The sequence below is a fragment of the Leptidea sinapis genome, chromosome 1 (genome assembly GCF_905404315.1).
Source record: "Leptidea sinapis chromosome 1, ilLepSina1.1, whole genome shotgun sequence".
Lineage (NCBI taxonomy): Eukaryota > Metazoa > Arthropoda > Insecta > Lepidoptera > Pieridae > Leptidea > Leptidea sinapis.
The window spans coordinates 1,243,175-1,315,263 of NC_066265.1; the positions used below are offsets into that span (position 1 = coordinate 1,243,175).

Genomic DNA, 72,089 nt, shown 5'->3' on the forward strand with positions numbered 1-72,089 from the left:
TACTAGCGCTCTACAAAGCGCAGGTCCGGCCACACATGGAGTATTGCTGTCATCTCTGGTCTGGCGCACCCCAGTATCAGCTCGATCCATTTGACCGCGTGCAACGCAGAGCAGCTCGAATTGTCGGGGACCCAGTGCTCTGTGAACGGCTGGATGACTTGGCGTTGCGTAGAGACGTCGCTTCATTGTGTGTCTTCTACCGCATTTATCACGGGGAGTGTTCCGAAGAGCTGTTTAACCTGATTCCTGCCGCCGAATTCCACCTTCGCACGACACGCCACAAGTTAGGATATCATCCTCACCATCTGGATGTGTGGCTGTCCTCCACAGTGCGCTTTTCAAGGAGCTTTCTTCCACGTACTACAATGGAATGAGCTTCCTTGTGCGGTGTTTCAGGGACGATACGACATGGGTAGCTTCAAAAAAAGCGCGTACACCTTCCTTAAAGGCCGGCAACGCTCCTGTGATTCCTCTGGTGTTGCAAGAGATTGTGGGCGGCGGTGATCACTTAACAACAGGTGACCCGTACGCTCGATTGTCCTCCTATTCCATAAAAAAAATAAGATCGACTTAATTACCAAACATCACTTAGGCTTCTGAGAATCAGACAAAAAAGACGTCAAGGAAAATTTTACAAATTTTAATCCCTCCATTAACTAGCTAGCCGTAGATTAGACTTCTTTCATTAGAAGTATAAAATTTTAAGAGAATACCCAGATAAATTTGTCAATAATTATTCTCGGATGTCATCAGTAAGCTTCGATGATATTTAACACAATGTGCGTCCATCCATCACCTTCATGGATACATATAAAGGATTCTGAGATAAACTTTCGTACTCTGCATTTGAAACATGTAACATTTAACGGTTTTAAAATCAGTCGCGGAAAAAACCGCGATTGCGGCCCCTTGTATTCGTTTGTTTGTTTCATAAACTCACACTGTTAAAAACCACTGCGGTTTAACTGTAGTACGGCCAAGGCCTGAATAATATATTTTTTAAATTTGTTGCATCAAATCTCTTCAACAACTGTTAATACTAAAAGTACTCGAATAAATCAAAAATGCCCGTTTTTTGCTAAGGAGCTTATTTAAGTGAATTGGCCTTTCATCTTTGTAGTGTGCAGTTGATGAAATTACAGCTATACAAATTACTTTAAATATGAACAAACACATTTTGCTGGTTCAAAACTGCTAAGTAAATGTTAATTAAAGTCTAAATTCGAAAAAAAAGTTAAAGACAACTCCCTCCCTCTTGCAAGCCTCCAATTTGAAAGTCCCACGGAGAATCCCCCGACAAGCAATCGCTCAGCCAGAAGACAAACCTGAAGCTATTTTCTGCTTTAACAAGGCTAACAAAAATTTATAATTCTAGTAGCAAAGAGGTTGACATATTTCATGATACATTACCCAAATTTAAAAAACAAGCATTAAGGTTGTTAAGGCATTAAATTGTAATAACTATGCACTAATAATACCGATGTACCTATACATATATTCATAGTTTACCTACTTGTGTTAAATATGTTTTTTTTTTTTATTTTGAATATTCCAAATTTTTTACTTCTTTTTAATTTTTTTTTGGAAAATGATGTGACTCCACACACACATTATTGGATGTTCAACTTATTTAAAGTTGTACATCGTATTATATCGATTAAAGTATTTTTTGATGCAATAATTTTTGGTAGTCCTACTAAAATACCAACTTTCACAAAAAACAAAAACAAAGAAATGAAAAACACTTACTTCAATAAAAGATGACAAAAATGAATAGAGGCCTAATAAATAAAATAAAACATCTGAAAGTCACATGTAATTAACACACAATAAAGGCCCTTCGTAAGTAAAATATGTTTAAATACCTGTGATCGTAATATAAAGCTGTGGTCACACTGAAACATGTTTAAAAGATTTCTTCAACATTAAACAAAACTGCAGATTAAACGTATTTTCGCAATTATATGATCGAACTTTAAACGAAGTTTCGATAGTGATAAACCCTACTCTATTTTGTTTTCGGACACACCGACGAAGTTCGGAACCATAGTCAATATTCGGAACGAATGGTGAACGATTGCATTGAACGTTACTTTTAATCCAACTAATTTGAAGAGTTCTATTTCATCCTAGAAACTTATTATAAATACCACTTCTGCGAGAGAGGAATAAGTAAGTTAAAGTTATACCTTTATCCTTTCTAAGAGTTGTACTAATGCAGCTCATGCACTTTACCTGTGTGTAGAGCTTGAGGTGAAAAACCAGTTGATTGAGAGGGAATCTGCCTGCTTTTTTCAGATTGTAGTTCATCGCCTGTCAACTCGAGAATATCAATACTACCCTTCATACATAACTTATGTAAAACATAGCAGGCTATAATTTATTTCAGTTTCCTGCAAACTCTAAGCCAGAAATTTCACTAATAAAAGTTGATTGCGCAGGCGGCACCGGTTCCTTCTACGTTCAAATGTTCGTCATGTAGAACAGCCTCTATTGAAAGCATTCTCGAATCTATTTCAAGCAAATTTTCAACAAAATCCACACAAACGAAAATCAAAAGGTAACATAATCTTTGGTTTCGTCAATTTAGGCAAAAAATTCCGAACATACAGCTGTCATATTCGAATTTTCGTTCGCAGCGTAAATGAATAAGAGTTGGTTTAGAAATTCGAAATGTCAAACAATGACGTTCGGGACGAAACTTCAATACGAATAGAACCGTAGTAGTAGGAAACTCACGATACTTCGATCGTTTTTCGTTGAATAAGAGTAGAACTACAGATCCCTTAAATAAATAATAAATCATTTTATTTCAGGCTACAAGGCCCATAAAATAAATACCGTCACATTACATATTATTTTGCGGCGATGTGAGGCGCAGGTTCGGTAACTTCCGGCGGTCGGCGACGTCCGTGATACTTGCGAAACACAATGCCCTTCGGCCACAGCTTCACGTCCAGGAAGGTCGATATATGTTCTGTCGGGACGCGAACAACAAAAGAGTTGAAGTCTACTGCGTGACGCGTCACCAACTTTTCAAACCCCAACCGGAACCTTGTCAACTCCACCAACTACTGAACAATGTCGGAGGTCTTGGTGGTGTGGTTAATGCGAGAGACGTAGATATACGTCGCTGGGACTACGGGATGCAGGAGCTGGTTATGTCCTATCGGTGCTGTGCCACATTGATTATGACTAGGAGGCCTCCTCTTCCTCCGCTCCACCTTAATAAAGCCATCCTTTAATTAGATTAAAGATTAAAAATAACAGTTCGGATTCGGCTAACTACATGCCTATTCGGTACCAACGAAGTGCTTCTAACGACGACAATTACAGCTCTTGTCATAATTAGATGATCACCAGTTTAATGTTGATTACCTGTCTACAATATGTGTTACGAGGGCGGCTATCACTTATCAACAGGTGACATGACGACGTTTCTCAAAAATAATGTAAACACTGACGTTCTAGTTTTGAATCAGATCATTAGCTGAAATTTTTGAAAAAAACAGTAACCTTAGATTTAGGATTGGTCTCCGCTGCGCTACAACTAATTACCGCACTACCTAAGAACAATAGCTTCTTAATTGCGGCAACTATTAGATGCTTGTGTGCGTGGCATCTTGACACTCAATGGCATCTTTCAAATTTTGTAACATACGCTTATTATGATTTTACATTTAAATTAACAAAATACAAAATAATTACTGATGATAGGCGATCTCAGTGTCTTTCTTATTTCTTGTAGTATATTTTTACAATGTTTTACTACGCAACCCGGCATTTTAGTTTCAATTATTAGCAAAGTTTAACAGAACATTTGGCACCACAACGTCACATATTGTTTGAGACTGGCACGGGTACGCTCATTTGGGCGTAGTAAAAGATGTCGTACTTTGCGACTACCCCTGCGGTATCTAGTTGAAGCACAGCTGAGACCAATCTTTTACATATTATAAAGTAATTTCTTCTTTACTTCTTCTCAAAATGAAAATAAAATCTGGTCATTTCTAGCCTTATAACCTTAATGCAAATTTAAATAACTTTAGTTGATCTCATAAGGATTATTGTTACCTATTTAGTTATAGGTTTTTGGATTTAAATTTTTCTTATAATTAACCAAACAGAGTGATGTGTACATCTATTATAGTCATGTATCTCAGTGTTTGTTCCTATAAAAAGTAAAATTCATTGATTGTTAAATATAACATGATGTTGATGTTCCGTAAAAATAAAGATATAAATCTAAGGCTAATAAATCTAAATCTATATTACTATACAAAGAATTGTATAATATATTATTAATTAAAGTGTTATTGTGTACTAGTCCTTACTTTAGTAAGAATTGATCAATTAATAATGGTATGAAACAATTATGTTTAAAATTCGTTGGGTATAGGTTAAAGAGGTCTAGGTTAACCCGAAACTAATATACATTCAAGAACATTGACGTCTATATGTCGTAATACTATCGTCATAACGAAAAAGGGCACAACTAACATTTTCCTCGAAATTGAGTTACATACATATTTGGAATCAGGAAAAAAAGGCCTATCTGCCAATATTATTTTTATAATTTTACAGACACTGCAAACAAAGTACCATAAGCTCAAAGGGCACTAATGAGCTGTTTTTGCTATGATAGTACGTAAAAAGAGCACATCTAACTTACAGTACGTCAAAAGGTTACAAATGAATAGATCTGGCTCTAATTTTTGTTTATAATTTGTGATTTAATTCATTGAAAATGCATATTTGACCTACTTCAAATAGTAAAGGCTTATGTGGCAAATGTGCCCTTTCATGCAATAATTTACCGATACTGCATCTTATCATTTCATTTAAAAGAAAAGTCACAACTGGCAATTATGCCTTTGCTACCAAACATCTTTGAATAGAGGTGAGGTGACAGGGTTGAGATACCAAGCGAGCCACGTCAGTTGTGCCTCACGTGTTTGCGCTCCGCTGGTAACAATAATTGTTTTTTTTTACTTATTTGCATGCCTATATTATAATTTGTGATACAATTATTATGTACTTTTTTGGCTTTTATTTATTTTTTTTTACTTATATTTTAGCGGTTAGTTGTAATTTTATTTGTTTAAGTTTACAAAATACATTGACATTGTACCTACCTTCCGTTATGTTATAAGATACAATTATGAAAATTGGTGTTTTGAAAATTAGTTAAAAATTAAAATAATTTAGGGTTAAACTTATGATAAATACACCAACTACGTTCACGAAAATCGAGGTCCACGCGGAAGAAGTGGCGGGCGTCCGCTAGTTACAATATAAATTTTTATTCTTCCTTGGCAATAGGAAATCACAAAGAAAAAATTCGTACTTGCACCTTTATGCAACTATTACACAGTAGAACAAGGGTCACCCACTCCGTCAACAATTGGTATTCAAAACACACACACAATATCTAGGACACAACAACCTTGGAAGTGCCGCACTCTGTGTCAGATAATATATGGTTTGATTTTCATTTCGCTGACTCAATATAAAGATAAATAGATCTACCAAAAATCCGTGAAGAAGCCAATTTTAGTTCCTTTCTTGATCCTTTCGTTGACCAAGGACCAAGAAGGAACTATACGTAAAAAATAACATCATGGATCACAAGAGACTAAAAAAAGAGAAAAAAAATTGATAACCGAATATTTTGTAAGGTTAAAATTTTGTAACCTAGATGGAAGAAGTCAGCAAAAAAGTACAAAGTAATTTTCAAAACATGTCATGGATGGTATAGAAATATTCTTTTAAAGTCATACTAGTAAAAAAAACTGGATAAACCTAAGAACTAAGGCAAATATTACACGCGAACTAAAACTAACTCTTTGACTGATAAATATATGATAAATATACTTGACGGTTAGAATCCCTCATTGATGATCACTGTGATAACCCAAATCCAAGAAAAATCAACAGTACTAAAATCGAAAAACATATAAATAGGACTCTAAGAGAAGGTGCTAATATTTTTAACCTTTTTGTTTCTGTTATTATTATTAGTTATTGATGTATTTTGTATAACTTTATGATCAAATTAACTTATTTAACCTAAACTGAAAAGGCACAATTAAATTAAATGTGCCTTTTCATTGTACTTTAATATATTTTTCCACTGAATGTTAGGATGAAAAGTCACATTTGGTTAATTATGTATTTTATACGTAAAGTTTTCGTTTGTACTCATTTTTTTTTGTTACGTTGAAAAAGAAAATGTTAATTATAAAATAAAAACTATTAATTGATTATTCTTATAAAAATCATGTGGATACTGATAGTTTCATTCAAACATCTTCGAAAAATAAAATATTATCGTTTTTATTCGCCAAAAACTAAGAAATATTTTAAACTCGATTTTCTCCAAATTAGCAAAATGTTAGATGTGTCCTTTTTCGTTATGACAGTATAGATTTTGTCATTTCATGATGTGGCCGGTTTATAACACCGACAAAAACAATTGAAATAATTATCCAAATGTTTTGAGTTTTCTTTAGTGTTAATTCCGCCAATATTTGTCTTTAAAACAATTCGACACGTGATGCGCCTCAACACGAGGCATCCTCAGGACATGTTGACTCGCCAAAATCTGGCACGAGACTCTCACACACGTGTTGATATTTCAAACTGCAGTAAGCAATTATTTTTTAATAACAAGACATACAATTAAGGATTTTTTCTATAATTAGAATTTTTTACCGACTTCAAAAAGGAGGAGGTTCTCAATTCCATTGTTATATTTATTAAAATAAGCGTTTACGACTTTTGTGGATACCCTTTATTGTTGACCAATCATTAAAACTTAGTTTGTTGTCTACTGCTACCGTTACTGGAGTAAAAATTCTGTCAAATTCCTCACAGAAGGAATTGAAGACTAAGTTATAGTGGAAATTAACAGTTTCACCACAGTGTTAAAAATGGTATCGTATTTACCAAATTATTTCTAAACTTCTCAAGACGGCTACCCGTTACTGGTATAATCGTCACCTTTTTTGGTCTGACATTGTCCAATCTTGCATTTACTTTTATAAGTTGCCCACTATGGTCGGACTGAAGATTATTAATTATGAGTTTACTAGTAATAGTAACATTTGTAAAAATATTATCTAAACAGGTTGCTGTTGTAGAAGTGATTCTAGTAGGTTCCCAAAATACATTGAACAAATTAAAACTTTGAGATAAATTTTAAGGCTAGTACAATTGGCCGAAGGTTCAAGCAAGTTTATATTAAAATCTCCACACACTATAATTGACTTGCTGGTTTTGCTAAATTTTGATAGTACCTCCTCCATTCCTATGTTGGAATTGTTCATATGATGCAGTGGGAGGGCGGTATACACTTACAATAATAAATTGCTGTAGTTCTATACAAGCTATCTCAATTAGTTGTTCTATAGAGAGTTTAACAATATCTCTTCTATTTTTACATTTTAATCTATTATTAATAATAATTAGGGAAGCTCCATGTATTGCCCTACTTTTACAAAACGAACTGACTGTTTTATGTTCGCTAAAACTAAGCTGGAGCTGATGACTTTTACGTCAATGTTCTGTAATACACAATATATCTATATTACAGCAGCTCAAAAACAGTTCAATTTATAATTCCTTACTTGAGATACCTTGTATGTTCTGGTGAACAATATTTATGAGCTTTATATTATGATTATCTCTAGCAGTAACAGTTACATTTGGTGAATGTTGCCTGTTTTGTATGATATGAATGTTGCCTGTTTTGTATGATACAAAACTAAAATGTTCATAAAAAATTATCGTAAAATGACAACTACTGGGTCAAAATATGTTAAATTTTTATGTGGCCAAATAGCAACTATTCAGCATCAAAGAATCACGTAAATCAAATCATAAATCTCAGCGTAATCAGTATATCACGCATTTTTTTTCTGATTGAAACAAAAAAAAATATACTATTTTGATCCATTTTATCGTATGGACATGAGTTTTCTAATTTAATAATATAAAACATACTAGCTGACCCAGCAAACGTTGTATTGCATAATATAAAATAATTAGAAATAATTAAAAATTTTTGGGGTATGAAAAATAGATGCAACCGATTCTCAGACCTACCCGATATGCACACTTTTCATACTTTATTTATTTCATACTTTTCGATTCAGCCGTGTCGGAGGAGTTCGGTAACACGCACCGTGACACGAGAATTTGATACTTATCCATACGATATAAAGCTTACAATTTGTTTTTACTCTCTTTATTGTTACTTCACGCAAAAGTATTCGATAAATTATATTTAAATGTTTAGTTTTTATTTTAGCGGAAGAACTTAGTTTCCAGTTATTCTCATAAGTATTAAATATATTCTTACAATTTAAATTAATTCACTTTATTTGGATTTATTCTATTGATTGTAGTGATCTTCTATTTGATTCGATCTAGTGGCTTAACAATAACGTTTAAAGTAAAAATATTTTATTATTTTTCTTTATCTTCTACATTCAGTTTAAGAGGATTCATATTAATATGGTTAAACAAAGTTAGGTTTCGTATGGATTATATTGACTTTAACTTTGTAGTTTTTGTTTGTTTACAAATTTTTAGAATTTATTCTTTTCAAGTAATGCTACTTTAATGCCTAGAAAATTAAATTCACAGCTAAGATTCACAATACTATCTAGTACGGAACCAGCTCGACATAAAAATTTAAATTAGAGTCACATTCAGCAATTTTTATGTATTATTTAATTTATTTACCATGATAATATAATCTAAATTTAAAAACCCTACATCAGTGTTTAGTATAGATAATCTAGAAAAAAAAAGTCTTATTTTTTTTCATATTATGTACTTCGTAGAACTAAATTTTTGTTTTACGTTTCAAAACGTATAACAATTTTCGTTTAATGCCCTATAGAGCCTTCAGATAAGTGTTTTCCTATAATGTAGAAATTACATACTGTATTGTTTTCATTTTCATATTCAAATTCAAATTCAAATATTTTTATTCAAAATAGGATGTGAAATCACTTATTGAAAGTCAAAAAAACTACTATAAGTTACCTACATATATCATTTTTTGTTTTGTTCGAAAACTTGTAGTACAAAAATAAACTTTTATAGCAGTTTCGAGTGGCAAATTGATATTGACATGGAGAACCAGAGCCATCTCATTAGATAACTTTCTCAATTTTATAACAAAAGACGATTTGTTTTATTTTTCTTTCACATATAAGTATAACTTTTTTTTTTAGAAAACGGTACACTCAACCGTTCATAGTCGGTAATCATTTTTAACGTGATATGATTGCGAATTTCTTATTTTGTATTTTCTTTATCAATACAATTTTTATTTCTTATTAAATAGTATCTTTCTTGTCTAATTTAACAATATAATATACGTAATCTTACTTAATATCGATAGGGATCTATTAATATGTTGTTCATAAGTGAAGCAATCCAGTTGTTTTAAGTTACATGTGAAACATGTCTTGTTTGGCAGAAGTGAGTATTGAATTTCGATAGGCATTACATGGAATTATACATATTAGATTATGCAAGGTGTTGATTAGCGGAAATATGAGTCGTCGTATAAACATCCCACACGAGTTCGCTGGTTATGCTACAGTTTAAATCATTACAACATAAATTATAAAAATGATGGTGATGTATAATTTTAATGGGAACAAAATTTAGTTTGAGAATTGTGTCCAAATATCCGAATCTCAAAAATATAAATGGAATAGATTATTGAAGAGAGTTTATAAAAAAGTAAATTATTATTGAAATGAATTGATAAGTTGGAAAATGATTATGATAAATAATTAAAGGAAAGTAGGTACAAGAAAGAGTATATGAAGTTGTATTAAAATACTTTTTGTTACTGTTAGATAACAATTAGGTCCAGCATTGGAGTATAGGTATAGGTTTGTGATATATAATGTAGGATTTGGAATGACGTAAAGTTTTTTATGATAGGAGATTATATGGTTTGTAATGTTTCACATGCGATTGGACTGATCACCCAAGAGCGATGAAGTTATTATGAAAGTATAGGAATGTATTATTAAAGTAATTATGCTCGATATTACTGTACACATTAGGAGAGTGTTACTATAGGGATCAGGTCCTTCAGTTATATCGAGGTGTGAACGACATTCCCCTTTGGATTGTGTCGGAGACTGAAGTTGTCTCAAATCGGAGAGTGAAATCCTTCCATTCGATCATGGTGCGAACGAGTATTCCTCCGTGAGATAAGTTGGAGTCCAACAGAGGCTTAAAATATGACCCCAAAGAAAAAGAAAGATTGTGCGCACAGCCCAAATGGCACAAAGTTGTCCATTCATATTATGAAGTCGACTATAAATAAATATTATTATGATGAACCAAAAAGAAAATTAAATAAAAATGAAAGTACGCCGGCGCCGGGCGAATACGATATAGTATTATGAGTACCTAGTAGGTGATGTGAATAATGTACCGATAGTATAAATATGATTGAAGTGATAAATAATATTACGAGCAGAGTAGGAATAAAAGTGTGGTCAAATGAAAAGAAATATTTAGCGATATTAGGTTATGACATATAATAAATATAGATGAAAATGAATTTTGTCAAGAATTTATAATATTTGACCATGAGGGGTTCAGTATATAGATAATATTATGATTGAAGATTTAAAGAAATTATATTTAAGAAAGTTTAATATGTATGAAAAATGTATGTAAAAATGTAGGTAACTTTTAAAGTGAAAAAACGTAAATGAGAAATAACATTAATTTAAAATATAAAGGAAAACAAATGAGAATATTTCAATTTTGACAAATCAAAGAAGTATAACACAGATTTCTATTTAAATATCTATCTTATTGAATTCGATTATGAGATTTGTTTTTTCTTTTAAATATAGGAAGGAAATGTGCAATGCGTTTTTTTAACAAATTGTTTTTTTTTGTGCAATCACTGCAAATATAAGAAATCAGAATAATTACGTAAGATGTGAAGTACATTATATATAAAATATAATATTTTATGTTTCTTCATGTATGACTACTGTTTTGATTTATAAGATTTCTATTTAGATCAATGAAATTAAATGTGCATTTTTTATTCGAAAGCAATGTCTATAGTAATGTTATAATAAACATATTATAAATAATCAGAATGATACCTATGTAATTTGAAAATATTTTCAAAACTATAAAATTATCTCGTTGTTATGAGTCAAAATTGTTTTTTAGCCAAAGTTATCAGGAATCTTTGTTTTTTTTAATTTGTTGTTAATTGGAAGCATGTGTTTATTGAATAATTTTGCTGTAGTTTTATAGGTTTCAAAGGTCAAAAATATATTACTTACATGTTTAATTATGTTTTCTTTTGTTAGTAAGAAACATAAACATATTTTTTTTATGTAAATGTATCGTTTCAATTAGGTATTGGTTAGATTATCATGTAGTTTTCTTTAACAAGTTTTGGTAATGAATAATTTAAAAGTTTCAAGAAGTACCCATCTGGAATTGTAACTTTAAATAATTAAATTAGTTTTTTTTGTCATTGAATGAAAATTACTTGTAAATGAGTGTACGTTTTAACACCTATTTGAATTATTTCAGTAAGTATGTTGAAGTATTTTCCTTATTTTTATATCTAACGTAATGATCATATAAATTGAACAAATTTGTATAAAAATATATGTAATATATATATATATATATGTTTTTTTTTTTTTTAGAGGGGAGATGTAGTGTATGTATCATCTTTATACACGTATGCACACACTCATCGCTCCAACTAATATATAAGTAGCATTGCATAATAAAGGGGCTTATTATCGCAGTCAGACTATAATCATTTCAATACCCGAACCTCCAACATCGCCCGATCTACCGTTTGTGGTAGATGATAGCCATGAGATTGTATTGTTTGCTGATGATACTTCACTTATTTTTAAAGTGAAGCGACGTGCAGATATTGGTGACGTGGTAAACAATGCACTCTCAAAGATAGTGCGTTGGTTTGAAACGAATAATCTGCACTTAAACAATAAAAAAAAATAAGTGTTTAAGGTTCATTACACCAAACACAGCGGAGGTACAAACCAACGTACTTATAAATGACCAAAGATTGGAACTTGTGGACACTTGGGTATCACGTTAGATAAAATGCTTCAGTGCGGTCCACATATTGCCCATCTAGCAGATAGACTCAGCTCTGCGGCATATGCCGTTAGAAAGATTAGAGAGTACACGAATGTTGCGACCGCTAGATTAGTGTACTTCAGTTATTTTCATAGCATCATAACGTACGGTATTTTACTATGGGGTCATGCTGCTGACATTGAGTCAAGTCCCAGCCACTGTTCAGGCATTATCTATAAATAAATTTAAATGTTTTATAAAAAAATGGGTGTGTCGTAAATCCTATTACTCCACAGCTGCATATCTAAATGATCGGACAGCCTGGGCCTAGATTGTGATTATTTTATAGCGATAGAAATGACTGTAAAATATTGTATATTTTTATTGAAAATATCTAACCTAACCTAACCTAACCTTACTTTTTTTTTTAACGAGGAGGAAATACATTTACGTAGTACCCCTGTGCACTATGTGGCACAGGGAGTGTGGGACTCGACCACTTAGACCATCTACTACGCAGATAGAAGTTGGCCAAGTTTAGTAATACCCACTAAAACCTCCTCGAGATCAGAGAGTTCCCCTTTTGAAGAGGTTCTCCGGGATCTTTGCAGGGCATTTCACCGGAGAACCTCGGGGAAGAGGCCATCAGTGGCCCTCTACCGGCAGCTAGACGGGGCTGTTGCTGAGAGGTTTTCTGGGACCCCTCTCCTCCCTCTCCCCCTCCTGCCCCGCCCTGCTGCCCTCTGAAGGGCAACTGATGCCCTCTCTCGGTTTCTTTCGGCTTCCTCCTTCTGTAGCATTCCGTGCTCGCAGAATTAAGAAGCCGCCTTTTAAGCCTCTTCGCTGCCCAGCATGCTCTTGAATTAGGGCGTTTGACTGTATAAACACGGATTTTCTTCTTTCTAAAATGTCATATTACGGGTTCGACATTTCAACTTTTAAATGGTTTGGTATCTACCTAAGCAATAGATCTATCCCTGTAACTAGAGGCGTTCCCCAGGGATCCATTCTTGGCCCTTTGCTGTTTGCAATTTATACAGCTGATATTACGAATTGTATCAAATATTGCTTATATCATCTTTATGCTGATGATACGCAACTCTATATTTCCATCGACCCTGTAGACACAGTGGCAGTCACACTTGAGCTTAATTCTGACTTAGAGCAAATACGTTTATGGCAAAAAGGAATTGCTTAGTGCTAAATCCCATTAAGTCTCAGTGTATGGTACTTGGCTATAAAAGTGTTGTTAATAAAATAAACATGCTTAATCCCATAATAAAAATTAATAATAGTATTATTGGACAAGCCAAGGAGGCTCGTAATTTGGGAGTTGTTTGACACCGCACTGCGCTTCGAAACCCACGTTCTTAATTCTGTCCGCAATAGCCTATATCGCTTAAAGTTGCTTTATAAACTGAGGCTATATTAGTGTAAAGTTAAGAATACGTCTATGCGAATCGCTTGTATTATCAAGACTGAATTATGCTGACGCTGTTTATGGACCTCGACTCTTAAGCAGGACTGCAAAGATTATTCAGCGAGTCCAAAATGCCTGCGCCAGGTTTTGCTTCAACATTCCTGCTCGCACACATGTCACTACTTACATTAATGAAGCAAACATTTTAAAAATGGAATCACGCAGAAGACTACATCTCGCCACTCTACTCCTTGGGGTGTTTAAGAGCGGTATCCCAAAATACTTGCGTGAGAAATTTATGTGGTTGACTGATAGGTCAGCAGGCATTAAGCGAGATTTTTACCTGACTTTATTGGCTACTCCGAGGCATAGAACAGTCGCATTTAAGGGAAGTTTTAAGTTTGCCGCAACTAAGTGCTGGAATGACTTGCCACCACCAGTAAGATCACTAAAATCATCAAAATCATCATTTAAAAATAAATTAAAAACTTATCTTTTAACAACACAAAAAAATTAAATTAATCATTCCAGTACTTAGACCGTACGTCCTTGCTGCCTCCAGGCAGCGGTTGTGTTTTTGTAATACTGCTTTTGATTTGTTGTCTTAATGTTTTCCTGTTTATTTTTATTTGCATTTCGTTTATTTTATTTAGTGCTTTTTTTTGTTTCTCATCACATTTTAATTCTAATTAGTTACTAAATTGATTGATAACTTGACCAAGCTGTATCCGTGACGACACTTTTGATTTGTTGTCTTACTGTTTTCCTGTTTATTTTTATTTGTATATCGTTTATTTTATTAAGTGTTTTTTTTTATTTCTCATCATATTTTAATTTTAATTAGTTAGTAAATTGATTGATAACTTGACCAAGCTGTATCCGTGATGACACCCAAGTAAGGCTCCCACTGAAAACCAGCGCTGTAGCTTGCTGCAGCACAACGCTGAGTGAGAGACCTGTATTTGATCAAATACCATAATTATGGTTGATTTTATTTTAGATTTAGTATTGTTCTATTGTATATATTTTTTGTCAATTTTATTTTAGTGTTTTAAGCTGTGATCAAATAAACTAATTATTTTTCTTCTTTCTTCCCGAGAGAAAGACTCTTGACCATGCCAGGCAGCGAGAGGTCCTGGCCGATCACTGACCTCAGGTCTTGACTCCTCGTTTCCCACGCGACGCAATCCTGGAGGGTGTGATCGGCCGTATCCTCCTCGGTGTCATCACAGTGGTGACACCGAGGCGACACCTCCTTCCTCACAACCCGGCACAGATATCGTCGAAAGCAGCCATGGCCCGACAGCACCTGTGCCAGGCGGAAGGAGATATCTCCATTTCGCCTTTTCTTCCAGTCGCTTAGGACTGGAAGAATGGCGCCTATAGTTCACGCGCCCACTCGGGACGACTCAAATTCCTCCCGCCACTGCCGCACAATGGCAGCATCAGCTGCACGCCTAATGCTCCCCTCCTGCTCCCTCCATATTTCGCCGCCCATTTCCGCCTTAAGGCGATATAGGGCGGCGCTCATACGAGCCTCCAGGGCCCAGGGCGGAGTGCCCGCAATAACGCAAGCCGCATCGAATGATACCGTCCGATAGCACCTAGCTATGCGGTTCGCTATCACTCGCTGCGGCCTGCGGAGGAGTGGTCCATTGCCTTTCCTGGTTAAGGCATCTGCCCAGATGGGGGGCACCTATAGAGCCATGCTCTTCAGGACCCCGGTATAAAGCCTCCTGACGCTTTGGGACGGCAACCCCGCATTTGGTAATAAACGCGCGAGAGCTCCAGCCGCCCCAACTAATCTCTCTCCGAGGTGCCTGAAATGCGCCTCAAAGCCCCAGCGGCCATCCAGCACAAGGCCCAGGTACCTCATGCAGGGAGACACCGGTACACGCACTCCGTTCACCTCGATGGAAGCGCCAAGAGGTGGGCCCCTCCTTGGGGTGTGGAACAGGATGGCGTTCGTTTTACTTAACGCCACCCTGAGCCCCAGCAGCCCGATCCGCTCAACAACGAGGGAGGTCCTGGCCGAGGCCAGTAAGACTACTTCCTCAAAGGACCACCCTTGGGCCACCACCAGGGTGTCGCCTGCATAGCAGAAGATGCGCATCTTGGGTAGAAGCGCACCTCGCAACACCCAGTCGTAGCCCATGTTCCAGAGGAGCGGACCCATCACCGACCCCTGCGGGACTCCGCACTCTACGGGATGCCACCTCATCCTCTCGTCTCCCGTCACGTAGGCCACCCGGCGCCCAAACAGGTAGTCCTTCACTATTCGGCGCAAGTACCAGGGCACCTCGAAGAAGTCGAGCGCCTCAGCAATTACGCCGAACGGGAGACTGTTGAAGGTGTTGGCTATGTCCAGAGAGACCGCCATCTCACCATCCGCCACCACACTCTCAACATGAGTCCTCAGCTCAGTGAGGGCATCAAGCGTCGAGCGGTCCGTCCTAAAACCGAACTGGTGTTCGGACAAGTCCGGGCCCTCGACAGAGAGGTGGTGACTTAAGCGTGAGGCCACTATCCATTCCAGCAGCTTTCCGACCTCATCCAACAGGACTATAGGTCGGTAAGCCGCCTGAGAATCAGAAGGCCTCCCCTCCTTTTTGATGAGGCATAGGTGTCCCTCTTTCCATACTTCCGGGAACCGCCTGACATTAAGACATTTGTCGAACAGTCCCCGGTGTTCCCCCTCGACATGTGAGAAGGCCAGGGCCAGGACACGGCCGTGCATACCGTCCGGGCCGGGAACCTTCCTCCTTGTCTTGAGGTGATCAAGGCAGAGGCCCAGTTCCACATCTATCACGCCCTGGCCCTCCCCTGTCGCCTCTTCCACAACCACAACCCCCGCCCCCATCCTGGGCGGGATGAGGTCCATTGCGGTGGGGAAGAGCCCCGCGACAACTCCACAAGCGCTGGCTCCAAGACCTCCGTGAGCGGAGCCCCCCACCCTTCAACAACTTCAACCCCTAAGCTTTCGGCGCTTAGGACGGCTAGCTCCTTTGACCACCAGAAAGCGCGTAAAAACGCGGGGCCCTCTTCCAACGGGGCATCGCGGAGTCTGAGAGGGACTTTATCACCCTCTTTAAATCAAGAGCCAGCGCTTCCACGTCATCAGTCATAGCCGGGCCTCCGGGCCTCAGCCACGATTTAACAATCGCCGCCTCCTTGGCCAATTCCCGATCTAGGTGACTAATCACCTATCTCGGGAAGGCCGAATTCACCCCCTCCGGTGGGACATCAGGAGCTGGGCAGCAGCTAGATGTGAGAACCCCCAGTCGCATGTATCTATGATCCGACAGGGTCTTCACATCCTCCACTACCCGCCACCCAGTGACTCTGCGTGACGCCTCAGGGGAGGCGAGGGTAATGTCAACTATCGATGCCCCCTGAGGCCTCACGCACGTCGCCACTCCCCCAGTGTTAAGGACGACGAGACCCAGCTCAGCCACCCATGCCACCAAGGGCATGAGCGACAGTTGAAGTCCCCCATGACCAATATGAGGCGGGACCTGGCTCTCCTGATGGCCGGCCCAAGGCAACCCAGGAAGCCCTCAAACTCCCGCAGTGGTCTGTTAGGGGAAAAATATATCCCCACCACTGTTAGAGGGCTCCAGTCTGCCACGACAAAGCCATCCCCCCTTTCCCGAGCTATCAGGGGTGGACTCCCTGACCGCGCAACAATTACGACCAAGCCACGAGAGTCAGCCGCCAAATTACTTATCTCGGGAGGACTATATGGCTCCGCCGCTAACGCCACATCCACACCCCACTCGGCCATGGACTGCAGGAATAGGTCCTGCGCCCCAGCTGAGTGTTTACGGTTCCCCTGAAGGAGCTCGAACAGTGTCGTACCGTCCATTATGACGACATTTGTTCAAGCTCCCCCTGAGGAGCAACCGTACCCTCCAAACTGGTGGGCGCGCTCAGTGCACTCGGTTCTATGGACGTGGAGGGGGCCGGCACAACCGTCCCCGATGTATTCCTCTTTATGAGCGGGGGGTTGCACCTCCACCCCCCCATGCAGCGACAGCATCGGCCGCTGCGGTCCATTGCAGTGCACGTTGCACTGCCATGTCCGATGCCGTAGCACCGGAAGCACCGTAAAGGCCTAGCCTCAAGGAGGGTCACCCTTACGGTGCTCCATCAGATTACAAGGCGATCCTGCATAATCGCCTTCGCTGCTGTGGTGGGGCACTTAACTATTGTGCTGCCCATAGAAATGCACGCACATGTTCGCAGGGAACATTCCCCCTGGCAGCAACGGCCCCCACCACGTCATCTGACGTCACGCTTTCTCCAGCCCGCTTATCCGTACATCCACGGATTTCACAGGCCGGTTGACAGTCGCGACCCCTGCCAGAGCTCCCCGTATTTCCTCAGCAAGCCTATCAACTTTCTGAGACCGCTCGGGCCCCCCTATTTCAAGCATTCGGCTTACCAGGGCCGTTCTCCGGGTGCGGACCCGCTGCTTAGCAGCGGCGAGTGCCCAAGCATAGTTTGCACCCCCCGCTATCGCATCCTTCGAGGGTGATGACCACCGCTGCGGTTGAAGGCGACCTGAGGATATCTAACTTAGATTATAACATAAATATTATTAGTACATCCCATTTGTCAGTGGTTTGTCCTAGGCTTGTTAAGGCGCGCAAATTTTTGGTCACGTGGTCAACCAAAAATCGTAGAGATCGCTCTGATTCCCGTGGAAGCTGTTTAATATTAAATAATGATGTTAAATGATGATTAATCAATATTCTTTTGTTGTCGTATCTATTGCAAATCATCTTCCACGCTTCAGCAATATTGTTGGTTGACAAGATACGAGGTGATAGAATTTATGGATGTCTGATATGCGATCATTCTTATGTATCAGATTTTCAAAAGTATCCCGAAACTCTAATCAACGGAAATATGCGCCATCAAATTTGGCTATTTGAATTTGAGGGAGTTTCAACCCTAATTCGTGGGGGTGATTAGGATCATCTATGCAACATGGCGCGTTGTGACCCGAATTGCGCCTTTTTTCGCATTCTAATTTTTTGGAGAATTTTTCGACTAAAGTTTTGGCCTTTGCTATATTCATAATTATGTCTTGCTCAATTTTCTCATAATAATGTAACTGACCTAAATAGCAAAGGAGACAAAGCAAAATAAAAACAAAGAAAAACAATAGAAATAATAAAAAAAAGAGACAGTGAGACACCCAGGCTATGCTCATTAGTAATAGGCATTTCCTAGAGTATGTGGCCATGATCAGCGTCACTCATTCCCAAATAATGTCTCTTACATCGGCCTAAAAACAAAGGTATCTCTAAAAGAATGTGGCAAGTCATTTACGACCTTGGGCAATATATAGTTCCATTTTCTTTTACCATATAATATGATTTAGTGCAATATATCAATCAGCCAAGTCGGGGCGAGCATCTAGTTAATTATGCGTTCTCAATGAATTCCATGTAAATACTATACTCCAACGCTGAACAACAATTTTAATATTAATTACCTACATCACCTTTTAAACTCATTCAATTAATATTCATACGCCAGTTCTATTTGTTATTGTGTATAAAATTATGCAGTATCGAATTAAACATGATTTTGTTATAGCGTTCGCGTTTTTATACGCTTTAAAAAAGTGTGAAATAGTCGTTTTGCACTGAATTATTCAAATATTTTTTGTTTCGAAGTTCGTTTATGCCTTTGCGGTAAAACCGGACTCAGAAAACTCCTGGCAAATTAATGACTTCATGCCATTAAGTATTGCTTCTTGTTAAGAAAAAGGGCTTCTCTCTGTAGTTCAGTTAAATCATGGGCAACCAGTTTTCAAGCGTTTACCGATTATATGCTAGTGGGTTAATATTTTAGGCAATGCTATCATCCAACCATGCCGCTTTCGGCTTCTACAATTACATTCAAATCATCATTATATACCTTCGTAGCTGTTCTTCTTCGGGGTACATTCATAGAGTCAAAGTTTTGTCTATGAAAGCGATTTAACGCACTGTGCATTTTTTAGTCATATCTCCAATATTGGATATTGGCGATGTTTTCTTATTCTGCTGCGTTAATTCTAGGCGATAACTCGTATTCAAAACAGACTTTAATTTTAAATGTATCTTTATTTTTACTTACCTTCAAAGTCGAATAAAATACTATTGGAAGTCAAACAATCCATTTTTAAAGGTTTTTCAGATATCTAGTGTCTGTCATGTAAAATAGTCTTAGTCTGAATCTAAATTAAAGGGCTTATTGTTTTGGTAAATAATGATTTAATATTAGCTTGATTTGAGTTTTATTCCGATGTTAAGGGTGATGATGATTTAAAGGCAAAATACTATTTTATTGTATAAAAAGCATAAGTACCCTTGTTCATATTTTAATCTACAAAAGTTTAGCAATAACTATTGAAAACATTAGCAAAGTCTCAAAACGTAATCTAACAGTAAATGATGAACAGAAGCAATCCTTAATAACTAAATCACCATAATGCTTCTTTAAATCCTCTACAATGTCCTCGACAGACTTGTCTTTATCAATAATTATTATATTGCCATCGCTTTCTTCCTTGTCTGCATCATATTGTGGATATTGTTTCTTATTTTTATGTTTATGTCTGTATTTCTTATTACTTTGTTCATGGTCCTCAATGGTATAATCGTAGTTTTCTTTCTTTTCATTTACATTGAAATCATAATTAGGATAGGTTGGTTGATATAATATTTCTTCTTTATAATCATTTGGAAAATTTAAATTATCTATGTTACCAGAGTAAATGTAATCATTAACATCCTTGACGGTAACTAAATACGGTTGATAAGTTATATAAAAAGGGTAAGAACTTGACGCAGACCTGCTGCAAGCGCTAGATTCTAGTGCACTAGTAGTGTGAGAGCAATGTGATTTTGTGCTACGAGTCTGTTCATTTTTACAAGAACAAGTTTTTTTAACAATTGAAACATTATTATTTCGCTGTATGTGCTGTTTATGATTGGATAAACTCCTCATTTCTAACACTTTGCTTTTAACCTCACTATGATTGCTCATTTTAAATATGCTATTCACTGTATAACGATTTTGTACTGGAGCATCTTCAATATTTTCCAAATGTTTTTCAAAATTTGCTTTCTTTTCGTTATTCGATTGAATTTTCTCAATGGGCCACATTTGTTTTAGTTCAAGAGTCGGTGTTGGTACACGTTTAGCAATCGTGCTTATTTTTATCGTTGAAACAAAGTTGTTTTCTTTTTCATACAAGTTTTGTTTTATTGAAAACATTTCATCTGACAGCATTCTATCGAAAATATTGCCTTTCAAATTTAGGTTATTTTTAAGCTTTTCAATTTTAAACAAAGTTTGAAAATTATTATGATACAGTTGTGAATTTGTGCTGTTTATAATAGTTTCTATAGATCCTGTAAAAAAATTGTTTAAAAATAACTTAGTTTTTATCTCTTCGCAAAATAATCTACAATTTAATTAAATTACCATCAGTATAGTCCGTATGTATAATTTCTGTAACATCTTGTAATTTATTTTCCAGATTACTGTTGGATAAAAGTGGTAATGAATAAACAAAACAGTTAAGTTTTAGTAAAATTATTGCTATATGCATTACATTTAACAAAACCAATATTTACTGTGACATTTTGAATAACAGAATCATGTGTATGAAATAATTTAATTTAGTTGGTCATGCCCAATTGATCATGTTTTAGTCCACTTTTTGATGTATTGTAATTAATTTATTATGTTTAATTTTAAATTATTGGTTTTAATGTGCTTATGTTACCCAACTACCTGTAATAGGTATTGCGATATATGTCCGAATCACACGCTTTGCAAATATCCCGTAAGTAAACGCTTAAATTCCCTCCAATCCTTATATTCTGATAATCTTTTGAGACTTTGACCTTGATTTAAATATTATAACGATATACTAAAACCACGTACCGAAGGAATTTAAATGTTTAAGAACAAATAATAATTTTAATCATTTTAAGTTGACTGATGTGACTTACATATATTTGCAATTACAGCAGTCATAAATAGTCTAATATAAGTGTTGTTCTTTAGACTGTCATTTATACATTGTTCTGTCAATAGAAAAAAAATTATGTATGTATTCGGGAATGATGTAGTCTAAAGCCATCCGAAATGTTTAAATAAAGTTCAATAAAGTGAATTATAAATTAATGAAAACTTATTTCTTAAAGATTATGAAATATGTAGTAATCAAATGATAAAGATTAATATGGTATTTATGTAAACAGCATTTACATAACCACTTTATAGTTGATAATTTTTAAAAGTATTACAATGGATATAGTTTATTATCCTTAAGAGGTAGACTTATGCCATCGCGGACTTTTCTACAGAAGACCTATATAAGATACAGAATTCCCCCATACATTATTTTAATATTATTTTTATTTATTTAAACAGCGTTTTCGTTGCAACCCAGAAGGCTTATTTTCCCGACACCTCTAAAAAAGATCGTTACTACAAACAAAAAAAAATACAACAAGTTAATAAATTTTATCTAACCCATGCTTTAAATCCTGTATTAAAGAATATAACACAGTTAGCATACTGTCAACATTAAAACACCCAATGTCCTAATAACCATTTCATCATCCAAACGAGTGTTGTTATGAAATTCAGTACAACATTATATCATCCATTTTCATATTAACACTCCTTTGGATGATATTATGGTTACTAGGACTGACTTTTTAATGTTAACAGTATGCTTACTGTTTCAGAATCTTTTAAAGAGGATTCATATTATGGGTGTAGATAAAGTCTTTACTGTTGATAATTAGGTATTAAAACACGAATGTGGGTTTATCACCCGAGTCGAAGCCGAGTGTTATCATAGTATCTCATGATTTCACAACAGTTGCATTAATAACCAATACACTACAATCTTCCTCGAGGTGCTGTAATTTTGAGTTCATCGCGAACTGACAGACAGGCGTGGCAGAAGACGTTTCTTTGTGAATTGTAGTGATAATAGAGTTTCATCAACCCTTCTTTCATAATTGTATTGTTTCATAAGTGTAACTTATTCCTCAATTTTTGTATCTATGTCTGTGATTTTAATAGCGAAAATAATTTTATAAAGGAAGTTAAAGAATTATACGTTATTAAATAAAATTTTGCTGACAAGAATAGCTATACTCACGAAATTAAAATGAAAGATATAATATTATGTTATTTAATGAAATAAATAATAGATTTCAGGGCCAAGTGAAAATTGTGTTGGATATAAGAATGTGATTCTTAAGGAAGCTGATATAAAGGATATAGTTAATCGCATTAATGAGAAGAGAAATTTTATTGCTATGGGACATTCTAAATATCTACCACAGGCAGCTAATATGAAGGAACTTGTGAGATTCTTCTTACTTTTATAATAATTTTTATAAATACTTTTGTGGACTAAGAAGAAACTCATCTCACACCTAATACATTTATAATTTACGAACACAAGTCACTTATAATTGAGATTTTTGACTTTTGTAACGCTAACAACGAAAAAATATATTTCGTTAGTGTGTGAAGCGATATACTTCGACATCTCATATTAATTTATTGATATAAACAGGTATGGTCGGATGAACTGGCGAAGATTGCACAACGTTGGGTAGACCGATGTGATGCAGGAATCAAACGAGACCGACCAGATGATTGCAGAGATCTAGGTATTTAATATCATATTTATATAATATGTAATACCAAAAAAACCTATTCCACAAATATGCGGTATTAGGTTGTAATTAAGGCGTTTCTAGTGCAATTGTAGTTGTCCATTCTAAATTAATTGAAAAATAACATCAAATTTATTTTCAACACTGTTTTTTATCAAAGAGCAGGATAAATGAGCTAAAATCACGCTGTTGAGTGTCGACACATTATCTAGAGGATGAGGATGATAATTTTGTTTGTGAACAGGTCACAGGTGTTACAGGTCGTAACTGATCTGGTGCTAGAATGACAGGCGTGTTGAGGTATTGCCATGCTTTATCGATGATCCTCACTTTTTTCGAAGCCGATTTGGTTCTCTCTTCCAGATGAATGAAGAATTCTCAAACGCTCAAGATTTCGGTACTCAGCCCTCTTACTTGGTGAATCATTCACGGAAATATAGTCGAAGTGTGGTCCTACTACAAATTTGGTTTTTACTGGTTAACTTGCAAATTTAAGTCTTCTGGGGCTTTGATTATTAATTGATGATTTTTGTTTAATGTTATTCTACTTTTATCCCATTCGCTGACCTTTTAAAGAGAGTACTCTATGGAAGATTCAAAGTTCTTCCGGAACTGGTGGCCTCTTTCCCAAGCCAGACCTGCAAGTCCTAAATGTCCATTCTCATGCTTCAGAGTGAAATCTGAGATAAAGTTCTGATAAGTCAGAATAAAATGAAGCAGAAGAACATTTTAGAAATAAAAATAAAATTTGATCAACCGATAATGAGTACAATTTGTATGTCCTACATTATTACTGACCAAATATTACTGTTCAAAATCAATTATGTTGTAGGTATTATCATTTTATTTTATACACAAGGTAAATTTATTATTTAGCTATGTCGTATTTCAAAAAACTTTTTATAATATTTTCCGTTCTGTATTTTTTGCAATAAATGGTAACACATATTTGTCGCAGCGACTGCAAGAGTAGGACAAAACATAGCGACGGTAACCGGTGTTACGAGTGATGTGAACCTTCGGAATTTTATCGACATTTGGTTCATGCAGTCGATGGATTATAGTGGAAATGTCGCTTACTACAATATGTAAGTACGTACCTACTATGTTTCGTATAATATATAGTTGAATGCACGAGCTGCCTTTTAGGTGAGTGTACACGGTTTTTGGAAGAAACTTTTTCATCCTGGAAAAACCGCACCAGGAAGCTAATACTACAGCTTGGTTGTACGTTAAAAAAAACTAGTCCAAAACCGCACTGTTGAGGAACGCTATATATACAGGTGATGAAGATGATATTTTAGTTAATAGCGTATGATACGATGCTGGAATTGGGCGGCAGGGATCACACAGCTCTTTGGAAAACGTCCCATGATAAATACCGTAGAAAATACTAAATGAAGCCACGATCGAGCTGTAGACAATTCGAGTAGCTCTGAGTTTTAACACATTCACTACCAACAAAATAAATAAAAATAATAGCTGGGAACCTACTTAAGGCGAATTTTGATTAAATATTTTTGGTATATATGAATGTTCGAATATATGGATAAATGTATACTCGTTTTCGAAAGTCAACTATATTGCCAGAGTTGCCGCACAAAAAAACATTGTCTTGCCTCAAATGCCGGCAATTTACTGACTACTACAAAATATACGGGACGCTTGCTCGGATCCGAGTGAGAGGCGTTGCTACTATAGCCCCGTTTTACTCGGATCCGAGTGGTAAGCAAGGAATTTGCTAAGCAGTCAAAAGGTTCAAGCTGATACTAGTATGCACCAAAAGTTAGTTGAGAACAAAACTCCATATCTATCCCGGCTTTATATCGCAAGAATATGGGTCAACTTGAAGTTATATTGACGACCCCAAATTTCTTCAAAGCCAATTTGTTCTTACCTTCCAAATAACGCTCGAGACTTTGTGAATCAATATTCTGATACTAGGTCAGGCATTAACAGCATTGATGTCGAAGAGCGATTATACGACAACAGTTTTTTTTGTAGTTGACGTGCTAACTTGGATCTGTTGAATGTAACTATTAAAATTCAAAACTTTTTTAACACAGGTTTATTGAAACAAAACTGTAGGAAAGTATCTGTCATACTATTTGCCATACAAATCAAATAACCAATGCTCATAATATGGGTAAAAATTCAAATAAAAATATAAAACGAAAAGGAAGTAACTAACCTAACAATGTTAAATGTGCAACAGTTATAATCTACCATTTTCATGCCAGGGCAGGGTTATGGTTCCTGGACCACTTTTGTGTCATGAGTATAAACGGAAAACGTGCCGCTCTTTCGGTGGGCATTAGCTTCGTTATAAGAAGCATGCCAAAGGAATGATTGCATTTCAGAAGGCTCATTTTCCACTGATTTTGCGCTCGAAGGTCAAAAAAAGCGTAAGAAAATTCCAGAAAACTTCCACATATCTGTAGCGCCAAAGGAGGTTGGCAAGAATGCACGTATTTTGGGACCCACTGAAAGAAGTGACGTACATCATGGAAACTTATTAATAATTGTACAACGTAACAAAACTAAGAAAAACGCAAATCATAAGTCTAAAAAAGTGGGAGACAAAATATATACGTAAAAGTAAAATATAACCAAAAATTTTTTTCAAGCAGGTATCGAATCTATTATAAATACTTACGATGATAATCTTATTGAATCTTATTGTGAATTACTATTGAATAACTGATTTGAGTAGGTAGTTTGATGGTGTCAGAACATCCATAATGACTGTCATGTCAAAAAAATGTAGATGTCAATAAACAATTGCGCAAAACGTTCCGTTAATGCAAGATGACAAATTTTTAATAAATTATAATAATTTATTTCTTTTGACTCCCATATCTTAGCGCCTCAATAATTTTTGTATAAACATCGTATAAACTTAAGTTTATCTATATATATAAAATTAATTGCTGTTCGTTAGTCTCGCGAAAACTCGAGAACGGCTGGACCGATTTGGCAAATTTAGGTCTTGAATTATTTGTGGAAGTCCAGAGAAGGTTTAAAATGTGAATAAATAGGAAAATGCTGCTAAATTAAATAAAAACACCAATTTGTTTTTCCTTTGCAGTGTCCTTACATAATTTCTATGAGAGAATTTATTGACGCACGGTTTGACAGTTCTGCTGTGAAACAAAATCATTACACGACAGCAGGGTGCATATTTTACGAAGTAATTCTTGATGTCATGATATATTATTGACAAATTCATATAAAAACATTATTTTATTTATTATATACAGAACAACGTCTGTTGGGTCAGCTAGTAATTAATATAAAATTGTACTTGTACGATGCTTCCTTAATTTTGAAATTATGGGGGTCCATTCTCGCCATTCTCCCGTAAAAGCCATTGTAACGCTGCTTACTTACGATGCGAGGCTCGTTCGAACAACCACTAATATCAATGGTCGCCACTGTCATATATGATGCAAACGAATGGCTCAACGCATGGTGCGAATACTGTCTAATACATTAACGGCCAATATACCAGTGAGGGGGTATGGGTAACACAACAGCGCGTATTTCTGCCGTGAAGCAGTAATGTATAAACATTACTGTGTTTTGGCCTGAAGGGCGCCGTAGCTAGTGAAATTACTGGGCAAATGCGACTTAACGTCTCAAGGTGACGAGCGCATTTCCAGTGCCGCTCAGTATTTTTGGGTTTTTCAAGAATCCTCAACGGCACTGCATTGTAATGGTCAGGACGTATCAATTACCATCAGCTGAACGTCCTGCTCGACTCGTCTCTGATTTTCATAAAAAAAATATAATTACGTACTAATTGCCAATAATTCCTACAAATTAAACTTGTTCCCTATTATTCTAGTAATGTAAGAAATCTTCGACTATCGAGCTTTCAATAGGTATTTATACCCTTTTTCATAATTGGATTATTCGCCATAATTCAGAATAATAATTACACGACCATAACGATCAATTAATACTTATTTCGCGGTTCTCTGGAAAGCAAAGCCAAATTGTCTTCGTATAAACTGGGGATCAGAAATAGAGCCCGGCAATACTTCAAGCCGGCCCATATTCTAGCGCTGTATAAAGCGTAGGTCCTGTTACATATGGAGACCTGCTGTAATCTCTGGTCTGGTGCACCCCAGTATTAGCTCCAACCATTTGACCACGTGCAACGCAGGCAAGATCATTTGGCGTGCGTACATATATGTACGTCTCTTCATTGTGTGTTTTCTACCGCATTTATCACGGGGTGTTTTGAAGAGTTGTTTGACCTGATTCTTGTGGCCTTTGCACGACACGTCACAAATTTATAGGATAAAATCGCCTCATCTGGATGTCTGGCGTTCCTCCAAAGCCCAGTTTTAAAGGAACTTTCCTCCACGTACTAACAACCAAAATGTATTAAGTGTTATTAATTAGCTCAGTAATATAATTAGCTACGGTACTCTTAAAACCCAACAAAATAATTCCACATTACTGTTTACCGACAAGAAGTTTCCCACAAATGTTTTCGAAAATCTCTCAAATCATTAGAATTGCTAGTATAACCATATAATAATATAGGCTTACATGGGCTTGATAGTTCAATTCTGGACGCGGTGTTACTATTTTTTTTATGAAAATAAGGGACGAGATGAGCAGGACGTTCAGCTGATGGTAATTGATACGCTCTGCCCATTGCAGTGCCGCTGAGGATTCTTGAAATCCCCCAAAAATTCTGAGCGGCACTACAACTGCACTCGTCACCTTGAGACATAAGATGTTAAGTCTCATTTGCCCAGTAATTTCACTAGCTACGGCGCCCTACAGACCGAACCACAGTAATGCTTACATACTCGTATTACTGCTTCACGGCAGAAATCTAGGCGGCATCCTGTGCAAAGGAGTCTCCCACTGGTAACTAGGACTCATTAGAACTAGACAAATAGCCACTCCTCCAAACAAATAAATAAATAACCTTGTCGTATTTTAATAATTTTCGTCTTCCATTCGCAGCTCTCAAGACGCAAAAAGTCATTACTTCACGCAGTTAATTTGGGCGACAACACTTAGAGTCGGGTGTGGCAGAGCACGTTTCTTTGTAAGTTTATGCAAACATTTGTTAACACAATATAATGTTATGTGAGACATACAATGGCGTACGTAAAAGGGTCGTGTAATTATGAGATTTATTTGTCATCATTTTAATTAACAGAATGTACATTTGCGTTTAAGGTTATTTTATCAGCTAAATATCATAATATTATCTGGTATGTGACTAAGATTATTTTATCACAATAACTTTGTGCCATATTTAAAAAACCTCCGACGGGTAAGTAAAACTCAATGCATTCAGAAACTTCAAAACAATAACTGTTTTAATAATATTTAATAAAGTTTTATAATTTTTGTAGTCGTCCATAAATTTGTTCTATTTTGTAAGTAAGTACGTATTTAAAAATATAAAAGTAAGTTGTGAGAATGTGTTTAATATATTTATTTATATCTTATAGTAAAGATAAATAGGCATGTCTAGTTATTATATTATTATTTCCTTTAGGATACCGGGAAGATATCGCTGATTAGCGATAAGGTCCTCTACTAGTTCTACCATAACTGTAAAAATTTTTTTTTATAGATGCTATAAAGAAGAGTGTTTCTTGCACCGTTATTACTGTCTCAGAAAGCATTTTCTTTACAATATAGTAGGTAGTATTGACTCTAGATTTCTAAAGGATTTTAACTTGAGAAAGTTAATGGCTTTTAGGACTTCAAGTTGATTCTCATTCAGCAGTGCAGCGTATATTTAGATTTTCAATTGAAAGATAAATAAGATTGATACAAATTTCATCTTATCAAATAGTAATATATAAATTCACCTACGTAACACTCAAAAAGAAATCTACATGATTTTGCAGATTGTAAATCTATCAAAAAGAATTTCATGTATCTAATCATCATCATCAGCCGGAAGACGTTCACTGCTGGACAAAGGCCTCCGCCAAAGATTTCCACGACGATCGGTCCTGCGCTGTCCTCGTCCAACGTATTTCGGTGATCTTGACCAGCTCGTCGGTCCATCTTGTGGGGGGCCTACCAACACTGCGTCTTCCGGTACGTGGTTTCCGGTTTTCCGGTTCGTGGTTCCATTGAGGACTTTACTGCTCCAACGGCCATCTGTACGCCAAACTAAGTGTTGGTGACTTTGGTTCTCCTACGGATCTCCTCATCCTGATTCGATCTCGCAGGGAAACTCCGAGCATAGCCCTCTCCATTGCCTTTCTGAGCGACCATGAGCTTTCTCATCAGGCCCACGGTTAGGGACCACGTCTGCGTAACTGATCAGTATTCAATCGTTATAGCTTAATTCAAATAGTAGAGAAGGACTTCTTCTTCCACGTACTACAAAGCTGTGGAATGAGCTTCCTTGTGCGATTCTTCCGGGACGATACGACATGGGTACCTTCAAAAAAGCTCGTACACCTTTCTTAAAGGCCGGCAACGCTTCTGTGATTCCTCTGGTGTTGAAAGAGAATGTGGGCGGTGGTGATCAATTAACACCCTGTGACCCGTACTCTCGTTTGTCCTCCTTTTCCATAAAAAAGGACAAACGGCCTACATTCTCTTGCAACACTAGAGGAAACTCAGGAACGTTGCCGTCCTTTTAGAAAAGATTGCAAATTGCGTAATGTTAATGAAATACTGTCACATTCAAAATAAGTTGTTACTGTTTCTGTATATTATTAGATTCTACTTGAACCTTCAGGACTTGCTTTATGATTCAGCGCTATTCCCTTCGTTACCCTCATATGAAAAACGGTCAAATGCTGACTTGATTTATTTTATACCGTTTCTAATCTTATAACGTGATTTTCTTTCTTCACTCTTTTTTAATCTTGGTTATAATTATTAAGAACATCATTGAATTAATGTCGATGATAAATTATCATCAGTAATTTATCATCGACTTGAATTTCATTCTAAGAAATCACGAGTAAGTCACATAATTAACGATACTCAGAAATAACTGGTGCAATTCAAGGTACAAGCGACAAAACCAATATTGGTCGACCGATTGGTGTGTAACTTCTCCCCCAGAGGCAATACACATGGAAAGCCTATTTACACTATAGGATATCCAACGACGCAATGTGGATTTAAGTCAAAAAGCTTGTATCCAGGACTATGTTTTGGTAAGAAATATTTTGATGATTTTGTAGTAATTGTCGTATCTGGAATGTTAAGAGCGGCCAACCCATTATATTTTTTCGATGATCACTTGAGACTCTGGCAGGAAACTGAAGTCTTGACTTTTAAGGTTTGTCGAGTCAACATGTCCTGAGGATTTTTTTTTATGGAATAGGAGGACAAACGACGGTACGGGTCACCTGTTGTTAAGTGATCACCGCCGTCCACAATCTCTTGCAACACCAGAGGAATCACAGGAGCGTTGCCGGCCTTTAAGGAAGGTGTACGCGCTTTTTTTGAAGGTACCCATGTCGTATCGTCCCGGAAACACCGCACAAGGAAGTTCATTCCACAGCTTAGTAGTACGTGGAAGAAAGCTCCTTGAAAACCGCACTGTGGAGGATCGCCACATATCCAGATGGTGAGGATGATATCCTAACTTGTGGTGTGTCGTGCGAAGGTGGAATTCGGCGGCAGGAATCAGGTTAAACAGCTCTTCGGAACACTCCCCGTGATAAATGCTGTAGAAGACACACAATGAAGCCACGTCTCTACGCAACGCCAAGTGATCCAGCCGTTCACAGAGCACTGGGTCCCCGACAATTCGAGCTGCTCTGCGTTGCACGCGGTCAAATGGATCGAGCTGATACTGGGGTGCGCCAGACCAGAGATGACAGCAATACTCCATGTGTGGCCGGACCTGCGCTTTGTAGAGCGCTAGTATGTGGGCCCGCTTGAAATATTGCCGTGCTCTATTAATGACGCCCAGTTTCTTTGAAGCCAATTTGGCTTTGCCTTCCAGATGACCACGAAATTGGCAATCGCTCGAGATTTCGAGACCCAGTATTCCGATACTAGGCCCTCGACTAGTATCGCTTTGAGGGAAGTGTTGTCGAAGAGCGGTGATACGACAAATGGGGTTTTTTTAGTGGTAAACGCGCAAACTTGAGTCTTCTGGGGGTTAAATTGGACAAGGTTCAATCTACCCCAATTCGTTCAATCGGCGACCTTCTCAAGAGAGGACTCGATAGAAGACACAAGTTTCTCCCGGCACTGGTCGACGATTTCCCGAGAGAGACCTGCATGGCCCGTGTATACGGCATCACCAGTGCTGTCGTCTGCATAGCAATGAATGTTGGAGGTGTCCAACATATCATTGATATGCGGAAGAAACAGCGTGGGAGACAGCACACCGCCTTGGGGCACTCCAGCATTCACGGGCTTCGGGTTCGAGCAATATCCGTCGACAACGACCTGTATGCTGCGCCCAGTGAGGAAGCTGGAGGTCCACTTGCACAAGCTCTCGGGAAGCCCAAATGATGGAAGTTTCCAGAGGAGCGCCTTGTGCCATACACGATCAAAGGCCTGCGCTATATCCCGGCTAACTGCCAGGCCTTCCCCCTTGCTTTCAATAGCCCCAGCTCATCTATGTGTTAGGTATACCAGAAGATCACCTGCCGACCAACCATGGCGAAACCCGTATTGTCGATCGTTGATCAACTGGTGACCCTCAAGATATACCAAGATCTGACGGCTAATTATGCTCTCCATGATTTTGGAGAGCAGGGAGGTAATAGCAATAGGCCTGTAGTTTGCCGGATCCGAACTGTCTCCTTTTTTTGGATCGGATGGACAAGGGCTGACTTCCATGAGTCAGGGACTACGCCTTTAGAATAAGAGTGCCAGAATAAACGCGTTAGCACCGGCGTCAACTCAGGGGCACACGTTCTAAGCACGATTGGAGAAATGCCATCCGGCCCGCTCGACTTCCTGACGTCCAACGAAAACAGAGCTCGCCTAACAGTTTTCTGTCTGAACTGTACTTCAGGCATAGAGCTCTGACACCGCGGGATGGTCGGCGGTGTTTTTCCGTTGTCGTCAAGAGTCAAGTTGGAGGCGAAAAGAGTGCACAAGAGATCGGCTTTCTTTTTTGCCGTATGGGCCAGGGTGTCATTCCTCATGTGCAAGGGCGGCATGGACGGCTGGCTGAAGTTACCAAGAGCAGCTTTCGACAACGACCAGAACCTGCGTCTTCCGGTCGGGTAACTGGAAAGCTGCTCGCCGATTTTGAAGACGTGTTTTGACTTTACACGGGCAATTTGCCGCTTAAAAAATCTGGAGGCACGGTTGTAGTTCCTCTTAAGAACTGTGCAGTTCGGATCCTTTGTGCCCAGCGCCGCAACCCAAGCTCGATTCCTTGTGTAGAGGCGAAACACGTGTGGAATATTAGTGGAATAAAGGCAAATATTGGCGGAAAGAAAGAAAACTCAAAACATTTGGATAATTATGGATTTCCGCAAAGTAACGGCTACTTCAATAAATTTTCCATTATATTTTGCTTACAAACGTAACACATCTTTCTGAAAAAATTTTACTGATAGGTATATTAAGCATTGTACCTAGGTTTCTATCGAAGCCGAAAATACAAATTTTAAGAAACAAAATATTCAGTATAGCCCCCCAAATATCTGCCTTTTTGTACATATTTTACCGGAACTTTAGCCGTTCATAACGCATTCATAAATTATTGTAAAAGTAAAGAAAGTAAAGGGATGGAAACTTAGCGCATATAATGGACATTCTATTTATGATACATATATATTTTACAAATTTGTTAGGATTACTCAAAAACATGTAAGAACGACACTTGGAACACATGGAAGAAGTTTTATGTAATATCTGGACACTATTTTTCGTTCAATGTTATCGCTTTCTCTTGATTGTCGTCAACAGGCGGTAAACGTTGGATGTAACAACAAACTTTTCGAGCATGTTCGCTTTCACGATAGACAGAACCGGGAAGGACCCTCTTAAATAAACTTTTTACACGTACAACAAAAGGTCGGAGGGTTGGAAGTCCGCTAGACATGCGGCGCCTTTTTCTGTGCAATATATGCAACGGGCTCAATTTACAAAATAATTTGTTGCTTTTGAAGTGTTTGGGCTTGTTTATAAAAACGAACGTCGACGCTTTTGTTTTTAAACAAGCTAGCGCTTTGTTAGATAACATAAACAATAGATACTGCGTAATTTGAACAAATTTCGTATAAAGTATGCATTGTTTGCATGATTACATTTCGATTATTATTAATGAATGTAGTAATTTTTTATAACTAAAACATACTTCAAAGTTACTAATTAGTAATCGAATAGTTACTAAAACATCAAAGATAATACAAAAAATAATTTTTAAATCGACTGCTACAGATAAATTTTTACGGCTGACCGCATTTTGACGGCTTGTCGTATTTTACACAGATAAAGTTTTAAAATGAAAAAAAAAAAATCTTTTATAGTCTGTTAAATTACCTTTCTTGTGGTATATCGTGTAGCTTGTCTAACTGTGTGTTTATTTAACGAAAAAAATATCTCTGCGCGCCCCCGCGAGCAGACATAAGATGTCTGCTTGGCACTCAACGGAGTTTTTATAGCAGACATAATGTCATGCGGTGACCTTGGCGTCTTTGCGCCACACGCGATGTTGCAGCTTGGCAACCCAGCTGATCATGGGGACTACTTAAACTAAATCTGAAAACTTGATCAGAATAGTGTTTCTCTGAATATAAAAGTAAAATTTACTTCAGTTTTTATTGACACTAAAATGAATTCATTTACATGGAATGATTTTTTCCAAGTTATCCCAAAAATGCATAAGATATTGAAATATAATTTCAAAATTGCGCCAATATAAAAACATATAATTTATATCTTCGCATGATTCAAGCTTATATTATATTAAATAATATCTATGTTTTTCAGATAAACCGGAAGTTCCTGAACAAAGCTTGCTAAGGATCCTTAATTTGTACAATGATACTGCAAAGAATATAATGCAAATAAATGCAAGTGTTGGTAATGAAAGCATCCGACACGACTTAACCAGACTAAATCTTGAGCATCAGAAACTCAATAACGCTAATGGTAATTTGTATGAGCTTAATAGTTTTGAGCCTTCATCTATGAATCACTAATTATTAACCTAACTGAAAAAGTCTGAAAATTGCTGTTATAAGAATTAAAATCATTTTAACTCTATTAACAACAAATCTTTATTTTACTTTAAAGGCAAAATAAATTGCAGCTTTATAAATTTTAAATTACGTGGCAAGTTTTTATAAAATAATATTCTTAAATTTTTCTTTTTAATTATTAACAAAACTATTCTTTTAGTTATGAAAAGAGACAATAATGTCTATTGGAAAACTAATCACAACAATATGTCCAGAAATTATAATAACTTTAAACAAAACAAAGGACATTCAAGAATTTACCATAGCCACGACCACAAACACGAAATGGACTATTTACATCCGGATCACGATCCTCAAATTAACCAAGACTTTAGAAAGTATGATAGCAGTAAGGATGCAACTCCTTATGAAAATTTGTTAAGAATAAATAAACATCGCCAATGTACACGGAAACCTGATGCACCATGCGATAATGCAATTTGCAATCCAACAAAATCTCTAAGACAATGTACAAGGTCTGTCACGAGCGTTGAACAACCTTGTGAAACAAATTCTAATTCAAACATGTGTCCTCATCAATTTTGTTCTTGTACAACGACATGTTCAACAAATCCATCAGTTCAAAGTAATTGCCCTCAAGAAATTAATAAAAATAATTGTCCTACATCGAATTTTAACTGTGCTTGTCAACAATCAATTTGCAATCCCTTTCTGCGTAGAAGCTTTGAATCAAGGACACAAAACACTAATGTCTATGATGATGATCCGGATTCATATTTAGAATTTCATAAGAGAAACATTGACAGACAACCTAGTGAAGCATTAAAAGTAAATTTAAATTCTTGGAAAAATGACGCATCAAAATTTACGATGAGAAACTTCAATGGTCACAGGCAGGTAATTTTAATATAAACATTCATAATTTACTCTTATTCTGACTTTTTATGATATAAAATGTTTTACAGCTACAGAAAAAGAAGAGACGACGAACTGAATTCAAGATTCAAACCATTTTGGCAAATAGATGATTATAATATGAGGCCAGAACATCAATTAAAATCAATAAGGTATACGACAATATCAAATAAAAGGACTCAAAATAGAAAATACTTGAAGTCTACAAGAGTACCAACTACAGAGTACATTACAATAAGAAAAAATAATGTAAAGCATTTTACAGAAAAATATTTATCTTTTGATGAGCTATTGCGTTTGCGAAAAGTCTCAGCTGACATTTACGGTGCTCGTCGTGCTGGAGAAAACACGACAGCAACTACAGCTAGTGCCGATACAAAGGCCCAAGAAAACACTACGGAATATACAGCAAACACACCATTCAAGCGGCTAAAGCATTGTTCTCGAAAATTGACTTGTACTTGGACAGCAGCCTCATTGACAAATGATCCCAATAAAAATAGAGGTTCCCGTACGCCACCTGGTTATGTTGAAGGCTGCACGCGTACGTCTACTTGCACTCGTGATGACATGAACAGAAACAAAATGGCGTCAACAACAGATCCAAGCATTGAAGTAGAAAGTGATTCAGGTGGCGACGATGATGATTATTGCGAAAAACGAGCCTTGGATATACAACGAAGAAATGCAAATATTGATATTCATGATAAAACTAGTTTATCCCTACGTGATCAAGAACACTCGAGTTCTATTATAAAGCCTCTCGATGCAATTAACGGTAATGATAAATACGCTTGCGAATGTGATGATTCTATAAGAAAAAAAAGAGAATTAAATGAAGATGATGAACTCGTCACTAAGAAATGTCATAAGAAACGCTCAAAACTGTCATATGGTGAGTTATTCTATTTGGTCGTTAAAAAAATTTTAAGTAATTGGAAGAATAGTGATCAAAATATGTCGAAAAGAAATTGTTTGTGTAATTCATCTGTTGGAGGAATAGTTTCTAATGAGCTTGTATTAACAATGTCTGTAACTTTAAATTTTGTATTTATTAGCTTAAAGATATAATTTCAAAATATGTACATCTACTTATTTAATTGAGCTTTTTTATTGATTAGACATATAGTGATATTAAAAACAGATTAATATTATCCTTAAATCTTTAGAATCAGAGGTACACCAAAGCCTTACAATACATGAGACCTTCACGACCTTCATAATGTAAACTTTTATATTTTTTAATGAGCTATGTTGTTATAATATAATTATTTATAAGAAAATAAGAATCGGTCAAGTGTGAGTCGGATGCAAACGAGGCTTCTATACCGACAAGATATAACACTATGTTATTTTAAATATTTCTGTAATAATTGAATATTTAACATAAAACTGAAACTTTAGCTTTAACTTTAATTTTAGCTTTGTTTTAGGTTTTCGAGGGGGAGCCATAAGTAAAATATCATACATAATTTTTTTTCTTTCGATTAGCATGCAGATATAAATGTGTTATCTTGTGAAAAAAATTGTTCTTTATACTTTTCTGTTAAAGCTGTTACATAAACGGGTAAGGTTTTCGTTGGGTTACTCTTTGGAAATGTAATCCTAAAAAGGACTTTATCTTGGATGCAGTTGGGAACAAACACATTTCCAGTTTATTAGTTGATAAGAACCTTATTTCATAAAACAGGTTTCGGGTTTATAGCAAAGTGAAATGCAGAAATTGATGATCATTCTTTTTGTCAATGATGTCATCATTGACAAAAAGAGCTTGTATGATACTTATTACGTGGAGCTACCGTTACGTACTCTTGTATTCCTAATTCAAATTACATTTAAGGTAAAAAAATAGTGCTTATTAATCAACAGATTTCCTAAAACAAATAATGGGGACTTAATAAAGACGATGAACATATCTATAATATGTAATATCTTAAAAATTGTTCTATAAAATTATGTGCAAGTGTAGTAATATAAAAGACATTTAACATGTTACGATCATTTGCTGAGAAATTTAAACACTGCATTCCAATTTTATAAAATATTTTATTTTAACAAAACAGATAAAACAGTGATAATATTAAAAACACATAGATGTTACATAAACATAGAAAAGACGCTCCGTGAGCACAATGAAACTTCTCGTTCAATTTTAACTCTCTTAAATCAGATGCTAAGTCTTGCAGTACAGCCTTATAGTTTGTTAACACTTCGCGATCATCACATAGGCTTCTTTTTTTATTATATGTCATGTTTTTATTAAAAGGACTTTCTCTCTTTGATCTGAGTTGAGAACACACACGTGTGGAAATCGGAGATTTTTGCTTTTTTAAATCAATATATCCTGAAAAAAATATTAATTTCATGACGTGTGTATCGCTCACTGTTAAAATGGCGTACTTATTTTTAACCATATCCGTTGTCATTTAGAACAATACTGCTTTTTGTGGGACTTTCTGAAATTAAATCTGTATCTAAAATTTCTTCTATAAAGTCCTTTGTTGCCGGATTTCGCTTTAATGCTTCTATTTCTAATACGATATCCGAAATTGGCAAATCAGAAGTGTCGTAATAGGCCGTGTCTATTGTTTCTGTAGTATGATCTTCATCTTCAGGAAAAAAATAATGACCTGTGAACTCAAGATTACGTTGAACTTCACCTAATTCTGCTCGCACTCTAACAGGACTAACATCAGACGGCATTTGTGTATCCATAGTATCTTCAGCCATTGTAGAAATTTTATCTGTAAAATATTTTTATTTTGAAGTTTTGCCCTCTTTGAATGTAACATTTAAAAGGCTAAGATTCTTTGGATTTTAGGCAGACACAGCAAATAATTAACTGTGTACAAACTACTCATGTTATTTAAGTCAATGTTATTTAACCAATTTGAAGTTATGGGATTCAACTAAGGGTAAGTCATTAATCACAATAATACAAAATACTATGTAATATATACGGTGTCCCAAAGTTATGGGACATGAAGGGAAAGTACCTTAAATATCGTAGATAGGGTATTTTACTGAAAGAAGACTTTATGTTATTTTTAAAAGTTAGTAAAATTCTGCATTCAAAGATTTTCTAAAAATTACTTGCCTCGTCTGTGAATCGAACCGACTTAAATGTAAAAATAAAACACCCCTACTTTTATTTTATTATGTAGATATGAGAAAGTGGTCAATTAAGTGGGTATTTTTTTGTAAATTTATTCATTAAATGCTATAAATGTGATCCCTCCTGTCTTACGCAAATCGCCAATATTTTTATGAGTCCGCTGCCTTTTGATTTTCTTATCATTTTATGGTGAATATTCGATATGGTATGGCACAATTCTATTTGTAACTCACCCACTTTCTCGTATCGCTTTTAAACTAAGAAAAAAACTATGCTATAAAATATTTTAATTATGAAGTGGGTACTTATTTACGAATAATCAATGCTATCTATGGAATGATAGTATCTCTACTTTTCGAACGTCGTCGACGGCAATAAATAACTTTCTTGAAATTTGACAAAACAATTTTACGTTGCTCCTTTCTTTTAAAATAATATGTTACTTAAGAAGAGTTATTAGTTTTTGGCCATTCTTTTGATTGGCATCATAAAAGTAGGGGTGTTTTTTTTTTACATTTAAGTCGGTTCGATTCCCAGACGAGGCAAATAATTTTTAGAAAATCGTTGAATGTAGAATTACTAACTTTTAAAAATAACATAAAGTCTTCTTTCAGTAAAATACCCTATCTACGATATTTAAGGTACTCTCCCTTCTAGTCCCATAACTTTGGGACGCCCTGTACATATCGTGGGCGTATTGTTGGTTTGGACAGATCTTGATATGGTTGGGCTTGACACATCGGCATTGTGCCCAGAAAAAAGTCGGGCGGATTGACGATAATAACGGATATGTTGTATACCCCAGCTGATCACTGGGCCGATCCTGAAGTTGTTGCATTTCCAATGGTGGCGCTCTCTTTCCACTCTCCGCTTGTTTACGCAAGTGGAAGATAGACTATAGCTAAATATAATAATAGTGTAAAATGTTTCTCTCATGTCCCTTTGATTTAAAGTTAGTAGATTTATTAACTATTCTTATGTTTATACGTTAACGCTCCATATTTATTTTTGATTACTGAACAATTAAGAAGTAGGGTCCATGCAGCGGGGAAAGACAAAATTTCATAACATCAAAATTCAACTAATATTTGTATAATTATGACAATTGTCAAAACAATGACATAAATATAGATAGAAAAAAATTGACAAAATCCATTGCTTGATAAATGTTTCAATTAGCAAATCTAACTTTACACATAAAGAAATAAAGAGCTATCGAAATCTAATAACAAAACAGTAAAACGTAGTGATCGTTTATTTTTATTGTATAATTATTTTTTTAATATACAGTAGTGTAATCAACTAATTGTTATCTAATTAAATCGGCCTTGTTCACTAGTGAGTCCCAAAAATAAATTTAGACTGTTAATCACTCGAGCACGAGCACTCGAGCACTCGAGCCCGAGCACTCGAGCCGAGTGTAGCGTGCCGTGGCAGTGGCCGGCGAAAACCGAATCAGCCTTTGTTCACTAGTAAGTGCAAAATTATTTTTTATCAAGTAACATTATATCTACCGTCATTTTATATCATCACAAATTTTAAAGCCTTGGACAGCCTACACAAACGATATGCCCAAGTGTTGCTGGCCAAATCGTCAAACCTTAGATTAAGAAATGGTCTCCGCTGCACTCCAACAAGATACCGCAAGCGTACTCACAAAGTGCGGCAACTAATAGTACGTCCAAGTGAGCGTACTCGAGCCAGTCTCGAACAATGTGTGACATTGACGTGCCACACGTTCTGTTAAACTTTGCTAATAATTGAAACTAAAATGGCGGGGTGCGTAGCAAAACATTATAAAAATAATACTACCAGAATTAAGAAAGACACTGGGATCATATATCATCAGTAAGTATTTTGTATTTTATTAATATCAATGTAATGACGCGTATGTTACAAAATGAAATAAACATTTAAAGATGCCGTTGACTGTCAAGATGCCACGCGTCTAAGCATCTAATAGTTGGCGTAATAAAAAAGCTATTGTTCTTAGATATATATATAGTATCTAGTTGGAGCGCAACGGAGACCAATCGTTAATCTAAGCATCAACTTTAAGCGTTTAACGATATAAAAATATCAAAAGCAGCTTTATATTTATTGAATATGGACGTAGACTAAGTTGTGATCAACTGAACATAATATAATAAAAAAAAATTAACAGATGCTTTTCGGTTACTATGCTCTTCGATTACTTTTGAAGATTTGCGAATAAAACGTACCAAATCTTTTCCTGCACTACCGACAAAGTATGCTTAATACTTTATGAGCAGCTATTGATTGAGATGTGAAATCATAATAAACAAAAAATTTACATCTACAATATTATAATTAGGTTTAATTACTGTCAATACAAATTCGCATTATTAGCTGATATCGTATGTACATTTATAACAACTAGTATAATCTCAATAATTATAAAGGAGTAAGCTATGTCATCAACTAATGGTAATCAAGAAATAAATTTAAAAATCATTTCATTATCATTATAAGAAAAGACATTTACAAAGGTCACAATGTGTGAATAGATCTATATTTTGTAAGAAATCACTAATTTGCATGCAAATCAATTGGCTAAGCCTGTAGACACATAAAACTATTTCTTATTTTTTATAATTATGTTTGACGCAAATTAAAATTATGAATAACGTTACGCTTTATTTGGTACAAAAACGTGTTTAATATATTAAAAATAAATCCACGACAACTTTCGAATATACACACATATACACATGGAATGATGATACGACACCAACGTATTCTTTGGAATACATTTTTTTTTATGATTATCATAATAAATGTTCAATCACGGCATCAGCACGAAATTACATTTTTTTTACTATACACCAATTTCATCAAGATCGGTCAAGCTGTGCTTGAGTTTTTAGTAGAACACACAGGCATAAAATTTCAGTAATAGTAAAATTGGTGTCAGTGAGTCAAACAAATCAAAAAACTGTGACAAAATTTTAAGAAAAAATAATTAGGTACATACATACCTTACTAGATTTATTAAAATATATTGTATATGTATACGTGTACACAGCTCCAATTAAAATAAAAAAATATAACTTCTTCTTACAATAATGAACTTCGGCTTTTATTAAATAATTTAATGATATAAAAAATTATGTTATACTTTACCACGGTTCCGAAATATGACGGCTTCGACTAAATCTGCCAATAAAGTGGAGTTAACTACATCACTCTCTGTTGCTTTTGTCGATAAAGGCGTTGTTTTTTTGCTGTAAATTCGACTAACTATGGCATCGACTTTAGAGTCAGAGAATTTACTCTCGCTCAGGGTTGATTTTGTTGAAAGTAACATTTCTTTAAATGAGTTATCCGTCACTAAGTTTTTCTTTAGTAACTTTATTAACTCATCGACTGCAAAAATACCTTTACAAGAAGAAGTAATTGGCTTATCAAGTAATTCTGTTACTTTGTTATAGTCAAAAAGATGCGAGAAATAATCAAATGACGTTTCATTTCCAGCGTCTTGGATTTCTGTTATAGAATCATTATTAATATGATCATTTTCCTTCACATTACGTTTATTTTCAGCTGTCTTCTCATCAGATTCAATTTTGCTTGTATGTTCGCTGGTAAACTTTCCAAAATTTAATGTTGTGCTAAATTTAGAAGCTCGAACCAGACCTGAGAATTATATTCGGAAAATTATTTTTTTTGCAGAAAAACCGATAAAAAAACATAATTTAAAATGTTGAAAATATCAACAACAGAACAAAATCATCAGAAGAAAATCATCAAACATTAATCATAATCATATTACATATAGTAAATTGGCATTTCCGTGCATGGGTTTGCAGAAAATTGATCTTGACAAACAGGCACATAAATTCAAATTCAAATATTTTTATTCAAAATAGGATGTGACATCACTTATTGAAAGTCAAAAACTACCACCCATTCCAAAATGAACGCCTAAGACCTGAGAAGAATGGGCGCAACAAACTCAGGGGGCTTTTTTTTTCATCAAAAAAATATTTTTGATGAAATTGTTCAAATTAACTTATTATCGAATAGCCTGAGGGCGTTCGCTCCATTCCCAATCTGTGGTTTCATTAAGAAAATCATTTATGTTATAGTAACCTTTACCACACAAACGTTTTTTAACAATTCTTTTGAATAACGTTATACTTTTGTTGTGAACATTTTCTGGGATCTTGTTGTAAAAGCATATACATCGCTCCACAAAAGACATACTAACTCGATTAAGCCGAGTAGTAGGCATTATAAGTTTATGTCTGTTCCTGGTGATAACATTATGGTTATGACAGTTTCTAGCAAATTCACTTATGTGCCAATGAACATACATTATACTATCAAGAATATATTGAGAAGCAACAGTCAAGATGTTATTTTCTTTGAATGTTGCTCTCCATTGAGTTGATTCTATTTAACCATTACTAAACAGAAGGTCAAGCAAGTATTCGTATTTAAATTTCATTTCTGGGTTCGGGAAGAGAACAATATTAAATATCGTACTTACTGCAAAGATGTGTGAAATCTACATCACAGCTTGAATACTCGGGGCATTGATTGCAGGGATCTCCTTCTTTGTAAACAGGTTGTCCCACAATATTACCACTGGGTAAGAAATTACAAACCAATCTATAGACTGTTCTCTTTCTGTTCGAATTATCGTCTATAACTTCCTGTTTACATAAAGATATTGTTAAAAATCATTTTAAACATTATTGAGAAAGTCATTATTAAAGTACTTATTGCAAAAATTAAATAGCTATAAACGACATGATTTATATCATAACCCACGAACATCACACAGTAACAGCTGAAATATTGAGAGTTCATCGAAAGTCCATACTACGAAAATTACCCTTATTTACTATTTAGGTGTACTGAATAACTGTTAACAGTGGATAAGACAGTATTGGTACATATAGATGAGACCTACTGTTGTGAAAAAAAATTGTTAAATATTTCATGGAAAAGGAGTAAAACGAGTGAAAAGGTCACAAGATGATACGCAATCACCGTCAGCCATGGTGTCCTGTAACACCAGAGGAATCGCACGCAGTTGGTGGCATTTAGGTGCGCTCTTTATGAAAGTACCCATTTTGTATCGTGCTGGAAACAGTACGCAAAGAAGCTCATTTTACAGCTTAGTTGTACGCAGAAGAAATTGAAAAGCCACATTCTAGAGTTACGCTACACATCTGGATGTTGTGGATTTTAGATTGTGGCCATTAACGTACTATAAACAACTAGATTCTTAATCGTCTATTAAAAAGTCGGCAAAATGTCCGATTAAATTAACAAAGTCAAAGTCAAAGTTTTTATTTATAACACCCTATTTCGTGACAATAATGTTCAATGTCTACTGTATACGCTCATAAGAGAGACTTAGTGTTTGGTGCGGTGTGACGCGTTGAAGGTACCGCCGCCCACAAGAGGAACGGCGGCAGACCGGCTTAGTGCAAGTTCGAAAAAAAGTGAACGCAAATAAAGACTCGTTCCTATAAGCGGAGTATTATTTCCAATCCCTGACCCACTACCGTGTCAATTGGTGTAAAAAATGCACGTTTCGTCGCCGATGTATTTTGTTTTAGCAATTGAAATGTATAAATCTAGCAAAATGATTAAAAACGTCAAATTAGTTATTCAATTTTGTTAATTTAAAGGGGCATCAACCTGAAATACAACACTCCATTCTTTTTTATGATTTGATGTGCTGTTATTTGGACATTTTTTCAGTTTTAAATAAAATACTTTTAAACGATTAAAATGCGTGTAATTGTAATTGTTTTTACATTAGATTTTTGCGTAAAAGTTACATTTTTATTTTAGTTAACCCGACGTTTTAAAACCTTTTGAGATCTCGTTTTCAGCGGGACTGCAGATCTGCATCTTTTACGCAAAAATCTAATGTAAAACATTTACAATTACACGCGTTTTAATCATATAAAAGTGTTTTATTTAAAAAAAAATAACACTCGTGTTAATCAAAGAAAGTACCATTTTTTCACTGATCACTTTTCCATTGCGTGGGGTTCTATTTAAAGCGAGGTCAAAACACAACTGAACGAAAACTCTACCTCATAGTCGCGTCAGAGAGTTTAGTTTCAAATAATTTTTGAGTGCGATTATGTGTCTAGTTTTTAATGTACGTCAATGATTGTGGCATATGATGTGATCAGCTCATTATTGTAATTCTTCATTTTTTATAAACTCATTACTATTACTATAATACTATTTTCAGATATAGCTTGTAACCCTTGATAAATATAGTTTTAAGGAAAATTATATATACCTGAAATTTCACTCCTCCACATCCAACTTGACTTGTTTCAGCCCACACTAGTTGTGTAAAGAAGTTATAATGTTCAGAACTCATCGAGGACCTTAAAAATTTAAATTTTGGAATTAGCAGTTCCTAATAAGAATATTTAGGAAAATATTCCTACAAATTTGGTATTACAAACGGTAGCGTTATCATCAGAAACTCAATCTATACCAGCCTAAATAACTTCGTTTGTAATAGCCCCCAAATTCTTTCAATAATAGTTCTATTGTAATCCCCGAATGCTTAATTAGATTAATGAGAATCGTAAAATACAGATAGCAATAGGGTTCCCGTCTGCCGTCGTATCTTAAGGCGAAGAGTAAGCAGAAAATACGCAAACATGATGTTTTTAGACAAGTTTTGTGGTGAAAGTATAGTATTTCGAGCTATGAACACTACTTAATCCTGTTACACATACCCTTAAGTCTTATTTGTAGGTTGCTATTGATTGCTGTTGGTTATAGTTAACACGGCCGAGCCTTTTTGAACTACCACTTTTCTTTGAAGTTAAACAAGTTTTTTGGCATGGCGTGACGCATTTTTTTGGTATTTCTCTCAGAAAAGTTATTCTTATAGCTTGTACTTTTTTGTGTAGGTTCATTTATTCAGATTAGTAGTGAATAACGAGGATTGTAAGCATATAAACTGTTTTCCACGCAAGAATTTTGAAAATGTTGGCTTTGTAACATAGATGGCGGGCCGGCAGCCGTGAACTCATATCGCTCAAGGTCGCTAGCATTTAGTGTCGCCTTAAACAAGATCTGTGATGCATTATCGATATAACGCTCGTCCACGGATAGTAAAATGCAATATTAAAAGCAAAAACAATGCAGCTGTTATTAATACTATCTTCGTGTTAAAGATGCGTTTTGCAAAATTTATAACCTAGTCCATTGGATTAAGGATTGGTCTCCGCTGCGCTCCAACTAGATACCGCACTGCCGAAGAACAATAACTTTTATAAGATTGTAAGTATTTGTTATTATTAGAAAAGTATCTTTCAAATATTGTAACATACGCTTCGTGTTATTTAACATTGAAATTAATGAAATACAAAATACTTAGTGATGATATGTGATCCCAATGTCTTTCTTATTTCTGGTAGCATTATTTTAACAAAGTTTTACTACACAACCCGGCATTTTAGTTACAATAATTAGCAAAGTTTATCAGAACATGTGGCACGTCAACGTCACACTGGTTGGTCGAGACTGGCTCGAGTACGTCTTGGGCGTAGTATTAGTTGCCGCACTTTACGACCACACCTGTGGTATCTAGTTGGAGCGCAGCGGAGAGCAATGCTTAATCTTAGTCTAGGCCTTAAATAATCATTAAGTGAAAATTTTAAAGAAATAAACATATTTACTGTTGAGTCTCGATATATTCTTTGTGGAGGAGCATTAATAGGTAGTCAATAAATAATTCATTACTTTCACTTGTAACCAAAATGGTATAGAGACATCTGTTATAAATTTATAAAAATCCATCTCAGCTCCCCTCCAAAGCTCATACAGTATATCATCACAATCATGACCAGTATTCAAACTGCTATTAGAATACATTGTGAATCATCGCTCGCGTTGCATATCAGTTATGTTTCAGATGCCTAGATGGATTTAATTATATATTCTTTCTCTATCTTGACAAAATCACAGAGTGGTGTTCAAATAATATTATATTGTTCGGTCTCCCCAAAAAGACTCAGTTTTGCCTCTCTTTTTTACTTTCTAGATTGGTCTTGTGATCAAGAGTTACTGAAGGGCACGGGAGCAAGTAATCACACCTTATTTTTTCATTGACCCTCAGGCTCTCTTGTCCTTCATAAATAAGCAAAAATAAATACTTAAAATATATATTTATAAAAAAAAATCTCAGTAACCACAAGTATCAGTAGACCTCCATAATATATCGTTGGAAAGACCTTGATGAGAAAAGCTGTTATTTAGGGTTTGTATTAATATAAAATTCTTTGATGTCAATAAAATGTGTTTTATTTTACATTTTTCAATAAACATAATTTAAATAGAAATCTATAATAAATTTATATTTTTATGCCATCAATCTTATTACTTTCTCGATTTTTCATTAATTACTTAGGTGAATACGTTGACATGACGTCGGTGAATAACCTGACATGATTAAAATGTTAAGTTACTATTATAGGTACTTACATTATTTGTAAGTTACAATTAAATTACTTAGATACATATAGAAATTATTTAAAAAGACAAAAAAAATCGATTTACCAGTAATATTTAAACTTAAAATTATGCCCTGAAAAGTATACTATTTCGATTTGTCAATGTGCTCACGCCGTTTACGGATATAGTGAGTGAGTTTGGGTGGTGTAAGGTGGTGTAGGTGGTCGATCAAAAGCTATTCTGGTTCGAACATTTCCAATACAGTTACATTGAAGTTGAGTTTGTCCACTAGAACGTTCCAACAGGGATATTTAATGGCTTACAAACCTTCGATATCCTGCTATTATAGATGTATTTGCATTGAATAGCTCCATATACCACAAATCGACCAACGTGAATGGATTGAGGCCTGGCGACTCTCCATATACCGTAGCTATATTCTGTCCAACTGCTGCTGTTTCTGTGAATTTTTTATTAAATAATTAACAGTCGCACTAGCAAATGATCTCTATCTCTATTCTTAGAGTACGTATGGGACAAGGGGCAAGACGGGTGTACGGGGTATTATGGAGTCACAAGATACAAGATATCCATAATACAAAATACAAGAATCTTAATAAGTTTACGAATAAAACAATTTTATGTATCATTATGGTAACAAGTTTATGAAAAGATTTATATGATTTTTTATTTATATTATACCAAGTACGAGGGTGAGAGAAGCGATGAGTGGGAGCACAAAAGCATTATATTAATGAAGTAAAACAGTAATTGAGGTTCGCAGTGCTATTTACGACCATTAATTAATTATAAATAAGTATAATAAGCTCATCCTCCAAGATTATGTAAACTTATAAACATATCTGCTAAAATTAATAAAAATGTAGTCAGATGATTAAACTGTATTTATGAAATTTCCCTTAGCTTCCCCATTTCGCCCCACATCTGGCTGCATATATATGAATAAAGATTAAAGATAAAGAAGTAAAAATGAAGATACATAAATAAACATCAAGGACATGGTAGTTATTAGTTTTATTATTAATTATAAAATGAAAAATAATATGCGGATAAAATAGAAGGGAGAATCTTATATTTCTATTTAATAATTTTTACCTGTGTCCCTGCAAGTGTCCAAATCCGCTGGGTGTTTCACGCATTGATCAGCCCAACGCTGAGCAAATAATTCTAATTCTTCATTCCACTCCTAAACATTAAGAAGTAAAATTTGAAACTTAGTTATCACTAGTTGTATAATAAATGCTTGTAATGAAATTCTAAAATTATAAAAAACGAATTATTCTGTATTGTTTGAAATAGAATATAAAATGTTTCTTCATTGTTTGAAACTCTAAATAAAAGAGTTTTTTTTCCAGTTCTTCTCATCAAATCTCAAATTTTCCCAAGTGGTGGTAAAATCTTTGAAATTCTTAAGTATTATTTTGATCTTATTGAACAAATGATTTTCCTTTATTTCTATCTTTAATCTATTTGGTGTACAATAATAGTAGCTCAATTAAAATCACACCGTGTGAAATAATATCCTTGACGTTAGATTCTACCATTTCATTTCAGGCAGACATAAAATGTTAAGTCTCATTGGAACAGTAGTCTCGTTAGCTACGGCTTCCCTCAATTTGGAACACATAGAGCATGACTACTAACGCTGATGAGGAAGCTCATGGTCACACAGAGGACAATGGAGAGGGATGTGCTCGGAGAATCCCTGCGAGATCGAATCAGAAATGAGGAGATCCGTAGCAAAACCAAAGTCACCGACATAGCCCATATTATTGCGGGACTGAAGTGGCAGTGGGCAGGGCACATAGTTCGTCAGACAGATGGCCTTTGGGGCAGTAAAGCCCTTGAGTGGCGATCACGTACTACGATACGTATGAGTATTTGAGTGAAGACACAGTGTTGGCAGGCCCCCCACAAGATGGACCGACGATCTGGTCAAGATACGTTGGATGAGGGCAGCGCAGGACCAGTCATTGTGGAAATCTTTGGGGAACGCTTTTATCCAGCAGTGGACGTCTTCCGGCTAATGATGATAATGATGATGACAACCGCTAGAAAAGGCGCCATCTATCTAGCTGGCATCGTGTGAAAAGAAATACTCCCACTATTAAATACGACATAAAATCTCCTAAACACAAAAAAAATCCAGTGTCACAGCACATGTATACTTGTAGTGATTCACACATATTAAAAAAACAATATTTAAACACATAAAGTAGTTTGGTATGTGTCTTGGAACGTAGTTTTCATCCACTTAAAACGTCGGATTGAAGTGAAACTTCGTAAAATTATCAAGGATTGTTGAAAATACAATAATTTGAACAGTATGCCCCACTTTTATAAGCTTTGTATCTATGTGTTTTTTGTGTCATATTTGAACGTAATTTTTGAGCCTTCAAAATCTTGGACAAATTTGGAAAAGGATCTTGAGAATTGGCGAATCTTCTTTTATCCGATTCCCAATCATTGTGCCGATCACCAAACGATTATACGTCTACGAAACTGTCATCATTTTAAGACTACAAAAATTTTTTTTCCAAAAGTTTAAACTTAATAAAATAATGTCAATTTTTCTTCTTTTTTCTATTAAAGCGTCCTTGTTAATCTTTGAAAACTATTATTTCATCATTGTTACCACTGTGCCAATAATTTTATTTATTCCTTTACACTGTTTACCATAGAACATATTTGCTTGAATATAATTCATATTTTATTCTCTATTTAATTTCGAATACAGAATAAAAATATGAATTTTACATCAACTTTAAAAAGGGAGAATTCAATCCGATTTGTTCAATCCGAACCATTAAGGATGTAACTATTTCAAAAGAGCCAGTACTATAAAATGTTTGAATATTATAGTGGAGCTTATTTTCATAACTAAGTTCATTTCTTTTAAAAGTCCCTTGTTTAGCTTCACTTTTTTAAAGTTCACTGTTCTTGTTATTCTAATAGTGGACTCTTTGAGCAAGGCACGCGCCAAGAATCTCTTTATATTAAAATTATTAAGAAAAACTCTGAGAAAATGAAGTGTAGCAATCAGGATGATGGATATCTAGATCATTTAACAAGTTCCGCACCTCTCCAGAAAATATGTTCATTAATCCTGTTGGTTTACGTATTTTTCAGAACATTACGATCTTTAATGTGGGATAAACTGACGGAAAAACTGCTCCTTTTTACTCCATTTTACACCGTCATAAGAATAATTACTATAAAATAATAAAAGTTATAAAATCTTTAATTGAAAATCTAATTTTGTTATTTTATTTGTATTTCTGAGACTAGCGTAAAACGCTTTGGGTAAAAATGTAAGTTTACAAGTTTATATAATATTTTTTTTAGAAATTAGGGTTCTTTTTCAATATAAAGCCAAAATAATGTGAAAGAAAATATATTTTATAATTTCAAAAAATACAGTGTATTTGGGATATGAAAAGGAAACTCTTCACAAAATTTCATGGATTTTTTTTGTAAAAAATAAAAATCCTAAAACTTGGTTATTTGAATTTTTCACCTAAATTTTGATGTCATGCGAAAATAGTGTAGAGAAAAAGATGTAGATTTTTTATTACCTACAACTTTGCAACTTAATATTTTCTACTTGAAGTTTTGTCGGAAATCGTGATAAACCGTTTTTTATCATTAAATCCCCCTTCGACTTCCCGACCTCAGATCAGCCGTAATTAATGTTTTCTTTGATTTTTGTCACATTCTCTTTCTTTGCCAATAGATTTCATCCAACTATTATTCTTTTTGATTTGGTTTTGGTTTGAAACGAAAATATTGAAGACTTATAGATATATTGGAAGAAGAAGGAACTAAACTGCATTCATTCTGCATAGGTACCGATCTGTTCCTCAGTGGTAATGGTGGGTTATCATTTATAGAACAATTTCTCATACTTATATCAATCTTTGAATTGCAGATTAAAGAATAAAGAATAAAGATTCAGACATAATAAAACTGAACTGCTATGATGAAAAGTTGATCACAAGAACGTCCGAAAAAGATCGTGGTCAAAGGGCGATCAGGTTTCACAGACTGTAAAAACCCGGGTTAGCTCGCAATTAGATAATTTTACATTAGGAAACTTTTGTACTTTTACCACTGAGCAGAACCATCAATTCGGATCTGTACTGCGAATAACTGATAGCATTAACGCAAGAAATGGGGAGGGAGTGATCGAAATTGATCAATGCAAAGAGTAAAAGGTATTTATAACTACTCAACAAAAATTAAAAGACTATGGTTGGGAGATGTTAATGCATCCACCGCTTAGTCTTGACCTTGCCGTTAGCTGTTCCGGTCTTTTCAGAATTATTTAAGCAGTATGAGGTTAAAATCAAGAGAGGACTACCAAAACTATAGTTATTTCATCAGAAATCATAAAATTCCTAAAGCATCGGGACCATACCACTCCCTACGTAATGACATAAAGTCATCGAACAAAATGGGCTAAATATACTACTGTTTTGAATCTATAAAAACAAATCTTGTGTTTTCATAAAATCATGCGAAGAAATTTATTCTTCAACCCAGGATTTTTTTTAATAATAAGAAAAAAATACCTAAATTCATGAGTTACGTGTACTCTTTTACTTCTTTCTCTTACATTCACTATTTTAAATTCAATCTTTTTTGTTACAGGCCAATTTCGTCCTGCTTTCATTAGAAGCTCGGTTCCCTTATGGCCGTTGCCAATATTCAGTCTATCTCCGGGCCTACTTGAGATAAAAATCGTACCTATCGTCGACTTTTCTGTCCCAATAAACTTAATGACGGTAACTCACTTTATTCGTACACGCTGTCTGTCAATGGGAGGACGTATAGCTTACCAGCGATAGAAGTTTGTATGGAAATTGCATTCCTCGCGTCCCAATATAAGGCGATAAGAATGACTTATCGGGTATATTGGGACAGCTTCAGATTATTGACAGCGAATTACTGACAGTAGAAGGTAGTAATTTTTCTCTATCTGTAGATAGTATATTGGGAACGGCCGTAAGTAATTAATTACGCAGGCTGTCTTAGGGCCGTTCCCAATATTCAGTCTATCTCTTACTTGAGATAAAAATCGTACCTATCGTCAACTTTTCTGTCCCAATAAACTTAATGACGGTTACTCACTTCAACCGTACACGCAGTCTGTCAATGGAAGGACATATAGCTTACCAACGATAGAAGTTTGTATGGAAATTGCAATCCTCGCGTCCCAATATAAGGCGATAAGATTGACTTATCGGGTATATTGGGACAGCTTCAGATTATTGACAGCTAATTACTGACAGTAGAAGGTAGTAATTTATCTCTATCTATAGAGAGTATATTGGGAACGGCGGTAAATAATTTTTTCGCGGGCTGTCTTACAGGACTTATGAGATAGAAAGATAGGACTTACCACTTTCATCATATTTGCTGCTGGTGGCAAGGAGCGTATATCACCTGACGCAACCTTATTTCGTCTGTTGTTTATTTTATTTAATATTGCTTGTTTATCTTCTACGCTTTTAATTATTTTTTCATATTTCACACAACTCTGGGCAGGAGTTTCTGACTGAAATAGATATTATTCAATAATATTATAGACAATTTGAAAGAGGTTAGCAGGGACTCCTACTTACCAGTGGGAAACTCCTTTGCAAAGGATGCTGGGTACATTATGGGTCACCACAACGGAGCCTGTTTCGGTCTGAAGGGCGCCGTAGCTAGTGAAATTACTGGGCAAATTAGACTTAACATCTTATGTCTAATGGTGACGAGCGCAATTGTAGTGCCGCTCAGAATTATTGGGATTTTCAAGAATCCTTAGCGGCACTGCATTACAATAATGGGCATGGCGTATCAATTACCATCAGTTGAACGTCCTGCTTGCTTCGTACCTTATTTTGATAAAAAAAACTCTATTCCATCATCAGAAATATATAAAAAGCACAAAGCATGACGACTGAGACAGCCTGCCGATTTTAGGCAGGATAACCCGTGGCGCCCAAGAGCATCTTAACGCCACATCTACATTGATGTGGTTCATTCAGTTTTATACCTAGCCGGAGTGATACGCATAATATTGACAATGTCAAATTGTCAAGTTGCGTTTCAATCGGCGCAGAAGGCAAGGCTTGTAACCAAAAGCCCGACTCATTTTGTGTCACGGCCAAAAGACGAGCACGCTCTGTTCTGTCAGTGGATGAGATCAAAAGATCATCAAAGGCTGACTTACAAAGAAGTGTGTCCCATGCTTTTTGACACTTTAAATCCTCTGGAAAATTTTTGAACATTTGCGATATTTAGCCAAGCATTGTTAGCTTCGTTCAAATACGCAATCTATGAGTTACCTGGTACATGATTTACAATGATTACAACTATTATTATCACTATTTACTTGATTTTTGTATGTTAAATGTCTTTAAGTTTTTCTTTAATTTTGATACGTCTTGTTGATTACAATGCTGTGCTGCTCTGGATTTTTGATTGAACTCTAAACTTCTCAGCGGTATCCAAATTGCGCTCGTAACTTTAAGAAAGGCTAATTACATAGATCTCATTAACCCAGTTATTTTACTAACTGCGGCGCCCTCCAAACCAAAACACAATAATACTTGCATATTAGTACTGCTTTATGGCAAAAAATTGCGTGTGCTTCGATACCAACCAAAGAAGTATATCTGTTGTTTGCTGTTTTTTTAGTTTACTTGATACAAATTAACCTTAAAATCTATCTGAATAAATTTTATTTAAACAAAACAAATCTTATTAAACAAAGCCATATTTACAAAATTATGATTCAATTAAATTAAAACTATCAATATGAAGAAGTGTACCGATAATACTGGCAGCGTTGCCGCGATGGATAGCTAGGCTGATCCGTTGACCGAAATGGCCGCCAGCGCTTTGATTTCCAGTAGCCCTTGAGGCGTGTAGATAGTATTTGTACATTGTCCGGGCCTTTGGGCCCTACGGGCCAACAGTCTCGACACCAAACGGCGTAAAGATGACTCACTGAGACCAACATTTGCGAAATTTGCCGTCTTCGGCAGTCGAAGCAGCACCAACCACCCAGAACCAATTGACGTAACTTGGACCTAAGAAAGAGGCAGACTGCGACGCAAGTCGCGTCCCACACCAGCGTCCTTCACCGTGCCCCAAACACCAGGGTCAATAAATTAGATTAGATTATTAGTCATTTCAATTCCAATTGTATAGATCTTTAGTTGAAAATATATTTTTCTATTTAGTTCACATATGAACCATACACATATAATTATTTTTTATAAATAACTCATTAATAGTTGAATTAATAAAATATGCTATTAAGTATTATAATATAATATAAAAAATAGAAAAATTTTATTAATCTATGATTAAAGTTAAGATTACTTACTATTCGCACCACATTCTCTCCGAGTCTTTTTTATAAAATCGTTATAAAGTTGCTAACAAAGTTTTCACATTGAATAGAAAAAATATTGGATTAAGTTGCCTGGAACGATTTGTCGATGAGGAGTTTTCTTGGAAATTAAAGGATTTTAATAAGGAACTTTATCAAGTTAAGTACTGAGAAAATAATTACTAAGGGTCTTGTCTTTGTAAACGTTTCATCTATTTTACTATGAATGTCTTATAAGATTTTCTGTCTTAGGAAAATAAATAAGAAGAATTTCTCCCAAGTTCTTCACTACTAAATCAAATAATTTGGCGATTATTTCGCTGTATTTTGTGAAATATTTAACTGACTTTTGTTTAAATATTACCACAGTGTAGGGATTGATAATTGCGTCTAAGAGCTGCAACTACGCGGCATGGCGGGATATGTGAACAAAATTAGATTAATTATTATTAATCTGAGTTTTGCCCTATGGGAATCATCGATTAAGACGGTCAAGTAACTGAATACGGAACATAGAATGGTTTTTTTATGGAATAGAAGAACAAACGTGCGTACGGGTCACCTGGTGTTAAGTGATCACCGCCGCCCATATTCCCTTGCAACACCAGAGGAATCACAAGAGCGTTGCCGGCCTTTAAGGAAGGTGTACGCGCTTTTTTTGAAGGTACCCATATCGTATCGTCCCGGAAACACCGCACAAGGAAGCTCATTCCACAGCTTTGTAGTATGTGGAAGAAAGCTCCTTGAAAACCGTATTGTGGAGGACAGCCACACAACCAGACGGTGGGGAGGATATCCTAACTTGTGGCGTGTCGTGCGAAGGTGGAATATACATACATAGATTGGTTTTAATGCTTTTTGAAAATTTTAGTAAGGGCGTCGTCGAAAAAGAAATATATTTATTTACCACAGCGAGTGACAATAATATAACATATCGCAACAAAACTTGGTAAACTTCATGAAGCTACATCAGTTCGTAAGGGAACTTTGACGTGGGGAGAAGAACTCATAAGACCCTCCCAGCCCATCTTTTAAATCATATAAACACCTATTTAATATATCTTAATACTCGTATATATCCTAAATTACGTGACACATTGTTTGTCCGCGATGGACTCCTAAACTAATGAACGGATTTTAATGGGGATTACTTCATTGAGTGCAGATAGGTCCAACTTGAGAGATAGGATAGTTTTTATTTCGATTTGGAACCCAAAATTATTTTTATTTTCAATATTTGTTTTGTATGGACATATTTCCTATGAGAGAATTTAGTGACGTACGGTTTGACAGTTCCGCTGTGAAACAACTTCATTATAACAACAGGGAGCATTTTTTACGAAATAATTCTTGATGTTTGAAATATTATTGGCAAATTCCTATAAAACTATTTTTTATTATCTACAGAACAACGTCTGTCGTATCAGCTAGTTATAATATAATTTAAAGTGGCCTGCGCAGCACCAGACAAGAATCATGCATCACTATACCCTATTTTATAATATTTATACTGTAGTAAGCCTTCTTTGTAAAAGAAGCTTTAATATATTTCTTGAATTTGTGCTCAGTCCTGTCTGGTATTTTATTGTGAACTTGAATACCAAGATATTTGATATAAAAACTTCTTAAGGTCGAAGGTCCAATAAAATTATCGAGATATGTGGACTAGTTATTATTGGCTTAAGGCCGTTCCCAATATACTATCTACAGTTAGACATAAAATTCTACCTACTACTGTCAGTTAGCTGTCAATAATCTGAAGCTGTCCCAATATTCGCAGTCATTCTTATCGCCTTATATTGACGGACGCATGAATTGCAATTTCCATACAAACTTCAATCGCTGGTAAGCTATATGTCTTCCCATTGACAGACAGCGTGTACGGATACGGTGAGTTACCGTTGATAAGTTTATTGGGACAGAAAAGTCAACGATAGTTACGATTTTTATATCAAGTAGGCCACAACCGAAGATACACTGAATATTGAGACCAGTGGGAGGCTCCTTTGCACAGGAAGCCGGCTAGATTATGGGTACCACAATGGCGCCTATTTCTGCACCAGTGGCAGGCTCCTTTGAACAGGAAGCCTGCTAGATTACGGGTACCACAACGGCGCCTATTTCTGCCGTGAAGCAGTAATGACTGTGTTTCGGTCTGAAGGGCGCCGTAGCTGAAATTACTGGGCAAATGAGACTTAACATCTTATGTCTCAAGGTGACGAGCGCAGTTGTGGTGCCGCTCGGAGTTGTTGGGTTTTTCAAGAATCCTGAGCGACTCCGCATTGTAATAGGTAGGGCGTATCAGTTACCATCAGCTGAGCATCCTGCTCGTCTCGTCCCTTATTTTCATTAATAAAAAGAATTTGGGAACGGTCACAAAAAGTATCACGCTCTCTATACAATATAGTGTTGATAAAATAAACTTACTTTGTAAATGCACATAGTATGAGATTTGCTGTTCCCACATAGTTGAGGCTCGCAATAATTTGTAGTTTGCACAACTGATTTTAACACTAATTGCAAATATAGCGTTATAATTAATTTTGTAAAGTTTAACATTACTCATAGTTTTGACACCCAAAAAGCCTGCGTTTCTGACGTTTATTAATTCAATATTCAAGTTGGTTCTGAATTTGGTTTAAATTCTAAAAAGTCTTTGTCTAAGATAATTCATACATTTAGATAGAGCCTTGCAGCTAGTGAACCGATGAAAACAGGCCAGGTTCATTACTTTAGTGTGAATGACAGCAAAGTCTTACACTCGCGATACATCAGTCACTTTGTTTTAGTGTGCGTGTGTTGCTGAAAATAGAGACTAACAGTTTGCCGCTTTTGTTTTCGACACAGATTATGTAAACAGCTGTCATAGTCTATCTAGAGGTTCAAATTATCTATGGAAATTATTAGCATATTTTACTAGTGGGATACTATTTTGCAAAGAATGCCCGTAGATGGATCACCACAGCTTATTCTGCCGTGATGGAGAAATGTGTATTAGTGCAATAGCGGTGCTGCTTCTAACTGTTTTTGTTTCGTAAGTATCTTCTTAAGTTCACCATAAAATACATATTTTAAGTTGTACTTCACTATTATTACATGACGAGGCGTTAATAAACATACTTTGACGGCCAGTACAGTTTCTTTTAGATCTCCCGCGGCCGGTACTGTTAGTTGCCTTCAGATCTCCCGTAACCCTTACAGTCAATCAAGATAGAAAAAAGGAGTTTCTTGCACCCGTTCTTCTCAGGTCTGAGGTTTCGAATGGGTGGTACTTTTAGATGTTTATTATGTGATTTTAAATCCTATTTTGAATAAAGATATTTGCATTTGAATCCTCAGCGATACTGTATTATAGGTACAGTAACACTTACCTTGAAGGTGTGAAAGTCTTGCTCATTTGTCACTAGTTCTGGTGAAAATTAATCGTCTCGGGACGCCCGGCAAAAGTGATAACTTAAGCTAATCTGAGTTAAACTATTGAATATTAAAATTGTTTAACTTTTTGTAGTCTAATATGATTTAATCCTTTAAAAGTAACAAATGATTAGAGTGAGAGAGGAGGAGCCTGCCTACCGCTGCCGTATGCGTGAGAGAAAGGGAAGCCAGACAGACTGGTGCCGTAACGCGTTACGCTACGCCATAAGAAGTTATAACTTCAAAAAAAATCTACAAAAATAACTTTCGTAAATTCAAATCGCTTAGCAATATGCATCCCGAGAGATTACAGCAACCCATCCTAGGTTAATGAATATACAAAGTGACGTGCCCTGTCAAATATGAGATGGGTTTGTTTAGATTTCTGGCGTGTTTTGCTCATAAATCTGTCAAACTTATTAAAGTACGCGACTGTGGTATACATCATTAGAAGGTCGGAACACTCTATTATTATGATGGTGAAATAAATCAGGTATAAAAGAAACCAGGGTCCTATTGCATAAGTTTAAAAATAATACTAGATAATTACAAGTTGTACAAATTCGTGCTCCATAATATTATTTTTTTGCTAGTAATACAAGAATGTTGCTTTAACTGCTAAGAATTTTTCTAAACAACAAGTTACATGATCTCAATTTACTAGCAGTAGTAACTACTAATGTATTCTGTTGCATTATGTATTTATCCGAACTATAAAGAAAGAAATTTTTTATTGATCACTACCCTACAAAGAAGACTACAATAAACCTTACAGCTAATTAAAGTTATCTACATAATTATATAACTGATGAGTAAAAAAAATACTAAATATAGCGTCACGTGTGTCCAAATATAGGTCTCCCACTCGGCATCATGCTGCAGCAAGCTGCAGCGCTGGTCTTCAGTGGGAGCTACAGTAGAACACAGTTGCTGACTCGGAGAATGTCTGTCACCATAGCTTCTTAAAGTAGTTATACTTTTCGCTGACGCCTTGTTTGTAGTAGCAATAATTTATAGTCTTCTTTATCTACTAATGAATTCATTAAACTGTACATTTTCGATCAAAGAATACTTTAATTAGTGCCCTGAATAAGAAATGAGGAGATCCGTAGGAGAACCAAAGACACTGGCATAGGCCAACTGATTGTGGAAAATGAAGTGGCAGTAGGCAGGGCATATAATTTAACGGACAGATGGCCGTTGGGGTAACAATGTAGGCAACCAGAAGATGGACCGATGATCTGGTCAGGATCGCCGGAATAGGTTAGATGAGGACAGCGCAGGATTTATTGTCGTAGAGATCTTCGGACGAGGCCTTTGTACAGTATTGGACGTCTTTCGGCTGATGATGATGATGATGATGGTGCCTTTTATTAGTAATCATATTTTGCCACTTATAGTTTTCCTGCATTTTTATTATGCAACATTCTTATGTTGCATAATAAAAGTAGTACAAGTTACATCCCAAACCACTTAGACTATTAGCTTGTACATTGTTATGCAAGAGGCCCCATGTGTCATACAAACACACTTATTTGATGAAATTTTAGTTTTAGTGTCCAGGTAAATAGCCTTGTTATTTTTTTTTAAACTACTGAACTGATGACACTTGACATATTATGTCACAAGTAACGCGTGCAATGGGTATGCCACGTCTCATGATTACCTTTTTTGTTCAATCAAGAAAACTGAGGCACACTGTATTGTAATAGGCGGGCCATATCACTTTCTATCAGGTGAATTTATAGTTTAACTCGGCACTTTGTATGCGAAAAACGCGACTAAAAAAGTTTTCACTTCCAAAGTTGACAGTTATAGACACTGCCGATCGAAGTGAATACTTAGATCTTTAAGTATTATTTTTTTTTAATATCATAATGTTAAAAATAATTTAATTAATAATTCTTAAAAATTATTATAAATTTTCAATAATATATTTATCAACCAAAAACTGTATTTCAATAATGTGCAGTATACACACTTTTCACTAAATCCATTCAATTTCACTTATAAGATACTACTAAAAGTATCGGGAATGGAATATTTCCACTGTTCCTGTCATATTAAAATCTTTTTAATTGAAAACTCATTGGTTTTAAAAATCGAATACCATTTATTTATTTAAAAAAAGATTCTCGGTCTTGTCACAAGGTCCTGTCAAACTTGTTTAGTAGTTGAGAAAATGGAATTGACTCGAGAAAATTCTAGAGCGATGATTTATTCTGACTTTCGAAGTGGTTTAACACAAAAACAGTGTGTTGACCGGATGATTTCTGCATTTGGTGATGAAGCCCCATCCATAACCACAATTTATCGCTGGTTTGCTGAATTTCAACGTGGACGTGTCAAGCTCAGTGATGATCCCCGTCAAGGTCGTCCAAAAACTGCAGTCACCAAAGAAAACGTTGATGCTGTGCGTAAGCTGATTGAGGATGATCGACATGTGACATACCGCGAAATTCAGGCAACTTTAGACATTGGCATGAGTCAAACACAAATAATCTTGCATGAACAATTAGGTGTAAAAAAGTTGTTTTCCCGATGGATACCGCATTTGCTCTGTGAAGAGCAAAAAGCGGCTCGCGTTACTTGGTGCGTCAGAACTCTCGAAAGATTCCACACAGGATCCTCAAATGCTGTATACAACATCGTATCAGGTGACGAATCCTGGATATACGAGTACGAACCCGAAACAAAAAACCAGTCACGAGTTTGGGTGTTCCAAAATGTGTTAAAGCCATGAAAAATTGTTCGTTCACGGAGTGTTGCAAAAAAAATGGTGACCACGTTTGTCTCCAAAACCGGCCATGTTGCGACTATTCTTCTTGAGGGACAAAGAACGGTTAATACAGAATGGTATGCTAGCATTTGTTTGCCACAGGTCGTTTCTGAACTCCGTAAAGAGAACTGCAACCGCCGCATCATCCTCCATGTCTGTGACGCAAACCCATAAGATTTTCACCTACAAAAAGAGCTAAAGGCGGCTAAAGAAGTTTTCACTTCAAAAAATTAATTAAACGGACATCCTTCCACTACTGTTTCGCTGCAGAAACAGTTGTCATAACAGTATTTACTGTCCCAGACGCACACTACATAGACATTTAATTTCTACTACTCCTAATTCTATATTAGGAATACTTGAAGTGCTTATTTAAAGCATCCGTGACGTAATAGGTTCAACCGTTGACTCTCACCACGGCGTATGCACTTAGAACATATCTTGATTCATACAATACCATCACATTAAAATTAATTTGTGCACTTGTCTATAGAGGACACTGATTGATACACAGACACGCTTCGCCATGTTATTATATTAATTTATTTGCCGCCATCGCTTTGCTTATTCATTATTGTTGTTGTTTGGGGTTCGTTGCGTTTTGAGTATATTGACTGATTTCCGTTTATTTCCTTAAAATGCCAAGAGCATAGTTCCGAATTGACTAACAAGATATTTACTATATCTATGATATATTTTATATGTGCAGAAACATCAATAAAATACTTCGAGGAGCAATTCCGACGTACGATGAGGATATAATGCAAACATTCGCTACACAGTATTACAATAAAAGAAGATAGAAATAATATGTTTTTTTTTGTAACTTAAGTTCCTAATATCTACATTTTAGTAATTCTGCCATTAAATTTATGGCAGAATTCGTGTGTAAAAATAATTTTACAATTAAAACAACCATAATACAGGTATTTATATTATACGTATATATATGTAGGTATAACTGAGGAAAGATTTCATCATCATCTTCCCACGCGATGTCGCTTTCGCGCTGAAATTGACTGACAACTCTATACCTATATTATATAATGTACTCTGTGACTCTCACCACGGAGCGCCCGGTTCAATCCTCGCCTACCTTGTACCTATATGTTTTCAGTTTTCGAATTCATTTGTACGTCTCTTCGCCGCCTCATAAGGTCGTGATTCGTAAGGTGTTATAAGAGAGTAGGCTGCGGCTGGTTTGCGTTCGTCTTCCATAAAAATATCGATTAATTTAATAAGTTCCGCATCTTCTTTAACTAACGATGATAATCGAATCCCTGGTACCGAGGTCTCATACTTACAAGGTCGCCATTATAACAAGTCTCAACCTTTGTATTATTGTGTTGCTGTCAAACATCATTAGAGGTGAATAAACAGCAATATTGGAACAATAGACACAAATAATCGACGATACTGCTACCTTTCATAAGGTAACGTAAAATAAAACATCATTATATACGAATTAACAGAAATATATTAACCTTAGATAATTTATACGTCTAGATAGAGTCTCTTGCTGTTAGACAATCCATAACAATAGGCCAGGAATATTTTATTCATAATATAATGATCTAAGATCTATCCTCTACAATAAATACAAATATTCAACGAAACTGCTACATTTAAAAGGTGAGCGTAAAATCAAACATTATTAGAATATCTAACAATAAATTTAATAAATATAAGACGAAACTACTACATTTAAAGGGGTAACTTAAAATCATTCTTGCTCAAGCTTGATCCATTTAACCTCGTGCATTAGGTACGAACTGCTTCTATCATATGATTTATAATCGAATATCATGCCCACCATCTGGACATGAGGTGCACTCATCTACTGTTCAGTTTCCAGAAAAATGCATCCACGTGCAATCAAACTATTGAATCAACCTCCATACCCAGCTAAATCGCTAAAACTTGGATATTTTCAAAAAATTACACACCTTCCTGAAAGGACGGCAACGCTCCTGTGGCCCCTCCGGTGTTGCAAAAGAATATACGTGGCTGCGTTCACTTATCAGGTAACACCTTTGTTTATTTATTCAATTGTAATATATCAATTCAAATAATTTGAAACCCAAACTGTTTCAAGAAGTTTTGCAAAAACCCTATCATCGATACGTTGTTTCAATTCCTCGCGATAAATCAGAATCATTGGCAAATAACGGCGCATGTGTATCTTTCAAAGATTTCCGTAAAAAACATTCTTACATGCTTTATATTTGCTAGGTTCAAATTTTTGATGCTGGCTCAATAAAGGGGCTGTAAACAGAATCGAAACACTACTTTTTTAAATAAAAAATCAAATCAAATTCACTTTATTCATGTAGGTCAAGAAAATGACACTAATGAATGTCTGAAGTTTTCTTTTCTTTACATTTACCATCACTTAAGAAAAGGTGGAGCCTTAATGAGAGGAAGTGGCAAGAAAGTTATTGCCACTCTTTTAAATCAACATTTACAGCTTCATCATTGTACAAATTATTTAAATTACAATATATAGGTAAAGTAATGCAAAAAATACTCAAACGTCTAATACTCAATAATGCCTTACACGATTAAGTCAAAACAATAAATATGTTAATTAACAACCCACTATGCCCAGTGGTTAGAGACCCTGCCTACTGAGCCAGAGGTCTCGGGTTCGAATCCCGTTAGGTGCAAACATTGATGTGATGAATATGGATGTTTGTTTCCGAGTAATGGATCTTTATATGTATGAATGTATGTTTAAGTACTTACTTACTTATCTACAACGATATATTAAATACAATATACGTATATTGTATTTAATATATCATTGTCTTGTACCCATAGTACAGACTATGCCTAGTTTGTATTTAATATATCATTGTCTTGTACCCATAGTACAGGCTATGCTTAGTTTGTCCAATATAATTTGTGTAAGTGTGTCAATATTTATTTATTTAATAATAAGCAAAAAACACGAGAGTTATTGAGTAAATCCACAAACAACGTAAATAATAACGGTTATATGCGAGCATTGTATTAGAGATAATAGTCCAGTAAAGAAAATTTATAAATTGACATTTTTTTCGGAAATTCTCGATCATATTTTCAGTTTTTTATGTAAAATAAGGATACAGAGTCAAAAAATCGAAAATTAGCTTGCAGGGATTTTTGAAAATTTTTGAAATGAATGAACATAAAAGATAAATGTTCAAAAGAGATTTGTGGGTGAAAAAAATTTTTTTTTCTTAATTTTAATGATAAAAAATTTAAGTTCAAAAATGCAGTTGCTTATAACTTTAAAAAAAAATAAAAAAATCTTAGTTTTGGTACTTTATCAGTAGCAGCAGGCTCAATTGCAATTTTTAGATGCAAATATCTCTTTTTCTATTGCATTTACGAGGAAAGTGATAATAGACAAATTTGTAGATTTTTTTATTATCTATCGATTTTGTTTGAATGTTTTTTCGCTAAAAATTATATTTTCGAAGAAAATCGCCAAAAATCTGTTTCGGGGGTAGTTTTATATGTTTTTACAACCCTTGCAAGCAAATTATCGATTTTTTGACTCTGTATCCTTATTTTACATAAAAAACTGAAAATATGATTGAGAATTTAAACTTCCGAAAAAAATTTCGATTTAAAACTTGTCTCTACTGGACTATAATCACGGCATAGAATAAAACAAAGTCGCTTCGGATTAGATCTTTAACGCTACGCAATTGATTTAGATTCACTTTTTGAACTAGATAAAGTGATTCAAAAGGAAGGTATATGTATAATACATGCATAATGCAGTAGAGAAACAGTTAAAATTTTAGAGGTTTCTAATAGATATCGTAATAAAACATTTTTTGCGCTTACATTGCAAACGCTGGCTGACCCCTACAAGATATATCAAAATAATGTACTACAATATTGTACCTAAAAAGGTTTACAGAAAAGGTCGCAATGATGTATGTCTCTTAGGGATAACCCACAATAACCATTTCTTATCTTTTCTTTACTTTTTACGAGAAATAATGGCTTATTAACTAAGCGATTGTAAGCAATACATATTGCAGTCTATGAAACTTATTTTTTGTATGTTATCGTCCTTCATTGTTGAGATATAATTACCGGGACTACTCGGCAATTACATTATATTATGTATAAATATTTACTATTATGTTTTGACAGAACGAAATCTATCCAGGCACCTAGTAAAATAAAAAATATAAATAGAAATATATGAAAAGCTATATAATGGTTTGGCTCTACAAAAGGGATCGTCAATAATTTATTGGTTTCATCATCATCTTCACCCGGAAGACGTCCACTGCTTGACAAAGGCCTCCCCCAAAGATCTCCACCACCAGATCGTCGATTCATCTTGTGTTGCCAACCAACACTGCGTCTTCCGTGGTCGCCATTCAAGGTATTTTCTGCCCCAACGGCCATCTGTCCGTCGGTAATTTATCCTGTAGCTGTACCTACAACCAATAATATCAATTAATACAAATATCTAATACCTAACTTGTAACGTAGCATTATAATCGTAGAAATAGTAATCGTGCATAATAACTGTAATAAGCGTATGCCGAAAGATTCGTTCTGACAAGAACATTTTATTTTATATAACGTAATATTAGCTCTGATAAGAACATTTTATTTTGTATAACGTAATATTAGCTCTGATAAGAACCATTTCATAATGCTGTACATCAACTCATAGAATCATACAGATCATCAGTAGTCATCGCAGTGAAGTTTCAAGCATCGTACTTTCTCTCGACGATCGCAGACACACTCACGTGATCAGTCATATGCTCCGCGTTACACAACCGCACAGCAACGCCGAGCGTCCTCGAATGACGCGTCGGGACTCGGGCGTCGATCGCTATTCATGCAATTTTAATCAATGAGCAACAGCCGTAGGTGCGGAATGCTCATTGACATCGTATGATTGAGGTTCGACGCGAGTTTACACAAACTGCGATAGCATTAGTTTTAGAGCGTGATAGACACAATATTATTCTCAAATCCTATTGAATGAAACGTTTTACTATTGGTTAAAATGTAAGCTCTAGTATTGGTGTGTATTTTCTGAACTTGTAAATATTTTTTAAGTAACGATTGTAATTGGGTAACTAGTTTTAAGGATTTTGTATGTATAACGTGTAACTTTTTAATAAATCGTCTTCCCACAAGCACACAGCCGGTCTGAGGTTCGAGTCTCCTTAGGAGACGCCCCGCGACTGTTGTTGCGTAGTCTTTGCGGCCTCCACGGCCCACGTCCTACTTCGCTGTGAAAGCCAGGGCTGCTAACAGCACAGAGGAGGTTTTAGTCGGTATGGGGTGTCCGCTTACGCGGACACTCGAGTCCGACGTATTACGCCCCGCTCCGGGGCGTAAATACGTAACAGTATTTCCTCCTCTCAAAAAAAAAAATCATCATTCTTGTCTCGGCCCCCGCGCCGAGCAGACTACTACACGCGCCTGTGCTCACGCTCCGCTACGCCGCCACGCTACGCCCAGTGCTACGCTACGCAGCTCCGCTACGTGTGGTACGAGGTATACTACGCCAAGTTCGACTGGTTACGTCGAATTCGTTCCGGCCCGCAGCTTGTTTACAGCAATTTTTATTGTAGTAAGTGAGTTGCGTGTCATCGCGGTTGAGCTGAAGGATACCTAACGGTGACAACTAACTCGGCTAACGTTGACCCGGTGCGTTTCTCAGGCCTCCTGACCTGAGAGAAACCGGACGACCCGATCCCATTGCACTTGAGCTTTCCCAAGGGTGACGGTTCGCGGCTATAACCATTAGGGATAGCCGCGCCACTTCCAACCCCCGTTGCTCCCTGCCCCCGGCGGGGAGGCTTCATCAGCATGGCTCCATCAGCGGACCATGTCAACGCCGTTGTAGTCCAGATTGTGGCTTTGCTTAAAGCCGCAAATCTCCATTTCGACCAGTCACTAGTCGATAGCCTCTCCTCCGTGTTCAACACTCCAAGTCGGCCCCTTGCTGACTCCCCCGCGTCCTCTGATGAGCCCTCCGCTCACAAAACTACTCCCGAGGACATGGAGTTCTCCGACTCCGCCTCCTGCGGCCGAAAGCGGCCAGTCCAGTCCTCCTCTGAGGACTCTGACAACGGAACTGTCACTGGCTCCGTTGTCAACACCTCCCGACGTCCCTCTGGAGAACCTTTCCAACTGGTTCAATCCAGGAAGAAGCGCCAGTCCAAGCGCTCAGCCACCTCCACGGATAACGTACTCTCCGCCCCAACCCCTGCCCCTCTAATGTCTCTCGACATTAGCTTGCCCGAGGTCTCTATCACCTCATCTATGAAGCCAGCCACGCGCTGAACGCCTGTCCTCCCTGCAAATAAGCCCCCACCGCCTATCTTCATCCGAGACAAGGCAAAGTGGACTTATGTTGCACAGCTCTGCGCCGACAAAAAGGTGCAATATACCCGAGCTACCAACACGGGTGAAGCCATCCGCGTAGTCTTCCCGACTACGGAGGACTTCCGAGTCCTCACTCGCCTCCTCACTCGTAAGAGTGTCACATACCACACTTATGCGCTTCCGGAAGACCGCAAAGTGAAAGCCATTCTACGTGGCGTCCCTTATGAGCTCCCCAGTGAGGTCATCCTGGAGGACCTGACCATGCAAGGGTTCAAGGCCGAGGCTGTACACAAAATGTACAGCCGATCCGGCAAGAAATACCTTCTGGCTCTGGTTATCCTAACCAATGTCCCCGAGTCGAGGGAAATTTTCAAGAGAGCTCATCGTATGTGGGCTCTCAAACATCCGAGTAGAAGCTCCACACAGACGGGGCTTCCCAGGGCAGTGTCATCGCTGCCAGCTTTATGGCCACGCAGCTGCAAACTGCTCAGCCCCGCCTAGGTGCGTCAAGTGCCTAGAGCCTCACACAACCAAGGAGTGCAAACGCACCTGCGATGCGGAGACTCCTCCCGCTTGCGTCCTTTGTGGGCAGGAAGGACATCCCGCGAACTACCGCGGATGTCCCCGCGCCCCTCGTCCCTCAACAACGAAGACTGCTAAGAAGCAGTCTTCAAAACCAGGGCCACCTCCGGCCACTGGCGCGAACTTTCCTCAACTGAGGAACAGGACAACCGGGCCTTTACTCTCCACTTCTTGGAGACAAGCAGCCCCGGTCTCCCGACATCTAATGTCAATTCCCGCCCCGTACAAGTCATCCCGAGTGGCCGCAGATGGGCAACACCTCGTCAACCAGACTCAGGAGTGCATAGACCCCTGAGTTTCTTGACGAATGGAGAATTCGACATTAATGAATTCAACATTCTAGCCAACAAATTCAAAACAGCCAGGTCTCCACATGAGCGCCTTATTGCGATGATAGAGCACCAAGACTTGGGGAATTCTATGTACTAATGTCCCAATCGCGTAACGCTTCATCACAGAACATGGGGCGAGTGAAGCCTCAGGGCATATCACTTGTCTCATTCAATACGCGCGGCCTGTGCACCAACCTCCCAGAGATTAAGGAATTTGTTCGCAATAAGGACATCGACCTATTCCTTATCCAAGAAACATTCCTTAAACCCGACGCTTCAAAGGGATTATCGATCCCTTCCTACTCTCTTGTACGCAATGGCAGAGCCGACGACCGTCGTGGCGGAGGCACAGCCATTTACTACAAGAGATCCCTTCATTGCTCGCAAATCGCTACTCCAGTGCTTACCAACATGGAAACAATCATTTGTCAGTTGGGCATGTCAGGACATCCGTCTCTGATCATAGCCTCAATCTACCTCCCTACTCTCAAGATCCCTCTCCAGAGCGACCTTGAGACTCTTCTCTCACTAGGTGACTCAGTCATCTTGTTTGGAGATTTCAACTTCAAACACACTGACTGGAAGTGCCTATCCACAAACGGGAATGGCATCAAGCTCCGCCGTCTAATTAGATCTATGGACTTAGACGTCCTAAGTCCCACCTCTCCAACACACTACCCGGATAACGTAGCACACTCTTCCGATATTTAAGACATCGCCTTGGTCAAGGGTGTCGCTCTTAATTTAAGGGCGATTGAACCACTCGATGACCTGGGCTCCGACCATCGTCCAGTCTCCCTCAAGCTCGGGCCCCATGCCCCCACCCCTACCACCACTCACCCTAAAACCCTCACCAACTGGGAGGGTTATAGGGAGTCTCTTGCATCAACTTTTGATGCCCCCAATTCACCATATGCAATCTCGTCCAACTATTTCGATAGTACGGATAAGATTGACATCACGGTAAAAGCACTTACTCAAACAGTGCAGTCCGCTCTCCATGACAACGAGCGGGTGGTTAAGGTTAACAACCATAAGCTCCCGCTTGATGTCATGAACCTCATTAGAGCCAAGAATGCAGCTCTCAGAAGAGCCGCCAAGTACCCAACGCCCAACTATAGGTCACGCGCTAACTTCCTCCAGAGCCAAGTTAGGTTACGTCTCTCCGAATTGAGGAATCCCAATTGGGATTCACTCATGGAGAACATTTCCCCTTCACACCAGGCGTACTACAAAGTGGCGAAAGCCCTTCGTACTGACGCAATATTCCACACTCCGCCTTTGATACGCCCCGACGGCAGTACAGCTTTCGAGGACAGGGATAAAGCAGAGTGTTTTGCTGAAAGCATTGCTTCACAATGCTCACCCAGCACTTCTTCTTTTGAACCCCTCCACGTAGCGTCGGTGGAGAATAAGGTCAGCCGTCTGAACTCAATGCCTCTCAATGACGATCCCATTCCAACTACTGTAGAGGAGGTTAAATCCATCATCCGTGGATTAAAACCTCGCAAAGCTCCAGGAGCCGACGGTATTTCCAACCTGGCGCTCAAACACTTTCCCGAGCAGATGATCTTCTTTCTTGTCCTCCTCTTCAACGCCTGCCTCGACCACTGCTTCTTTCCAACCGCTTGGAAAGAGGCCATAGTTATAGGGATTCCTAAACCAGGGAAACCCCTCAATATCCCCTCCAACCATCGCCCCATCAGCCTCCTCAAGGCTATGGGGAAAGTCTTTGAACGGCTTATTCTGTTCCGTATGAGAAAGTATCTCTTTCCAACGGACGGCCCTCCCTTAATAATACATCAACAATTCGGCTTTCGTGCTTAACACTCTTGTCCTCAACAAGTCCACCGCATTGTAGAGTACATCTATCCCAAACGTAAAAAGACAATCGCTGTCTTCTTCGACGTCGCCAAGGCTTTTGACAAAGTCTAGCACGAAGGCCTAATATATAAACTCCACGCTCTAGGCCTCCCATCCCGATTAGTCCGCATAGTGGCTTCTTATCTTCACAAACGTACCTTTCGTTTCAGACACGAAGGTGTCCTCTCCTCCCCTCGCCTGCTCACGGCTGGGGTACCACAGGGCTCAGTGCTCTCACCACTTCTATACATATCGTATACCAACGATATTCCCATCCCTAGAAATGGAGTCCAACTCTCTCTCTTCGCTGACGATACCGCTCTCTACGTCCAGTCCCAACAGATATCTTCAGTCCTCTCCAGGCTCCAACGCTCAGTTAATGAGCTAGGTGACTGGTTTAGGAAATGGCGTATTGAGGTCAACCCGGATAAAAGCTCCGCAGTCCGTTTTGATTTTAAGCGTAGACGCTTCTTCCGGGATCGACCCATTCATCTATTAGGCTCCCCTATCCCCTTCAGGTCCACAGCCAAGTACTTGGGTGTGACCCTTGACTCCCAACTCACCTTCAGGCCTCACGTCCAGAAGGTGACCCGAACCGCCCGCTTCTATCTGTACCGCCTAAACAGTATGTTAGGTAGGCACAGTAAAATGTCTTTTAGGAACAAGCGAACACTCTTCAAGGTTTGCATTCGACCGGTTATGACGTACGCCGCTCCAGTTTTCGCTCATGCGAAACCCAATATTATAGATAAACTCCAAACAGTCCAATCCATTTTCTGCCGTAAGGCTGTCAATGCCCACTGGTGCGTTAGAAACGCAGACCTTCACCGGGACTTAGAGCTCCCTACCATCCAACAACACCTAAAGTGCTTGTCTGAAACTTTCTTTAAGTCCTCAGACAATCACCCAAATCCCCTGATTAAGGAGGCAGCGGATTATACTGCCCCCCCCTCCTTCACGTTATCAAGTCAGGAGGCCCAGACACGCCCTCTCCGATCCCCCTAACAAACTCTCGTCTGACCTGGAACGCCTTTTGGCATCCGGGGTTAATCAGACGCATTTAGATTCACCTCTAGTTTGTGATCATCCTTCTGATGTCACTAGTCCCAATTAGATAGCACCTTCTGTGCAATATCCCAGCGGAAACTCCATAAGGAGTGCCGCTTGCGCCTCTCTCCCCAAGAGAAGGTCGCCTTCGATGTAGGCTTAGAGTGCACCTGCCCAAAGCTAACTGCAGGTGGTGTTTAGTGGGTAGGCATCTAGGTTTTCACGTGAGTCCCACATAACCAACACAGACTTAGGCTGCGTTGGTATGCATGAGCATTCACCACCTCCCTCCCGTCGTTATCCCGGAGGGTAGCCCATTCCCTTGCTTGGGCGCAAAAAAAAAATCATATCTTCCATATATCTTCCACATATTCCTCACAGTCAAGCAGTTGTCTTATTTAATCGCCAAACGCTCAGTCTCTAAAGTGGTGACCCCGAACAAGAACGCCGACGGAAGGAAGCCAGGAACCCGAACAGGAACGCCGACGGAAGGAAGCCAGGAATCCGAACAAGAACACCGACGGAAGGAACCTGAACAAGAACGCCGACGGAAGGAAGCCAGAACAAAACACACCGAACCTCTGCCCGGCTACACATTGAAGAACAGCTTCACCAGCTCGCCGAAACGACGAATTCCTGTTCGACGAATCTCTGCTCGAGGAATATCAACCCCACGAAGAAATGGAAGACACAAACCAGGCTCAGCCACTCCCAGCGCCCACCGCGACAGAAATCTCCAGCATTTCACTGTCGATGCGCATACCACCATTTTGGCGGGAAAATCCGCGATTGTGGTATCACAGCTTTGAAGCCGCCACCGATGATCTCAAGAGGAGTCCAGCCCAGCTGACACAGATGGTGCTCGTCCAATTAGAAAAGGCTGACATAGAACAAATCTCCGACATCCTATTTAACATACCGAGAGACAAACAATATTCAGCAATCAAGGAACGTCTCATATCGGTGTATGAAGAATCCGACAGCCGCAAGTTCCAGAAGCTACTCGCCGAGATGGAGCTTGGAGACCAGAAGCCTTCACAGCTACTGCGACGCATGCGTAACCTTGCAAGGGACAAGGTTACCGACTCCACCCTCCGCATGATGTGGAGTAAGCTGCTGCCAGCCCACGTCCGCGCCGTGCTCGCCGTCAGCGAGTCATTCAGCGCGAAGTCCACGCTGGAGGAACTAGCGTTGCTTGCTGACACGATGATGGAGCAAATCCAGGAGGTAGCAGCCGTCTCCAGCCAGCCACCAGCCGTCTCCAGCCAGCCACCAGCATCAGATCCAGAATCATCGACGTCAAATCAGGTAGATCACACACAATTCCTTATTAACGAGATACGAAAACTATCACTAGAAGTCGCCGAACTCAAGTCAAGGCCATCTCAACACTATCATCGCCACCGATTTCGTTCGT

At 37.0% G+C, this 72,089-nt stretch overlaps 3 protein-coding genes across 10 annotated transcripts; 1 reads left to right on the top strand and 2 right to left on the bottom strand.

Moving 5' to 3' along the window:
• Positions 1-19,816: 19,816 nt before the first annotated feature.
• Positions 19,817-21,655, bottom strand: LOC126979930 (uncharacterized). Of its 2 annotated transcripts, XM_050829536.1 has the most exons (3): positions 21,568-21,655; positions 21,035-21,093; positions 19,817-20,961 (listed from the first exon to the last, which is right to left on the bottom strand). In XM_050829536.1, exon 3 carries the CDS (start codon positions 20,837-20,839, stop codon positions 19,931-19,933), a length of 909 nt encoding a protein of 302 aa, XP_050685493.1. In that variant the 5' UTR covers positions 20,840-20,961; positions 21,035-21,093; positions 21,568-21,655; the 3' UTR covers positions 19,817-19,930. The 2 variants fall into 2 exon arrangements, with proteins under 2 accessions (XP_050685493.1, XP_050685486.1); XM_050829529.1 differs by lacking the exon at positions 21,568-21,655 and having other exon boundaries at positions 21,035-21,198.
• Positions 21,250-36,706, top strand: LOC126979654 (probable cyclin-dependent serine/threonine-protein kinase DDB_G0292550). Of its 4 annotated transcripts, none has more exons than XM_050829113.1 (9): positions 21,250-21,398; positions 22,786-22,941; positions 23,157-23,253; positions 24,218-24,347; positions 28,246-28,330; positions 30,272-30,422; positions 34,177-34,338; positions 34,588-35,281; positions 35,354-36,706. In XM_050829113.1, exons 1-9 carry the CDS (start codon positions 21,297-21,299, stop codon positions 36,372-36,374), a joined length of 2,598 nt encoding a protein of 865 aa, XP_050685070.1. In that variant the 5' UTR covers positions 21,250-21,296; the 3' UTR covers positions 36,375-36,706. The 4 variants fall into 4 exon arrangements, with proteins under 4 accessions (XP_050685070.1, XP_050685073.1, XP_050685072.1 ...); XM_050829116.1 differs by having other exon boundaries at positions 34,588-35,285; positions 35,354-35,553; XM_050829115.1 differs by lacking the exons at positions 21,250-21,398; positions 22,786-22,941; positions 23,157-23,253 and having other exon boundaries at positions 24,230-24,351.
• A 623-nt stretch (positions 36,707-37,329) lies between these two features.
• LOC126979730 (uncharacterized) lies at positions 37,330-56,894 on the bottom strand. Of its 4 annotated transcripts, XM_050829257.1 has the most exons (10): positions 56,723-56,868; positions 54,290-54,388; positions 52,310-52,465; positions 48,004-48,094; positions 47,215-47,347; positions 44,714-44,804; positions 42,932-43,097; positions 41,563-42,075; positions 37,934-38,047; positions 37,330-37,647 (listed from the first exon to the last, which is right to left on the bottom strand). In XM_050829257.1, exons 3-10 carry the CDS (start codon positions 52,319-52,321, stop codon positions 37,355-37,357), a joined length of 1,413 nt encoding a protein of 470 aa, XP_050685214.1. In that variant the 5' UTR covers positions 52,322-52,465; positions 54,290-54,388; positions 56,723-56,868; the 3' UTR covers positions 37,330-37,354. The 4 variants fall into 4 exon arrangements, with proteins under 4 accessions (XP_050685214.1, XP_050685197.1, XP_050685188.1 ...); XM_050829240.1 differs by lacking the exon at positions 54,290-54,388 and having other exon boundaries at positions 37,964-38,047; positions 56,723-56,894; XM_050829231.1 differs by lacking the exon at positions 54,290-54,388 and having other exon boundaries at positions 56,723-56,894.
• Positions 56,895-72,089: the final 15,195 nt, after the last annotated feature.

Coding starts and splice junctions, on each gene's coding strand:
- LOC126979730 (XM_050829231.1), bottom strand. CDS start 56,854: ATGTTAAACTTTACAAAATTAATTATAACGCTATATTTGCAATTAGTG. Junction 52,466..56,722: donor ATACTATGTGCATTTACAAA/GTAAGTTTATTT, acceptor TATCTATTTCAG/TCAGAAACTCCTGCCCAGAG. Junction 38,048..41,562: donor CGTCATATTTCGGAACCGTG/GTAAAGTATAAC, acceptor AATATTTTACAG/ATAAAATTTCTACAATGGCT.
- LOC126979930 (XM_050829529.1), bottom strand. CDS start 21,161: ATGCATATAGCAATAATTTTACTAAAACTTAACTGTTTTGTTTATTCA. Junction 20,962..21,034: donor ACATACGGACTATACTGATG/GTAATTTAATTA, acceptor ATTTTTTTACAG/GATCTATAGAAACTATTATA.
- LOC126979654 (XM_050829113.1), top strand. CDS start 21,297: ATGTTTAATTTTAAATTATTGGTTTTAATGTGCTTATGTTACCCAACT. Junction 23,254..24,217: donor AGATGATTGCAGAGATCTAG/GTATTTAATATC, acceptor TATTTGTCGCAG/CGACTGCAAGAGTAGGACAA. Junction 24,348..28,245: donor AATGTCGCTTACTACAATAT/GTAAGTACGTAC, acceptor TTCCATTCGCAG/CTCTCAAGACGCAAAAAGTC.